The following is a 72,089-nucleotide window of genomic DNA, read 5'->3' on the forward strand; positions in this document are numbered from 1 at the left end:
TTCACCATCGAACAGATCCTTGCGTTTTCTCCATGGGTCATCGTCGCGAAGCCACCTTCGATGTCCCATGAACACGGTTTTCGAAGACCCGGGATCTCTATCTAGCTGGCGATACGTTGTGTCATCCATGCACCTGACGCATCCAGAAAATCCGTGGACCACCTGCCCCGCGAGATATCCGTAACCGAGATAGTCGTGCACCGTCGTGAGCAGTGCGGCTCTCATAGGGAAATATTCTTTCTCTGCGGCGTCCCACGTATTGGCTGGCGTTTTCCACAGCGTGTCTAGCTCCTCTTTCAGCAGCCCCAGATACAGATTGATGTCGTTCCCTGGTTGTTTCGGCCCTTCAATTAGCATACTCATGTGAATGTACTTCCTCTTCATGCACAACCAGGGGGAAGGTTGTACATCCACACAAACACAGGCCAGGTGCTATGTGTGCTTCTCTGGCTGCCAAACGGATTGACTCCATCGGTGCTCGCGCCCAGCACGATGTTCCTTGGATCGTTCCCAAATTCTGGGTGTTCGAAGTTCAACGCTTGCCACTGGCTCCCATCCTTAGGGTGACTCAGCATCTTGTCTTTTTTATTTATCTCCGGATCATTTGCGTCATCTTCTCGCTTCTTCTCCTCCCTATCCGCGTGCCAGCGCAAGAGCTTTGCTACCTTAGGGTCCGCGAAATACCGCTGCAGACGAGGAGTGATCGGAAAGTACCACACCACTTTTCGAGGAGCTTTCTTCCTCTTCTTGTATCGAGTGACGCCGCACACCGGACATATGGTAGACTCCGCGTGCTCGTCCCGATAAATGATGCAATTGTTCATGCACACATGGTATTTCACGTGCGGTAAATCCAGAGGACACACGATTTTCTTCGCCTCCTCGAAACTGGTCGGGCACTTGTTCCCCTTGGGAAGACGTTCGTGCCAGAATGACATGTTCTCGTCGAAGCATGCGTCGGTCATTTTGTGTTTTACCTTCATCTCCAGAGCCATGAGCGTTACTTTCAGGCGGGTATCCTCGGGCCTGCATCCTTCATACAATGGAGTAACCGCGTCTATCTCCAGTTGATCCAGCTTGGCTTTCTCTCGGGCGGCAGCTCTTGCGTTATCCGTCTGCTTGAGAAGCAGCTCTTGAATATGAGGGTCCTGCACCCAGCCCATCGATGGTCCATCGTCGTCTGCTCCGGCATCTTCATCTTCATGATCATGCCCTTCGTCTGCTCCGGCATCTTCCTCATCATCATGTCCGGCATCTTCTACATGATGACTGTGTACTGCATCTACTTCGTGATCATGTCCTGGAGATTCTTCGTCTTCTCGCCCGCCCTCGCCGCGGTTGTCTTGCTGCCCTTCCTCATTTCTTGCCGGCCGGCCCCCATGGACGACTTCATAATCATCTTCATCACCTTGCCACCGATAGCCATCCATGAAACCACGCAAGAGCAGGTGGTCCCGCACCTGTACGGAATCCGGGTCCATAAGGCTCCTCAGCTTGCATCTTCGACACGGACATCTTATCTCCGTCTCGTTATTTTGAAGCATCTCGGCCTTCGCGGAGCTCAAAAACCTATTCACGATGCCTTCGGTCATCGTGCGGACCATGGTCGCCTGCGGGGTAGAGCAAAACGATATTTTAGAACCAAGAAAAATTTGGCATGACTTTGCCTAAAAATAGGACCAAAAAGAATGCATAGTGCCAAAATTCTCGCCGAAACGGAAATGAATCAACATTCCGGCAAAATATTGGCAACTATCGCATTTCAAATACCGGTACCTGCAAACACAAACATATATGCAACACCACAAACATATGCAACACCACAACATACATAGATCTAGCTAGGCCATAAAAAGTGCATGTGCACGTTGTTGGAGGGAGAAAAAAGTAGATCTACAACATAAAGAAAGCTTTCCCCTTACTTACCTATCAAAAAAGGTAATTTAACCACTTAATTTGGATGAATCTATGGTGCAAATGAGGTGAGGAGGAGGAGGCACCCGAGACAAGCTTGGAGGAGGAGGTGGAGAGAATGAAGTGGGGAAAGTGAGTGTGTAGGTGGCTGTCCAAAATATCTAGCTGGTCCCAGGTTACTAATGGCGCACCACCAAAAATGCGCCATTAGTAACCCTGGTTACTAATGGCGCACCAGCTGGCGGTGCGCCATTAGTAGTTTTGCAAAAAAATAAAAATTGATAGTAGTGGCGCACGGGGTGACTGGTGCGCCATTACTAGTTAAAACTAGTAATGGCGCACTGCGCCCCGGTGCGCCATTAGAATTTTTGGAAAAAGAAAAGGAAAAAAATTGTTAGTAGTGGCGCACCATGGTTGTGGTGCGCCATTGGTGTGATAGACACTAATGGCGCACCGGCACACGGTGCGCCATTAGTATTTTTGGAAAAAAGGAAAAAAATTGTTAGTAGTGGCGCACCAGCACACGGTGCGCCACTGCTATATAGTAGTGGCACACCGCATGTCTGGTGCGCCATTAGTGTGCATATTGTCTATAGCCCTTTTCCTAGTAGTGTCGGTCATATCATTGCAGTGCTTAGGCGAAGCCCTGCGCCGGTAGCTTCATCATCACCGTCACCACGCCGTCGTGCTGACGAAACTCTCCCTCAACCTCAGCTCGATCTAGAGTTCCTTGGACATCGCCGAGCTGAACGTGTGCAGATCGCAGAGGTGCCGTACCTTCGGTGCTAGGATCGGTCGGATCGTGAAGACGTACGACACATCAACCGCGTTCTCATAATGCTTCCGCTTTCGGTCTACAAGGGTACATAGAAAACACTCCCCCCTCTCGTTGCTATGCATCACCTAGATGGATCTTGCGTGTGCATAGGAATTTTTTTGAAATTACCACGTTCCCCAACAATATGAAACAAACTAGAATAAGGTAGTTGATGAATCTTAGCACGCTGACAGGCATTACAAACTAACGATGAATTATTTGAACTAGAACATGGAAGTTCATGACTCCGAACAATGGAAGTGACCACATTATTTGTAGGATGACCAACACGTTGATGCCATTGCGACGACGAAACTCGAACACCAGAGGAGGCACGGTGAGACGATGAAGATGACGCATGAGCGAAGGCCGGGACCGGATAGACCCCCCCCCCCCCCGCGTAACTTCTACCGTGAAGGATGACGTGCCTGGTTGCTTTGTCCTTAACAAGGAAAAAACGACGGTGAAATTAAACAAACACGTCATTATCACAAAGAAGATGGTAAACAGAGAGAAGATGTCGGCTGATGTGTGGAACATGAAGGATGTTACGCAGTTTAAGAGATGAACCGGGTAAACGCGAATGACCAATGTGTGAAATAGACAAACCTGCACCATTGGCCACCTGAACCTGATCATTGCCGTCATAGCGCTCGTGAACCTGGAGGCGCTCAAGATCATTAGTCAAGTGATCCATAGCCCCGGTATCCAGCACCCAAGGAAAGTTGACGGTGTTGGTGGAGGCCGAGTTGGCGGAGCGGGAGTTTGATCCTGATCATAGCGCTTGCGGCAGTCATCGGCTTAATGGCCCCAGTACTTGCAAATTTGGCACCGAGGACGCCAGCGATTGCGACACCCACCTCCTCCGCCATTGTTGCCGGTGTTGCCCCCTCCGCCTTGCTGGCCATTGCACGCATAACCAGCGTTGCGGTCATGGCTACCGGTGTTGCCACCATTACCGCCTTGGCGGCTCTGCCTGGGCTGGCCATGTCCATCAGCCGGGCACCCCCCTTGGGAGGGGTAGGGATCGGAGTAGGGTGCGCGTCCGCCCGCGCCGTACGAACCCGAACGGGTCACGGCGTTCGCGGAGGGAGAACACCCCTCCACCGCACTCTGCTGTGCCTACAATGCCTCGAATGATAGAACCAATGAGTAAAAGCTGAAGTAGGGCATGGGTGCGTTACTCCCGCCCAAGGAGGCGGCGATTGAGTTGTAGGCAGAGCCGAGTACGGTGAGGATGTGATCGATAAGCTCATCATCGCGGATCGGGGAGCCGGCGGCGGCCATAGTGTCGGCCAGGGCCTTCATCTTCTGCATGTATTCTGCGGCGGACAGATCGTCCTTCCTCAGCGACTGAAGTTGCCGCCCGATGTGGCGGACATTGGCGCGGCTCTGAGCGCCGAACATGGCGGCAACGGTTGTCCACACTGCATCCGCCGACTCGCAGCGAATGAGTTGGCATGCAATATTTCTACCTCTTGAGCACTACATTGGTTTTCCCTTGAAGAGGAAAGGGTGATGCAGCAAAGTAGCGCAAGTATTTCCCTCAGGTTTTGAGAACGAAGGTATCAATCCAGTAGGAGGCCACGCACGAGTCCCTCGCACCTACACAAACAAATAAATCCTCGCAACCAACGCGATAAGGGGTTGTCAATCCCTACACGGTCACTTACGAGAGTGAGATCTGATAGATATGATAAGATAATATTTTTGGTATTTTTATGACAAAGATGCAAAGTAAATAAAGTAAAATAAAAACGGCGTCAGAAATAGCTTGTTGTCGGGAGATTAATATGATGGAAAATAGACCCGGGGGCCATAGGTTTCACTAGTGGCTTCTCTCATGAGCATAAATATTACGGTGGGTGAACAAATTACTGTTGAGCAATTGATAGAATTGAGCATAGTTATGAGAATATGTAGGTATGATCATGTATATAGGCATCACGTCCGAGACAAGTAGACCGACTCCTGCCTGCATCTACTACTATTACTCCACACAACGACCGCCATCCAGCATGCATCTAGAGTATTAAGTTCATAAGAACATAGTAACGCCTTAAGCAAGATGACACGATGTAGAGGGATAAACTCATGCAATATGATATAAACCCCATCTTGTTATCCTCGATGGCAACAATACAATACGTGCCTTGCTGCCCCTACTGTCACTGGGAAAGGACATCGCAAGATTGAACCCAAAGCTAAGCACTTATCCCATTGCAAGAAAGATCAATCTAGTAGGCCAAACCAAACTGATAATTCGAAGAGACTTGTAAAGATAACCAATCATACATAAAAGAATTCAGAGAAGATTCAAAGATTGTTCATAGATAAACTTGATCATAAACCCACAATTCATCGGTCTCAACAAACACACCGCAAAATAAGATTACATCGAATAGATCTCCACGAGAGAGGGGGAGAACATTGTATTGAGATCCAAAAAGAGAGAAGAAGCCATTTAGCTAATAACTATGGACCCGAAGGTCTGAGGTAAACTACTCACACATCATCGGAGAGGCTATGGTGTTGATGTAGAAGCCCTCCGTGGTCGATGCCCCTTCCGGCGGAGCTCCGGAACAGGCCCCAAGATGGGATCTCACGGGTACAGAAGGTTGCGGCGGTGGAATTAGGTTTTTGGCTCCGTATCTGGTAGTTTGGGGGTATGTAGGTATATATAGGAGGAAGGAGTACGTCGCCAACAGGGGGCCCACGAGGGTGGAGGGCGCGCCCTGGGGGGTAGGCGCGCCCCCCTACCTCGTGCCGTCCTGGTTGATGTCTTGACGTAGGGTCCAACTCCTCTGGATCAAGTTCGTTCCGAAAATCATGTTCCCGAAGGTTTCATTCCGTTTGGACTCCGTTTGATATTCTTTTTCTGTGAAACTCTGAAATAGGCAAAAAAACAGCAATTCTGGGATGGGCCTCCGGTTAATAGGTTAGTCCCAAAAATAATATAAAAGTGTATGATAAAGCCCAATAATGTCCAAAACAGAATATAATATAGCATGGAACAAACAAAAATTATAGATACGTTGGAGACGTATCAAGCATCCCCAAGCTTAATTCCTGCTCGTCCTCGAGTAGGTAAATGATAAAAACAGAATTTTTGATGTGGAATGCTACTTGGCATAATTTCAATGTAATTCTTCTTAATTGTGGTATGAATATTCAGATCCGAAAGATTCAAGATAAAAGTTTAATATTGATATAAAAATAATAATACTTCATGCATACTAACTAAGCAATTATGTCTTCTCAAAATAACATGGCCAAAGAAAGTTCATCCCTACAAAATCATATAGTTTAGTCATGCTCCATTTTCATCACACAAGAATGCTCTCAACATGCACAACCCCGATGACAAGCCAAGCAATTGTTTCATACTTTAGTAATCTCAAACTTTTTCAACCTTCACGCAATACATGAGTGTGAGCCATGGATATAGCACTATGGGTGGAATAGAATATAATGATGGGGGTTATGTGGAGAAGACAAAAAGGGAGAAAGTCTCACATCAACGAGGCTAATCAATGAGCTATGGAGATGCCCATCGATTGATGTTAATGCAAGGAGTAGGGATTGCCATGCAACGGATGCACTAGAGCTATAAATATATGAAAGCTCAACAAAAGAAACTAAGTGGGTGTGCATCCAACTTGCTTGCTCACCAAGACCTAGGGCATTTGAGGAAGCCCATTGTTGGAATATACAATTCAGGTTCTATAATGAAAAATTCCCACTAGTATATGAAAGTGACAAAATAAGAGACTCTCTATCATGAATATTATGCTGCCACTTTGAAGCACAAGTGTGGTAAAAGGATAGTAACATTGTCCCTTCTATCTTTTTCTCTCATTTTTTTTGGGCCTTCCTTTTTTTATGGCCTTTTTTTATTCCTCACTTGGGACAATGCTCTAGAAAATGATGATCATCACACTTCTATTTATTTACAACTCAATGATTACAACTCGATACTAGAACAAAGTATGACTCTATATGAATGCCTCCGGCGGTGTACCGGGATATGCAATAAACCAAGAGTGACATGTATGAAAGAATTATGAATGGTGGCTTTGCCACAAATACTATGTCAACTACATGATCATGCAAAGCAATATGACAATGATGAACGTGTCATGATAAACGGAACGGTGGAAAGTTGCATGGCAATATACCTCGGAATGGCTATGGAAATGCCATAATAGGTAGGTATGGTGGCTGTTTTGAGGAAGATATAAGGAGGTTTATGTGTGAAAGAGCGTATCATATCACGGGGTTTGGATGCACCGGCGAAGTTTGCACCAACTCTCAATGTGAGAAAGGGCAATGCACGGTACCGAAGAGGCTAGCAATGATGGAAAGATGAGAGTGCGTATAATCCATGGAATCAACATTAGTCATAAAGAACTCACATACTTATTGCAAAAATCTACAAGTCATCAAAAACCAAGCACTACGCGCATGCTCCTAGGGGGATAGATTGGTAGGAAAAGACCATCGCTCGTCCCCGACCGCCACTCATAAGGAGGACAATCAAAGAACACCTCATGTTTTAAATTTTTTACATAACGTTTACCATACGTGCATGCTACGGGACTTTAAAACTTCAACACAAGTATTTCTCAAATTCACAACTACTCAACTAGCACAACTTTGATATCACTACCTCCATGTCTCAAAACAATAATCAAGCATCAAACTTCTCTTAGTATTCAGCACACTCATAAGAAAGTTTTACTAGTCTTGAATACCTAGCATATTAGGATTATTTAAGAAAATTACCATGCTGTTTAAGACTCTCAAAATAATCTAAGTGAAGCATGAGAGAATAATAGTTTCTATAAAACAAAACCACCACCGTGCTCTAAAAGATATAAGTGAAGTACTAGAGCAAAAACTATATAACTCAAAAGATATAAGTGAAGCACATAGAGTATTCTAATAATTTCCGAAACATGTGTGTCTCTCTCAAAAGGTGTGTACAGAAAATATGATTGTGGTAAACTAAAAATCAAAGACTCAAATCATACAAGACGCTCCAAGCAAAACACATATCATGTGGTGAATAAAAATATAGCTCCAAGTAAAGTTACCGATGGAAGTAGACGAAAGAGGGGATGCCTTCCGGGGCATCCCCAAGCTTTGGATTTTAGGTGTCCTTAGATTATCTTGGGGTGCCATGGGCATCCCCAATCTTAGGCTCTTGCCACTCCTTGTTCCATAATCCATCAATTCTTTTACCCAAAACTTGAAAACTTCACAGCACAAAACTTAACAGAAAATCTCATGAGCTCCGTTGGCGAAAGAAAACAAAAGACCACTTCAAGGTACTGTAATGAACTCATTCTTTATTTATATTGGTGTTAAACCTACTGTATTCCAACTTCTCTATGGTTTATAAACTATTTTACTAGCCATACATTCATCAAAATAAGCAAACAACACATGAAAAACAGAATCTGTCAAAAACAGAACAGTCTATAGTAATCTGTAACTAACGCAAACTTCTGGAACTCCAAAAATTCAGCAAAAATAGGACGACCTAGACAATTTGTCTATTGATCAGCAGCAATTGGAATCAATATTTTATCACGTTCTGGTGATTTTTAACAATTATTTTCGTGAACAGAAAGTTTCTAGAATTTACAGCAAGATCAAATAACTATCATCCAAGAAGATCCTATAGGTTTAGCTTGGCACAAACACTAATTAAAACATAAAAACACATCTAACCAGATGCTAGATCAAAGATTTATTCCTAAACAGAAGCAAAAAGCAAAAAAAAACTAAAAATAAAATTGGGTTGCCTCCCAACAAGCGCGATCGTTTAACGCCCCTAGCTAGGCATAAAAGCAAGGATAGATCTAGGTATTGCCATCTTTGGTAGGCAACTCTTTAATAAGACATCTATCACCCTTAGGAGTCTCTTTCTTTTTATTAATTATCAAACTCCTAGGCACAAAACCGAAAAATTCATTTGTAACAAATGGTTCCTTAATGGTAGCAAAAAGATTGGGATGAATACTTATAGATTTGAGATCCGCAGTTTCCTTACTAGAGGATTCACCCTTGTTTTTAGGAACATACATAAGCTTGGCAATTTTAGTTGGAGGACTTGGAGTATTCTTTACGAAAGAAAAAGCGGTTCCCAAGTTGGTAATGATACCCTCAAGTTTATCGATTCTAGTGGAATCTTGATTTATTCTTTCATTAACTATGGGTTCCTTCTCCTTAATATTTTTCAAAGTGACTCCTACTTTAGATCCATATTGGGTAATTTGGTTGTGGATCTTTTTATCCAAATTTTCAATTAACTCTACGGTAGCAACTTTATTTTCAATAATTTCAAGTCTTTGCATTACATGCTCCAAAGTTAACATAGTTCCATTAACCAAAAGAGGTGGTGAGCCAAACAAATCTATCATAGCATTATAAGAATCAAAAGTATGGCTACCGAAGAAATTCCCTCCGGTAATGGTATCAAGGATATATCTGTACCAAGGAGTAGCGCCTACATAAAAATTGTGGAGAAGAACGGAAGTAGATTGCTTCCTGGTAGATCTATTTTGAGCATTGCAAATTCTATACCAAGCATATTTTAGATTTTCTCCCTCCCTTTGCTTAAAATTTAGAACTTCATTCTCGGGAGACAACGGAGAAGATAGAGGACTAGCCATAATGACAAGCAAACGGAAAAGATTGGGCGAACAAAACGGCAAGGGTGAAGTGGGGGAGAGGAAAACGAGAGGCAAATGGCAAATAATGTAATGCGGGAGATAAGGGTTTGTGATGGGTACTTGGTATGTTGACTTTTGCGTAGACTCCCCGGCAACGGCGCCAGAAATGGCTCGTGGTTGAGAGTCCAAATCTTGACTTGACCTTGCGTAAGCCTCCCCGGCAACGGCGCCAGAAATCCTTCTTGCTACCTCCTGAGCACTGTGTTGGTTTTTCGTTGAAGAGGAAAGGGTGATGCAGCAAAGTAGCGTAAGTATTTCCCTCAGTTTTTGAGAACCAAGGTATCAATCCAGTAGGAGGCCACGCACGAGTCCCTCGCACCTACACAAACAAATAATTCCTCGCAACCAATGTGATAAGGGGTTGTCAATCCCTACACGGTCACTTACGAGAGTGAGATCTGATAGATATGATAAGATAATATTTTTGGTATTTTTATGATAAAGATGCACAGTAAAGAAAGTAAAATAAAAACGGTGTCAGAAATAGCTTGTTGTCGGGAGATTAATATGATGGAAAATAGACCCGGAGGCCATAGGTTTCACTAGTGGCTTCTCTCATGAGCATAAATATTACGGTGGGTGAACAAATTACTGTTGAGCAATTGATAGAATTGAGCATAGTTACGAGAATATCTAGGTATGGTCATGTATATAGGCATCACGTCCGAGACAAGTAGAGCGACTCCTGCCTGCATCTACTACTATTACTCCACACATCGACCGCTATCCAGCATGCATCTAGAGTATTAAGTTCATAAGAACAGAGTAACGCCTTAAGCAAGATGACATGATGTAGAGGGATAAACTCATGCAATATGATATAAACCCCATCTTGTTATCCTCGATGGCAACAATACAATACGTGCCTTGCTGCCCCTACTGTCACTGGGAAAGGATACCGCAAGATTGAACCCAAAGCTAAGCACTTCTCCCATTGCAAGAAAGATCAATCTAGTAGGCCAACCAAACTGATAATTCGAAGAGACTTGCAAACATAACCAATCATACATAAAAGAATTCAGAGAAGATTCAAATATTGTTCATAGATAAACTTGATCATAAACCCACAATTCATCAGTCTCAACAAACACACCGCAAAATAAGATTACATCAAATAGATCTCCACGAGAGAGGGGGAGGACATTGTATTGAGATCCAAAAAGAGAGAAGAAGCCATCTAGCTAATAACTATGGACCCGAAGGTCTGAGGTAAACTACTCACACATCATCAGAGAGACTATGGCGTTGATGTAGAAGCCCTCCGTGGTCGATGCCCCTTCCGGCGGAGCTCCGGAACTGGCCCCAAGATGGGATCTCACGGGTACAGAAGGTTGCGGCGGTGGAATTAGGTTTTTGGCTCCGTATCTGGTAGTTTGGGGGTACGTAGGTATATATAGGAGGAAGGAATACGTCGGTGGAGCAACAGGGGGCCCACGAGGGTGGAGGGCACACCCTGGGGGGTAGGCGCGCCCCCCTACCTCGTGCCCTACTGGTTGATGTCTTGACGTAGGGTCCAAGTCCTCTGGATCACGTTCGTTCCGAAAATCACGTTCCCGAAGGTTTCATTCCGTTTTGATATTCTTTTTCGGCGAAACTCTGAAATAGGCAAAAAAACAGCAATTCTGGGCTGGCCCTCCGGTTAATAGGTTAGTCCCAAAAATAATATAAAAGTGTATGATAAAGCCTAATAATGTCCGAAACAGAATATAATATAGCATGGAACAATCAAAAATTATAGATACGTTGGAGACGTATCAAATATCCTCATCCATGGAGGTGAGAAGAAGCCCCTTGACGTGCTGATCTTGAACCCACCATTGGTGGTACTCCGGGTTGGCGACGGTGGTAGCAGCGTCGCCGGTGCCGACAACCAGTGTTTTGGCAGGTGCCGCCTTGGTGCCATCGAGGTGTCCGTGGAGGTTGGCACTGGCAAGAACGGTGCTAGTTATGCCCCCCCCCCAAGCATGAAGTTGTGGCGACCGAGGCGGACGGAGATCGTCGGGACGGCGAGCGCGGCGGGGATCGTGGCGACGGGGGAAGAGACGAGGGCGCCGACAGTTTGGGCGACGGACATAGCGGAAGACGACATCGCAGCGGCGACGTGGAGAAGGACGTCGCGCGGCGGCGGCTGAAGGAGATGCGGAGGCGGCACGGATGGAGCAGTGCGCGGCGGCGGCACGGGTGAGAAGCAGCGCGCGGCAGCGGCGATCGGGGGCGCGGCGGCTGCACGGAGAGAAGAAGCGTGCGGCAGCAGCGAGAGGATCGGGCGGCGGCGCGAGGGACTTGCAACGGCTGCCCGACCTGGCTGATACCAAGTTAAACGTAGCGTTTAGGGTTTTGCGTGGGTGGGTGACATCCAGCCTCACGTCTCATCATATAGATGATCACAATTACAATTACATACGTACATGAATACGTGTACAAGTACAATATACTAGACCCTACTTTACAACGCCCACACACACCCACGACAAGATATAAAGGCGCTGAGGGTAGCAACACCATCCCTAGCATTACAAGGGCAGCTGGGGCTACAACGGTGAGCACGTCACCACGAAGAAGTGAACACGCATATGATAAACCGTGAGCTGAGCTTCAAAGCGGAAAGGACCCGCCTTTTGCACCCCTTGACACCACCTCACCTGAGATCTGCCGCTGCCTCAACCGAAGATACGAGGGAAAGGACCCGCCTTTCGCACCCCTAAGCTGCCCCAGTGACGAGACCCAATAGGCCGGCTAAAACTGGGCGCGAGACGAGCATGGTCCTGTTGCTGGGCGCGAGACGAGTATGGTCCTACTGCCGGGCGCAAGACGAGCTCGGTCCTGCTACCGGACGCGAGACTAGACCAATCCTGCCGCCGGGCGCGAGACGAGCTCGGTCCTGCTGCAGGGTGTGAGACGAGTGATGTATTGCAACTGGGAAAGGGCCAACCATGATGAAGATAGTGGCCGGACGTCGAGGGAGGGGGATTAAAGGCCAACACAGGCCGCCCACGGACGGGCCAACGCCGGAACATGCTAGCCTCCGCCGCCGCAGCCAACCTCCCAAGCTGCCATGGAGCCATCCACGGTCGGAGCAGGAGCCACACCAGGCCACTGCCCAACCCGCGTCGCCTGGGGAGCTCCAAGCGTCGGAGCCGCCCGGAACGCACCCTCACTTCCAGCCACGATTGTCGTCAGTGTGACCGCCACCGGACTAGCACGAGCACCACTGTTACCGCACAGCCACCACCTCCACCGACCACTGCAGAGGTAGCCGACCGCGACCCAAGCTGGCCACGCCTCAACGCGTGCCGCTCATTGCCCCCAGAAACATATTCGCCCGGACCAGCCCAGAACACAGCCTGCACGCTGCCTCCCTCCACCATCACCAGCGCCCACCACCGCTCGAGGACGGCGACCACCATTGGCTCTCATTGGGCGCAACCCACGCCGCTCCACCACCCGCATCATGAACATACCCCTAGACCCACATCAGGTCGGACCAAGCGAGAGCGCCGCCCACACGCACTCGCTCGAGACAAAGCCCTCGCAGCAGCCGCACCTTTGAGAAGCAGTGGCACGCCACCGCGCCGCCCTGGGACGCACATGCCGCCGCCCTGCCCGCCTGCCGCCACGCCGAGGAGCCCCGCGGCAGCCCCACACCTTCGTCTGAGAAGAGCCGTCCCGTGCCAGCCCAGCCCCCAAGCAGAGAGGAAAGAGATCCCCGCTGACGCGCACGTCTGCCGGGCTTTGCTCGGCGGAGCCTCGCGGCGGCAGCGGCAGGGTAGGAGGTCCTGGAGGGGAAGGGGACTCCAGCGACGCGCTAGGGTTCGCACCTGTCGTCCGCAGGGTTGACCTGGGGCTCCGAAAAATAAGATCTTTGTTACGAGTGGGGGGCTTTGGCTTTGGCAAGCGATCAGATTGCAAAGAACTTGTGTCGAACATGCTCGTATTATTAGGGAGATTAAGTTAATATCCTTAGGAGGATTTAGAGGAATAGCTCCATCGTTGTGCTCCCTCATGTACCCCCTCGCGTCGCTCCTGCGAGCCACTGAGGGGTGAACCCTAGCCGCCGGACCTAGCACTCCTCCTCCTCCAGCTCCCTCTCTCGCATCCGCCGGTGCGCGCCGCCGATCTGGTTGGCGTAGGCCGTGGCGGGCCGGGGATCTCCCTTAGCCTCGCTCGATGTTGCGCGACGCGGGACGATGGCTTCAGCAATGGCGTCATGCTGATCCAGGGCATGGCAGCACGGCTGGAGCTCGGCTGGGCGTGACGTGCTGATCGGCTGGGCGTGGGTACAGGATAGAGGGGGGGGTTGGCGTGGCCGGTGGCGCAGTTCAGCCTAGATCCGGTCTTGGTGGTGGTGACAACGACGACTGGCCCTGATCCGGCCATGGTGGTGGCGGTGTCCCCTCCACCAGGGATGACAGGCCAGGTGGTAGGTCCTTGTGGCAACAACGGTGGTGGCGGATCTTAGGATCCCTTATCCAGGCTCGTCGCAGGACGCGCATGGCCGCCGAAGCATCCTTCGGCGTCGATGGCACTAGATGTGGGATCGCGGCGGCGGTTGCCGTTCTATGGGCGACGACAGCGGCTGGCGCAAAGGTGGGTACTCCCTGTAGTGCCTGGAATCGGGGTGGTGACCCCTCTTCATCAACGACGACGGATTCCGGGGTCGTGTGGGCGACTCAAAGTCCTGATCTCGAGGTGGTGACGGCCTTTTGAGGTTTGTGGCAGTATGGGATGTCCCTTCCATCAACAGATCGGGTGCGATGTGGCTCGACAGGTGACACATGTGCCTCTTTCGGAGTTGTCGGGCGGTGCCCTGTCGTCTGTAGGTGAAGCCACCGATGGATACGCTAACAGCGGATGCTATGCACGACGTCTTATATGGAGACGTCAAGTCATGTCTGCTTCCGACAGGTGATGTAAGGTGGCTGGCGGAGGTGTCATGTTTAGCCTGTTGTTGTTGGATCCATGGTGGTGCGACAGTGGTGGGAGGCAGGTGGTATGGGACGACTTTGTCTTCCATTGTCTCCTCCAGAGGTATTTCGCTATCGACGCGTCGGTAGACGAATAAGGGGGATGGTACATACGGCTTCAACGACGAGTTGTTGCCCTCGGTGGAAACACAAGATCTCTGATCGGGCTATGCCGTCGCGCGCCTGCGTCGCGTCCTTGTTGAAGGTGGTGCATAAAGCTTGGCTTTGGGGATGAGAATCCGGAGTTCAACCTTGTGGTGGATTTGCCATCATCGGCGCACGTGCGGTGATTCCTTCTTGAAGGCGTAGCCTATGAGTTGTGTATTTATCGTTTATGGTAGGTCTTGTATCGTAGGGTTAGTGACAATCTGGGGGAGTTATTGTCGTGAGGTATAAGGCCTCATGGTATGTTTTCCGCTTTATTTCCGGGTCGATGTTGTTCGCCTTCTGAATTTTACACTATTAATAATATATGGCTGCATGCATCGTTCTGATGTAGAGGCGGGGTTTATCCTCCTTTTCGAAAACAAGTTAATATCCTTTGATTTTCATTCATGTTCCTTCATTTTCGAAGGCAGAAGTATGAACAATGAGGCCCAAAGCCTCACTAGTTACGTGCTAAATCTTCCAGCGGGTCGCCATGTTTGGCTCCTGCAACCACCTCATATCAATTGTATTCCTCAAGTTATTGAACCGACGGGAGAGATGTGTGGCCCGACTTTTGGTGAGTGCCATTTGTTGTGCTTTAGGCCAACGCCTTATAAGTTGAGTGCTTTTATTCAGCCAGAGTCCTTTTTGGCGGCTTCTCAGACTCTCGGCAGCCAGACGTCCATCCTGGCAGGCAGACATTCCGTCGCTGCCGTGAGGAGCAGCATTCACAGCAACAATGTAGTTGGCCGTCAGAAGACTGTAAATAACTGAGGTGACGTGGAAGCACACATGTCTAGAGAAATCTAGTAGTGGGAGCTATTGCATGCATGCGTTGGAAAAAAATACATGCATGACTAATGAGGTGGCATGATTCATAGATGATACCCCACACGTTGGTGCGAAAAGGAATGCGAATAACCTTTATAGAATTATAGGTTGAAGAAGATTAGTAACATGAAAAGAATATGAAAAAAAAATTGCTAATTGACTGGCGGATTGCCACTGACGCAAAATGATTCTCATTTGCGCTAGTCTCTAATACAAAGGAAATAACTTTGAAGCATCCATATAAAAAGTGGTTCGAATACTTGTAAAATTTGGCCCAATGTTACAATTTGTCTTGATCCCCAACACTCCGTATGAAAAGTCATCCTCATCAATGTGAAAAAAAATCATTACATACATATCACAGACGTGCGACGTTGTAGCATCAGATGGTGCAGACTACGGTGTGAGTAGGGGGGTAAGCATGTAACTGCAAATTTAGAAGCAGGCCACACATAAGCATGTCAAGAGTGATATTCATCATCTCACAGTTGAATGTAAGAGTGCTCCTGCGGCTCACCTGATAAGCTGATGTGACCATCCCAAAGGTGGACATGACTCTATATCACCTTTGCTGACTTAGTCAGCCTCTCGCTGCCCCTGACGGCTTCGGAGAGGAGGCAACGACCCGCACAGGTTGACTTGGCTATGTCTTCCTCGAAGATCTGGCTGCTCGGCAACTAAACCGCGGCCCGACCTGCAACCCGAGAACCATGGTGGCGATGGAGGCGAGGCAGACCGACGGTCTTGCGGGAGGATGGTAGCACTGAAACGCAAAGGCAGTGTCCGCTCAGTTATATCTAGCAATTCTTCATCGGTTTCAGGGTAACGGAGGGATAGTAATGTGGGCGATCAATGCTGCAGTTTCGAAGCTATAATTTGTGGCATATGAGAGGTACGGTTGTGGGGAAGATGACCGTACGTGGGAATCTAGCACGCATGGGCTACAACCTACAGCCCACATAATATATGCTGGCTTCGGGAGCCAGCCCAGCAGCGACATGTGCAAGTCTAGCCCATTTACGAAAAGTTGAGTGGGGCAGTGCAATCAATCAATAGAGGGCGCTGGGGAGAAACAACAAATCGCCACTTAGCGGTGGCAAGTCTTGGTAAATTCCATCAAAACATGATCAGACGGTTGCAGATTCACGAACTGTACTGCATCAATGGCTATAGTAATTTGGATGACGCGACTTTATGTGGACTCAGGAAAATCAATTAGTGGGGTGCCCCTCTTTAGATATATAGAAGATGCGAAAGAGTAACTTATGAGCACATGCATAACTTCTTGATGCCACACGATTTTGATCACAAGGCTGTAAATAATTGAAGTGATGTGGAAGCACACATGTGTAGATAAATCTTGTAGTGGGGGCTAGGTATTTAGATATAGAAGATTGCACAAAAGGAAAATATATTGAGAAATATGAAGAGCAACAAATTACAAAAGCCATGTTTATATTTTGAACTTGTTACGCCCATTGATCGAGTTTAGAAAAAAACAAGGTGATGGTGGCCGGATTACACAAGCTAGTATGCATTGCATGGAAACCTTAATTATTTCTTTTATTCACTCAAGAAAAATAAACAGATGTGACTATTTCTTCTTCTTTGAAACCGTTTTTGAAGCCCTTGTTGTTGAAGCCCTCTTTGAAGCCCTGAGCAGCATCCTCTCAAGCCTGACATCGATATTCATTTCAGACCATCTTATTTTCTCAAGACGATTCTCCAACAAGCGAAGTGGAGCATCGGCAAGCGAAGGGAAGAGCCTTTTGACCGCAGGCTGCAGGTGGGCGAGATCATTCACCTTCTGCGCTACGAGCGGAAACATCTTGCACATCTTGGCCCGGCGATCACCACCACCATTATTACCGACGTGGGCACTACCATCGTCGCCGAGCGGCAAATCGCCCCAGATCTCAGCCGAGAGCTGGTTGAGCCGCTTGTCGTGGCTCGAGCTGGAGGCACGGCGGTGGCCGGTGGGAGAGAAGTAGCGGCGCTCGAGACTCTTGACCTTGTCTTTGATCTGCAGAGGCTGCCGGCTGGTGTCCTCGAGACGCTCGGCCAGTGCTTGGAAGAAGTCGTTGTTGGACCTCTCCGGCAGCTCCCTGTGCTGGCGGCGGTGCGCGATGAGCGCCTCCAGGATGGTGACCTCGTCGCTGGCCGCCCACTCGCGACGCACTCGCGCCCTTTTCTTGGCTGGCTCGTCGTCAGCATCATCGACGTCATCGTCTGGCCGCGGCTGCTCCACCTCCGGGTCGGTGTCCTGGTGCTGGCTCTGAGTGAGAAGATAGAGGTGGCTGGAGGTCTGGGGAGAGGACGGCGGCGGAGGGGCAGCGGGCTTGGCCATGGTTGTGCGAGATGGAGGCATGGAGCGCGAGCGTGCGGGGTATATAAAGTCGACCCGGCCCCTGTAATTCAGGGCTAGTTTCCTTTCATCACCGTGGCCGAGAGACCAATTTGATTGACTCGAGGGTATCAAGCGGACAGGTTATTTGTTTCCTCTCCTGCTGATCTCCTTCCCTCTTTCACTAGCCCGCACAAATCAACTTCACAATCCCATATTTCCCTCTCCCCAAAATATAAGACCCAAACGATAAGAGCGCGCAGGATCAATTAATTTATTGTACGTGCTGCCTTTCCCTTTTTGTCCTTATTATCGCCAATCAATTTATTTATCCTGATGATTCGTTTTTTTCTTCTTAACCAAATATATAGAAGTGGACTTCACAAAAACAATATGCACTGCAAGATTGTTTTTTTTTTTGCTGGTGGGAAAAACGTGTATTACTCAATCAAAATGTCCTTACAATCATCACATTCACTTCCACCGGACCAGCCCCAAGTCAGGTCATGGTCCTACCTCAAGTTCTAGCAAAATACCCTAAACTATCACTAGCTTTATTTGGAGATCTAGAAGCATGAGTAATACAAGTTTGTCTTAGAGACAGCAAGTGCTTAATCTCCTTCACAATGGATGCAACTGAGTGATCGACGTCCGCACATGAAATCATGGTTATTGCTAGGGAAAGCCCTTCCATATATGCATGGACAAAGCTCCGCCTCCAAAGCATCTCTACAGGAGAACAATGCTCTACAAGCTGAAAAGTTGATGTTCCCTTGGTGGTTTCGCATAATCATCCCAGCACCAGCTGCCTCCGTGGAAACAAATGAGCCATCCGTATTCAGTTTGTTCCATCCCAACATCGGTGGACACCATCTTTGCATAACTGTCAAAGGAGTGCATCTCCCAGCTGGAGCCGGCGTTTCATAAACTATGCATGATTTACCTTTGGCCGGATCCTGGTGGGGATTCAGTTTGATGCCAATTAGGGAGTCGACGTAGCTCCGAAGAAATCTGATAGAGGCCTCCATAGGTGGTGCAGGTTTACAGTGAACCAATTCATTCCGGACAAACCAACTCCTCCAAAATATCATCAGTACCAACATCCGACCCACATCATTCAAAGGATCAAGGACATTAAGAAGCCATTCCTTGCCATTATTCGCCACAGATTCTAAGTATGGAATCATCCACACCTTGGCCATGGCTAGATATAAATTGCGTCCAAACTGGCACCGAACGAAAGGGTGGTAGTTATCTTCTTCCTCAACCCCACACACCGGACACCTGCTAGTGACTTTGAGTCCAATTCTATGTTTCCTCTGATAGGTAGGGAGTGAGTTAGTAGCCAGTCGCCAAGCAAAGTTATGTACCATAGGCGGTGCCCAACTCCTCCAAATAAAGTTCCAGCATGTTCTTCGCCCTAACGGTGCTGAGCTCGAAGAAACATCAGTACCGCTCGAAGAAGCATCAGTACCGCTCAAAGCCTCTTCAAAAGCCAAAGTATACGCTGATTTAACAGTAAAAACACCATATTTGCCTGGTCCCCAAGCAATCACATCATCCTCCATCCTAGGGGAAGCTCTGATCTTCACTATTTCTTGCACGTCCGCTTTAACGAAATATTCAGTGAGTAGCCCAAAGTTCCACAAACCATTCTCATTTAGGAATTCAGAGACAAAGCAGATACACTAGTAGAAAAAGGGCCTATTGTCCCGGTTGGTAAGGGCCTTTTGTCCCGGTTTTTGAACCGGGACTAAAGGGTCGTTACTAATGCCCTAACCCTTTAGTCCCGGTTCATACACGAGCCGGGACAGATGGGTCTCCACGTGGCCGGTGCGGCGAGCCCAGGCAGGAGGGCCTTGGGTCCCGGTTGGTGGCACTAACCGGGACCAATAGGCATCCACGCGTCAGCATTTTAGGGGTTGGGGGTTTTTGTTTTTTTTGAAGGGGGGGGGGGGTTGGGGGTTTTGGGGAGTTAATTTAGGTGTTTCATATATTGTGTTAGCTAGCTAATTAATAGAGAGAAGTGTCTTCTCTTATCTCCGTGCTTGGTCGACGCTACGTACTATTTACGTATGGAGAGGACTAGACACGCTAGCTAGTAATCAAATGAAGGAAACAGAAGATCGTCATGAACATATGCATACAGAGAGAAGTGATATCGACCACCTCTCCTTCTCCGAGAGATTGGTCGAACAACAAGTTCTCGTATATCTATCCGACACTACCGGCTACATATATACAATAATTATCTCTTACAATATAATCTCCTAATTAAATTGTAAGAACACAGGGTCCACATAGTATTCTCCGTTTTCAGCGATCACGTGGTCAAGGAAGAATGCCGCCAATTCCTCTTGAATTGCTCGCATACGATCTGGTGCTAGGAGTTCATCCCGCTTCCGAAACATCTAATTTGAAGAAGGGGGTCAATACATATATATATGAATAAATGAAACTCAACACAAATGATGGTAATAAAATAAAATTGTGAATATTATTGCTTACGCACTTCATATTGTTCGTCAGAGTAGCCCCGCTCACAGGTCGTGTAGCGGATGGACTCGCAAACGTAGTATCCACAGTAATTATTCCCGGGTTCCTGCCACAACCACTTTACAAGAAATAGAGGTCAATCAAACTGATAAGCAAGCATGCTAAATGGTATTGATGAAACTAGCGCTTGAATCACTAGGAGATGCGCGGAACATGCTACTATAGTACTTACTTTCGGGTGTTTAAATTGCAGCTTCTTCGGCAGTCCCGGAGCTTTTTTGGTGAATTTTCTCCAAACCCTGCCAGACAAAGAAAACAATTACTTGATATCAGGAAATGAACAAAGTTGCTGATATGGTGGATAATGATCGATTTAACTTACTTCTCGAGCATTTGAGTCATGTCCGCATAGTCCTGGGGATCTTTTCGTCTCGAGTCTAAGACGGTTACTACTCCCTGCTCAAGCTTAATCTCTAGGAGAATATAGTGGAAGCTGCGCACGCATGCATAAGTCATCAATTACATTACTATAACCTGGACTAATAAGGGAAACCGAATATGCACAAGACAGTAACACTCACTTGAAGTTGTAAGGAAAGAGTATTATATCTTTGTTTTCATTTATTACCAACGATCGTAGCAAGTTGGCCTCGGTATTTTCGGCATGATATTTAACCTCAGTTGCATCTATGAGATTTGTGTTAATGAACCCAATATCACCGATTTGTCTTTTCTTCAATTCGGCGATCTTCAATCTGCATAATATAGTGAGGATAATTATAAATACATGCAATGAAAGAGCTGACCTATATAGAGAGACTTAATGACAGAAGTAGTACTACTTACAGACAGTAGCAAGTGACCGTTGATTTATCGAGGGCCTTTTGATTGAAAAACTGGAAGAACTCCTCAAATGGAACATTCAACAGTTCAATTCCAACGAGGTCATGCTTCGGTTTAACTCTCAGCGTCAAAGTATCCCTCCCCCCAGACTCTCTGCAGGTTTTCATGTACCAATCATGTAATCTTCGCATCATCGTTGTTAGAGATCTTTCATCTTTGACGAGAGGCTTCCCGTAATGGTATTTGTGTTCGTCCACCTCCAAGATATCATAATGTACATCGCCGCGCAGGTAATATCCAAGATTGCTATAACCGGGCACCATCCTCGGATCATTAGCGACGATGTCGCTAGACACCTTGAGCGGGGGGGACGATTGGTTCGCTTGTTCGCCGAGCTGGGCAAAAAATTTCCCAGCTCGTCGTTCTTTTAACCTTTGATCACTGACAGTACTTCCCGACCGCTCCGCTTCGGCAAATGTCTTTGCAATAATGCGCTCACAGTTGCCTTTCGGCGGAGACTTTGGTGGTTTTGTCAGGGCAGCCAGAGTGCGCTTCGCTTTCACCGGATCTACCTTCTCCTCCGGAGGTGGATGTTTATATGCTTTCACCCCTTCAAAGAAGTTCGTCACTTCGGCTCGCACGATCTTCCTGGTTTCCTCCTTGGTCCTCTCGTATGGTAACTTCTCTGGAGTCTTCAGAGAAGGACCGAATCTGTATTGCGTCCCGCCTCTGGCTGTACTGCTAGACGCCGGCAGAGCAGACAGAGCGGCTGCGGCTGTCTTCTTTCCTTGCTTACGAGACGGAGGAGAAGGACTACGACGCGCCGGAGCAGCCGGAGCAGCGGCGGGTCTCTTCCGCCCTTGCTGACGAGGCGGAGAAGGAGGAGGCTGGCTGCTCTGGCGCGCCGGCGCAGGCGGAGAAGGAGGCGGAGTGCCGCCAAGCGCCGGAGAAGGAGGCTGAGTGCCCTGATCACTTGTCGGAGGAGGAGGTGGAGTGCCGCCACGCGCCGGAGAAGGAGGCTGAGTGCCCTGATCACTCGGCGGAGGAGGAGGCGGAGTGCCCTTACTCGCCGGAGGCGTCCAGTTCGGAAGGTTGATGAGCTCCTTCCGCCATAGGCATGGAGTCTTCAGAGTAGAACCCAGCCGAGTCTCCCCTTCACCGGTAGGGTGGTCAAGCCGGAGGTCCTCAAATCCCTCCGTTATTTCATCCACCATCACCCTAGCATATCCTTCTGGAATCGGCCGGCAGTGGTAGGTTGCGCCGGGTTCAGGAGGTAAAACAGAGCCAGCAGCCGCCTTGACTTTGAAGTTCTGCCATTGCGTCATAAGGTGGCAATGTTGAGACTCCGTGGTAGCATCCACGGGGTAGCTAGCAGGAGCCGTCAAGACATGCTCCGGCTGAAGCAGTTCGGTGGAAGCCACGCTGCTTCTCCGCTGAGATGGCGGGGTAGCTTCGGGGGTAGTTTCGGCATGTCGATTGGCGTCTTGTTCCTCTAGCGCTTGAACCCTTTCGTGCAGCTTCTGAATTTGGGTCTGCTCCACTTTTTTCCTCCTCTCCTCACTTTTGTAACCGCCTGCGTCCGGAAAACCAGCCTTCCACGGAACGGAGCCTGGCGTGCCTCGTGTCCGTCCAGGGTGCTCAGGATTCCCGAGGGCCATTATGAGCTCGTCGTTCTCTCTGTCTGGAACGAACGTCCCTTGCTGCGCTGCATCGATATAGTGTTGAAGCCTGTTGACTGGTATTCTCAAAAGCTCGTCCGTCCAAACGCACATCCCTGATACAGGGTCCAATTTTCCGCGAGCCTCGAAGAACCAAGTCCGGCAACGGTCTGGCCAGTTCATTGTCTCTGGTTCGATCCCTTTATCAAGCAGATCATTCTAAGCCTTGGCCCACTTAGGCCGGGCTTTGAGGTAGCCACCTGACCCCGTGCGATGGTGAAGCTTCTTCTTCGCAGCATTCTTCTTGTTTGTGGCTGACATCTTCTTACTCTTTTCCGATGTCTTGTGGGCCACAAATGCGGGCCAGTGATCTCTGATCTTCTCATACCGGCCGATGAATTCTGGTGTCTCTTCTTTGTCGACAAATGTTTTCAGCTCATTCTTCCACCTCCTGAATAGGTCTGCCATCTTCTTAAGAGCATGAGACTTGATTAATTGCTCTTTAACTGGCTTCTCCGGATCCTCCTCTGGCGGTAGGGTGAAATTTGCCTTCAGCTCAGTCCAAAGATCATCTTTCTGCATATCATTGACATAAGACACCTCAGGGTCTTCCTTCTTAGGCTTATACCATTGGTGGATGCTGATCGGGATCTTGTCCCTAACAAGAACCCCGCACTGAGCAGCAAATGCTTCCTTTGTCCGGATGGGTTCAATCGGTTGGCCGTCGCGCGCGATTGCTGTGATCTCAAACCTTTCATCCGAGCGCAACTTTCTCTTCGGGCCTCGTCTCTTTACCAAAGTTGTGCTCGATCCGAAGGGCTAGAAAAAAGAAAAAAGACGAGAGTTAATTAATATGTGTACATACCAAAACAATGAATACATCAATTAGCTAGTCAGGACAGGCTTAACTAATACATTTACCTGGCCGGACTCTGTTCGGTCACCGGAGCCGTCACCACGGGCTCCTTCTTGCACCAGCATTGGGTCACCGGAGCCATCATAATCATGTCTTTCCTCCTCCACTCTTCGATCATCGTAGCTTGCTTCTTCACCCTGTTCTTCCAGACCATCATTGTCGTTAAGATACGACAAGATATCACCTCCGGCTAAGATTATCTCCCCCAACACCTCTTCTGCTTCCTCGTCTCGTCCGTGCTCCATTGTTTCTGCAAATATTACAACATGGCAATTATTACACAAACATGACAGCAGGTGGATATATTAGTGCAAACGTAGACCTAGCTTATTCCGGGTTTGGGGTGGCCTCGGCAACGCTTCAAGGGTAGGGGCGCGGCGGGAGGGGTAGGAGACCGACATCGTTTTTTTCTATGGTTTGAGTGTCCTCGAGAGTTTTGGTCGAGCGAGAGGGCCGGGGGGTGCTCCCGTGGTATAAGTTATCACGGTCGAAGTTATCCGGGAGGGGGTTATATCGACAACGACGACATACATACATGGGAAAATAATGTTATCGGGGAGGGGGTAGGTCGAACCCCCCCCCCCCTCGTATTGAAGTTATCGAGACATGGGGTAATATCGACAACGACATATCCGATAAAAAATAACAAGACGAAGAAGAAATAAAAAGAGGAGAAGAAGATATTAATAGAGGAGAAGATTGAAGAAAAAAAGAAGAAATAAAAAGAGGAGAAGAAGAAAAGAATAGAGGAGAAGATCGAAGAAAAAAAGAAGAAAAAAAGAGGAGAAGAAGAAAGGAATAGAGGAGAAGAAGAAAAACTAGAATATTCTTCTTTTTTCCTCTTCTTTTTTATTTCTCCTCTTCTTCCTCTCCTCTTCTTCTCCTTTCTTCCTCTTCTTATTTTCGTTTTTCCTCTCCTTCTTTTTCTTCTTCTTCCTTTCCTAGCTAGATATATAAATTTTTTCTATAAATGTAACTTTTGCATATATAAAACTTTTCCATGGATCATCATTTCTCATATATATCCATCTATAGCCACATACATATATAAATGGAAAAAAATGCTATGAACAAAAATACATATATACTTGGTAAATATTCTATGAACATCGTTTCTCATATATATCAATGCATACATCCATGGATCATCATTGCTCATATATCCATAGTCATATATAAAAACTTTCTGTATATGAACAAAAAACTTTCTATGAACAAAAAACTTTCTATGAACAAAAAAATATTGTTGACATATTTAGCACATTCTAAATTTTCCTAACTCTTTTACAATCACAAAAATTAACATCATTAACTCTTTTTCAACCACAAAAATCTAACCATCATTTTTTGACATTTTTGACACATTTAGCACATTCTAAATTTTACTAACTTTGATGTATTTTTTACGAACTTTTCTAAAAATCTAACTTTTGCATATATGTATTTTTAAAACATCATTACAATTGAAAAAATACATACATACATACAAAAAACATGTAAAAAATACATACATGCATATATGAATACATAAAAAAATACATATATCTAAAAAATACATCGGGGCAGGAGCGGCGCGCGCCGACGACGTCGGCCGAGGGCGCGGCGACGGCGAAGGCGCGGGGCAGGGGCGACGGCGACGGGCGAGGGCGCGGCGACGGCGAGGGCGCGGAGCAGGGGCGGCGCACGTCGGGGCAGGGACGGCGCGCGGCGACGACGTCGGGCGAGCTCGCGGCGACAGAGAGGGCGCGGGCGACGGCGACGACAGGCGCGGCCGACGGCAACGACGGCGGCGGCGGGCGGCGTCGATGTCGTCGAGGGGTCGTCAGGGGCAACTGCGAGATGAAGATGAAAATTTTCACAAGTGTTGGTTATATACGAAGCGGCGGCCTTTGGTCCCGGTTGGTGGCACCAACCGGGACTAAAGGGATTGGTTCCGGTTGGTGCCACGAACCGGGACCAAAGGTGTGCATTGGTCCCGGTTCGTGGCACCAACCGGGACCAATGTCCTACGCCTGCCAAAGCCGCGGTGCGGTGGGATGTTTAGTCCAACCTCGCTAGCCGAGGAGTGGCAGGACCTGTTTATAAGCCCTGCCCCGCCATCTCCATTGAACTCCTCTGAACTGCAGGCCTCTGGGCCTAATCTTGCACTGCTATGCCTGTGGGCCTGCTGGGCCTTCTGAGGGCCTGAATCCTGGCCCATGGATGGGTTTCTAGTCGTATTCAGGCCGTGGTGGCCCAGTAGGTGGCATTTTTTTTATTTTTTCCCAGTTTTTTTGTTTTCTTTTTTGCTTTATTTATTTTATTTTATTTCTACTTACAACAAAATACTTATTTATTTTATTTTGTTTCTAATTACTTATTATTTTACTTTATGATAATTATTTTTGCTATTAAAGTTTCTATCAAAAAAGTTCTTTATGAAAATTATTTTTGCTTTTAATGATTTTGAACAGAAAATACTTCGATAATTTTAGTTGCATCAATTTTATATGATTTTAGTTTCAATAATGTTTCTTATAATGTGTTGAACAGAAAATACTTTGTTAATTTTAGTTTCATAAATTTTATTAAAGTTTATTTTATTTTGTTTCTACTTATATATTTTAATAAAGTTTATATTATTTTATTTCTAATTACTTATTTATTTTATTTGTTATTTTTCATGCACCATTTTTCATGCATTTACTAATTATTTTGAGCTATAAGACCCTAAAATTGAAAAGCATTTCAAATGAACTCTGAAAAGGTTGAAAGTTGGCATGGTATCATCATTTCATCCACATAGCATGTGCAAGAAAGTTGAGAAGGTTACGGCAAAAACTAGATGCACTTCGTGTACAAAACGGACAATGGTATCATACTCGTCTGTTACAAAGTTGGCATGGTATCATCATAATAGTTGCGGGAGAAAGTCTTTACTTTTTCTTCGCTTGTGTCATTTGCTTATTGCGCCGTAACCATGGATAATCTTCATCATTTATCAGGATGCTTGGGTCAGCCTTGACTTTGAAGGGAGGAATTTCATGAAACTTTTCATAATCTTCAGACATGTCTGTCTTGCCCTCCACTCCCACAATGTCCCTTTTTCCTGAAAGAACTATGTGGCACTTTGGCTCATTGTATGATGTATTCGCTTCCTTATCTTTTCTTTTTCTCGGTCTGGTAGACATGTCCTTCACATAGATAACCTGTGCCACATCATTGGCTAGGACGAACGGTTCGCCAGTGTACCCAAGATTGTTTAGATCCACTGTTGTCATTCCGGACTGTGGATCTACCTGTACCCCGCCTCCTGACAGATTGACCCATCTGCACTTAAACAAAGGGACCTTAAAATCATGTCCGTAGTCAAGTTCCCATATGTCCATTATGTAACCATAATATGTGTCCTTTCCCCTCTCGGTTGCTGCATCAAAGCGTATACCGCTGTTTTGGTTGGTGCTCTTTTGATCTTGGGCGATCGTGTAAAATGTATTCCCATTTATCTTGTATCCTTTGTAAGTCAATACAGTCGAAGATGGTCCCCCGGACAACGAGTACAACTCATCACAAACAGTGGTGTCACCTCTAAGACGTGTTTCCAACCAAGTGCTGAAAGTCCTGATGTGTTCACATGTAATCCAGTCGTCACACTGCTCCGGGTGTTTGGAGCGCAGACTGCTCTTGTGTTCATCGACATACGGGGTCACCAAGGTAGAGTTCTGTAGAACTGTGTAGTGTGCTTGAGACCAAGAATGCCCGTCCCTGCATATTATTGAGTCTGCTCCTAGTGTGCCTTTTCCAGTCAGTCTCCCCTCATACCGCGATTTAGGGAGACCTATCTTCTTAAGGCCAGGAATGAAGTCAACACAAAACCCAATGACCTGTTTGATGGCCCATGGAGATGCTTCCTTCTGGCCTAGCGCGGTTACAGACATATTTCTTTAGGACTCCCATGAACCTCTCAAAGGGGAACATATTGTGTAGAAATACAGACCCCAGAATGACAATCTCGTCGACTAGATGAACTAGGACGTGCGTCATGATATTGAAGAAGGATGGTGGAAACACCAGCTCGAAACTGACAAGACATTGCGCCACATCACTCCTTAGCCTTGGTATGATTTCTGGATCGATCACCTTCTGAGAGATTGCATTGAGGAATGCACATAGCTTCACAATGGCTAATCGGACGTTTTCCGGTAGAAGCCCCCTCAATGCAACCGGAAGCAGTTGCGTCATAATCACGTGGTAGTCATGAGACTTTAGGTTCTGGAACTTTCTCTCTGCCATATTTATTATTCCCTTTATATTCGACGAGAAGCCAGTCGGGACCTTCATACTGAGCAGGCTCTACTCCCCGAAAGGATTAATGCCATCCGCGCTTAAATCAAACCATACGTTCCTTGGGTCAGCTGCAAACTCAGCCCAGTACTTTCTCTTGATTTTTCTCCACTGTGACCCGTCAGCGGGTGCTCTCAACTTCCCGTCTTTCCTACGGTCCTCACTATTCCATCGCATAAACTTGGCATGCTCTTCGTTTCTTAACAGACGTTTCAACCGTGGTATTATAGGAGCATACCACATCACCTTCACAGGAACCCTCTTCCTGGGGGGCTCGCCGTCAACATCACCAGGGTCATCTCGTCTGATCTTATACCGCAATGCACCGCATACCGGCATGCGTTCAGATCCTTTTACGCACCGCGGTAGAGGATGCAGTCATTAGGGCATGCATGTATCTTCTGCACCTCCAATCCTAGAGGGCATACGACCTTCTTTGATGCGTATGTACTGTCGGGCAATTCGTTATCCTTTGGAAGCTTCTTCTTCGATATTTTCAATAGCTTCTCAAATCCTTTGTCAGGCACAGCATTCTCTGCCTTCCACTGCAGCAATTCCAGTACGGTACCGAGCTTTGTGTTGCCATCTTCGCAATTGGGGTACAACCCTTTTTTGTGATCCTCTAACATGCGATCGAACTTCAGCTTCTCCTTTTGACTTTCGCATTGCGTCCTTGCATCGACAATGACCCGGCGGAGATCATCATCATCGGGCACTGGTTCCTCTTGATCTTCAGCAGCTTCCCCCGTTGCAGCATCATTGGGCACATCGTCTGGTTCCTCTTGATCTTCAGCAGCTTCCCCCGTTGCAGCATCACCGTATTTAGGGGGCACATAGTTGTCATCGTCCTCTTCTTCTTCGCCGTCTTCCATCATAACCCCTATTTCTCCGTGCCTCGTCCAAACATTATAGTGTGGCATGAAACCCTTGTAAAGCAGGTGGGTGTGAAGGATTTTCCGGTCAGAGTAAGACTTCGTATTCCCACATGTAGGGCATGGACAACACATAAAACCATTCTGCTTGTTTGCCTCAGCCACTTCAAGAAAATCATGCACGCCCTTAATGTACTCGGAGGTGTTTCTGTCACCATACATCCATTGCCGGTTCATCTGCGTGCATTATATATGATTAAGTGTGTCAAAAACCATTACAGAACATCATGAATAGATAATTAAGTGACCAAATTAATAGAAGTTCATCATCACATTAAAACCAAAGTACATACATAGTTCTCATCTAACAACATATAGCTCTCCAGAGCATCTAATTAATTAAACCATACATCGAAACTATGTAAAACATTTCAATGCGAAAATAAATGCGATCATAATCGCAACCAAGGTAACAATTGATCCAACGGCATAATGATACCAAGCCTCGGTATGAATGGCATATTTTCTAATCTTTCTAATCTTCAAGCGCATTGCATCCATCTTGATCTTGTGATCATCGACGACATCCGCAACATGCAACTCCAATATCATCTTCTCATCCTCAATTTTTTTTATTTTTTCCTTCAAGAAATTGTTTTCTTCTTCAACTAAATTTAACCTCTCGATAATAGGGTCGGTTGGAATTTCCGGTTCACATACCTCCTAGATAAATAAAATCTATGTCACGTTGGTCGGCATAATTTTCATAAACAATAAATGAACCAATAGTTATAAAGATAATATATACCACATCAGAATCATAGACAGGATGAGGGCCGACGGGGGCGGATACCAAAACCATCGCACTATATAATAAGAAGGAATAATAAAAGTAACAAAATTAGACAAGTATCTATCTAAAGTAAGAATTTTTTTCTTTCAGAAAGAAGATAAGAACAAGAGGCTCACCACGGTGGTGCTGGCGACGAGATCGGCGCGGGCGATCGACGGCGGTGAAGACGGGGACGGGACGTGACGGACCGCTAAACCTAGACAAATCTCGGGGAAAATGGAGCTCGAAGGTCGAGTTTCGAGAGGAGAAAGATTAACTAGTGTGGCTCAGACATTTCATCGAACACCTCATGTGCATAGGAGGTGAGCTAGAGAACCCAAATGCCCTCCCCTCGACGGCCAGAAAAAATAGAGCACTGTGGAGTGCTCTGCTGCGGCGATGGGGTATATATAGGCAGCTCATTTGTCCCGGTTTGTGGCTAGAACCGGTACTAAATCCGGGCCTTCTGTCCCGGTTCATGCCAAGAACCGAGACCAATGGTTGTGGGCCAGGAGCGAGGCCCATTAGTCCCGGTTCGTGTCTCGAACCGGGACAAATGGTTCCATACGAACAGGGACCAATGCCCACGAGGCCCCGGCCGGCCCCCTGGGCTCACGAACCGGGACGAATGCCCCCATGGGTCCCGGTTCGTGACTGAACCGGGACTAATGGGCTTGCCATGCCCGAACGAAAGCCCTGTTTTCTACTAGTGATACGACACATTCCCTGGGAAGGATATTGGCTTATATGAAAAAAGGTCTAGGAATCCAGTTATCACGCCAAACTCGAATGCTTCTCCTGTTTCCAACTCTCCACACCAATCCCTTCTTCAATAGCTCCAAACCATAACTGATATCTTGCCATGACGAAGATGCATTCCCAGAAGAACTCTATCCCCCAACTTACCCGCTGGATAATACCTCGCCTTTAATACTTGAGCACACAAACTGTCAGGCTTACTTAATAATCTCCATGCTTGACGTGCCAATAATGCTTGATTAAACATTCGGAAATCACTGAAACCCACTCCCACTAGTAGAAAACAGGGCATTGGTTCGGCCCTCGTAATACCATTAATCCCGGTTCGCTCACGAACCGGGGCCAAAGGAGGCAACTGTCCTGGTTCGTGAGCCCAGGGGGCCGGCCGGGCCACGTGGGCCATTGGTCCCGGTTCGTCTGGACCTTTTGGTCCCGGTTCCACGCACGAACCGAGACCAATGCGCCTCGCCCCTGGCCCATGACCATTAGTCCCGGTTTGTGCCACAAACCGTGACTAAAGGGTTGGTCCTCGTTGCGGTCAGAGTTTAGTCCCACCTCGCCAACCGAAGGGCGCTCACACCAGTTTATAAGCCCGTCCCTCTCTGCCTTGTGGAGCTCCTCTCAAAGTGAAAATAGCTGCCCTTATAAAGGGAATTTGACCTAAATTCAGAGTAAATTTCTTTGAAATTCATAGAAATTTATTATGAATTTATGTTGAATTCTCTCTATAGGCGCATCTATGCTCATTTTTTTATGTTGGGGTTGGCGATCTTTACAGACTTTTTGTGTGTTGAATATGCACCATTCAAAATCAGTCTCTGCTTTGAATGGTTCATTTTGAACACACAAAAAGTCTGGAGTTCAAATAAGTTCAAGAAAATGAAATCCCTTTGTAACAAATGAGTTTTCCTCTGAAACCCTGATAGTTCGAAAGAGATTGTCCATTTTGTTCACGAAGTGCATCCAGCTTTTGCCGTAACCCTCTCAAATTTTTAGCACATGCTATGTGGGTGAAATGATGATACCATGCAAAATTTCAACCTTTTCAGAGCTCATTTGTAGGGCTTTTCAATTTCAGGGTCATTTAGCTCAAAGCAATCCGTCACTGCATGAAAAATAACAAATGAAGTCAGAAAGGGTTGAAAATTGATGATGTGGCTTTGAATGGTGCATTTTGAACACACAAAAAGTCTGGAGTTCAAATAAGTTCAAGAAAATGAAATCCCTTTGTAACAGATGAGTTTTCCTCCGAAACCCTGATACTTCGAAAGAGATTGTCCATTTTGTTCACGAAGTGCATCCAACTTTTGCCGGGATCCTCTCAACTTTTTAGCACATGCTATGTGGGTGAAATGATGATACCATGCCAACTTTCAACCTTTTCAGAGTTCATTTGTAGGGTTTTTCAATTTCAGGTTCATTTGAAATGCTTTTCAATTTTAGGGTCTTATAGCTGAAAATAATTAGTAAATGCATGAAAAATAACAAATGAAGTCAGAAAGGATTGAAAAATGATGATGTGGCTTTGAATGGTGCATTTTGAACACACAAAAAGTCAGGAGTTCAAATAAGTTTTAAAAAATGAAATCCCTTTGTAACAGACGAGTTTCCGTATGAAATCCTGATACTTTGAAAGAGATTGTCTGTTTTGTACACGAAGTGCATCCAGTTTTTGCCGTAACCCTCTCAACTTTCTTGCACATGCTATGTGGATGAAATGATGATACCATGCCAACTTTCAACCTTTTCAGAGTTCATTTGAAATGCTTTTCAATTTTAGGGTCTTATAGCTCAAAATAATCAGTAAATGCATGAAAAATGGTGCATGAAAAATAACAAATAAAATGAATAAGTAATTAGAAACAAAATAATATAAACTTTATTAAAATATATAAGTAGAAACAAAATAAAATAAACTTTAATAAAATTTGTGAAACTAAAATTAACAAAGTATTTTCTGTTCAAAACATTATAAGAAACCTCTAGTATTATTGAAACTAAAATTATATGCAACTAAAATTATCGAAGTATTTTCTATTCAAAATCATTAAAAGCAAAAATAATTTCCATAAAGAACTTTTTTTGTTAGAAACTTTAATAGCAAAAGGAATTATCATAAAGTAAAATAAATAAGTAATTAGAAACAAAATAAAATAAAATAAATAAGTTTTTTGTTGTAAGTAGAAACAAAACAAAATAAATAAAGCAAAAAAGAAAACAAAAACAGGCAAAAAATAAAAAATATGCCACCTACTGGGCCACCACGGCCTGAATACGACTAGAAACCCATCCATGGGCCAGAATTCAGGCCCGCAGAAGGCCCAGTAGGCCCATCAGGCATAGCAGTAACAATTAGGCCCGTAAGCCTGCAATGGAGAGGAGCTCGAGAGGGGTGCGGCAGTGGGGCTTATAAACCACTACGCGGCCCTCTCAACTAGCGAGGTGGGACTAAACACCCACCATCACCCCGCTGTGCAAGGCCTTTGGTCCCGGTTGGTGGCACCAACCGGGACTAAAGGGGTGCTTTGGTACCGGTCCGTGGCACCAACCGGAACCAATGCCCCCCCTTTAGTCCCGGTTGGTGCCACCAACCGGGACCAAAGGCCGCGGCCTTTGGTCCCGGTTGGTGGCACCAACCGGGACTAAAGGTCGCATTCGTTCCGGTTGCTGTCACGAACCGGGACCAATGCTTCGTCTATATAACTAGCACTTATGAAATTTTTCATTCAGTTCGTCTTCCCCGCCCCGACGATGCCGCCAGGCTGCCCCTCTGCGCCTCGCCGTCGCCGTCGTCGCCCCTGCCTCCGACGCCGTCCCGCGCCGCCCAGACGCCGTCGCCGCCCCGCGCCCCCTGCCTCCTCGTTGCCCATTGCCGCGCCCCTCACCTCCGCCCCCTGCCTCCTCGTCGCCCATCGCCGCGCCCCTCACCGTCGCCGTCGCCGCCCCCTGCCTCCTCGTCGCCCATGGCCGCGCCCCTCACCGTCGCCCCCGTGCCATGCCTCCTCGTGGATCGCCGCCCCCTTAGTGAGCTCATATGAATTTTCCTGATTTTGATGTGTAGTTAATTTAGATGTGTAGTTAATTGAGTTGTTGTAATTTGTTCATAAATGAATATGCAAAAGTTAGAATTTTTTTCTGTTCATAGATTTTTTTGTGATATTATTGTTGAATATGCAAATGTTTGTGTGTTCATATATGCAAACGTCGACGATGCCAATCCCGCATCCTCGTCGTCGACTCGGCGGAGGAGGCCGGCTTGATCAGAGGGGCCATGTCCGGGACTGGCCTCCGCCGGGCTGGTTTTGGGAGGTGCTAACTTCCGGGGGGCGTAGGTTGGTGAGGAGCCAGCCCGTCATTGACCCGATCCTTGTTTGGTGGCGGTCGCGTGGGCCAGTGATGGTGCCGAGGCTTCCGGACACCGCGGAGGTGGTACGTCACCGTGTTAGCGAGGAGGACGAGCACGTCTGTCGCTACATGGTTGCTTTGGAGTGCAGGTTCGACAATACCTGGCAGGTTCTTCAGGGATCTCACTGGAGCTATGATCCTGTGATGGTTCCTTCTCTTTGGGTATCCACCGCCCATGCCGATACCCGTCGAGCGCTACGGTTCTAACTGTACTAGCGATGTTATATGTATGATAGTATTCGAGGTGTATTAGTGATAATATTCGACGATGTACGGACGCATGGAGATGATGTAGTTTTGCTTATAATTGAATGCATCCTAATTTGAATACTACTTTATTTTGTGATTTGATTTTGCTTATTGAATGCTCAAATTGGAAAACTACTCCTACTTTGAATGCTAAAATTGGAGAGCACTATGCAAGGCGTATGCATATGATTAGTTGATAGCTTATAGGGTTTTTGTTTTCGCAGAAATCTAGGAGCCCCCCTCCATCATCCCCGCCGTCGTCCCCGTCACCGACCCCCTCCGGCCTCGAGGTGAGACCAGCCACGAACCGGTTTTAGAAAGATAATTAAACGATATTTCGGGTTGACTTTAAGTCTATTGAGTCTCCACCATATATGAGAGGACGAAGAATCCCGACTGTTGTCATGGGGGTAGCTTCTCCTTCGTTCCCGTGTGCTAGACAATTTGGTGTAATGCACTCGGGAACGAAAGAAAGGAGCTACCATCACCGACGGTCGCAAATGTCTGAGAGGAATCAGTGAGGGAGAGTTCCACCATATATATAAGAGAGGACGAAGAATCCTGACTGTTGTCGTGGGGGTCGCTTCTCCTTCGTTCCCGTGTGCTAGACATTTTGGTGTAATGCACTCGGGGACAAATGGAGGAGCGACCATCACCAACGGTCGAATGTATACACCACGTGAGCTGAGAGTTTTCAAGAAAAGACTCGACAAACCGATAGTCAACCCGTGATGAATAATAATGGTCTAACTTAGGTTTTTTAGTACATATATTTAATTGTAGACATTTAATATTTGAATTATGAACATAGGAAATGTCGTACTCGGACGACGAAAGTCTCCCGTGGGAGTGCGACTGGTGCCACGATGACCGAGGTCTGTGCGACAGGCCTCACCTGGACGAAGATCGGCGCTTCAGTATTAAGCTGGAGGAGACCTTCGATGTTGAAACGGTACGCAACGACGACAAGTGTTATTTTTTGGTAATTAAGCACGACTTCAACTATTTCAACGTGTACTTTTCATCTTTTACAATTCGACTAGCTTATCCCATGCCATGCAAGACGCTACGTCTTGGAGAGGATGGGTTTTGAAAACCATGAAAGTATGGAAACAAAGAAAATTCACCTAAGGACCCATCATGATATAGATTTTGAAGTAAATCTGTATAATTCTGAGAGCGTAACCCATTTTGGTTGCAAAAATTGGGAAGCATTTTGCAAGATGTATGGTTTTGATGAGGGTATGCTTGTCACCATGGATCTTGGTGATCCTGACATCGAGCAAGACAATATGGACATTTGGGTCCTTGTTGATACGCCTCCAATTCTACCGCTATGTGAGTTTCTCAAACATAGTTATTAGCTAATTTATATTGTTCATTTCAAAATAGTTGACGGCTTATTTTCATTGACAGCTTATTTTGATTGTTCAAACAATGTGCGGAACATGGTAGACATAACCTACTACACCGATGGCTCTGAGTTAACTTATAAGGAGAAACTCATCTGGTCGGATTTTGTACTGATCTTGAGAATTACAATATCTATTGTAAAACTCCTCCACATTATGGTCAATACGTGCCACTAGTGCACGTGTTGAACTACGGTAACTACTATGGAGATACCCTGGTAAGATTTCTTACTATTACGACATTCGTGCATCTTTTGCATACTTCTAAAACTAGTACATCATTGCTAACTATGAAGTTATTACTATGTTTTTCAACAGATAATCCCAGAGGATTGTGTGCCTCATTTGATGTATCAGAATGGTAGCCTTGATGTTTTGAACATACAACCAGGTCATCCTGCGAATCTCAACTGTCCATACCGGATTTCTAAAAGAAGTGGAGACATGAAAATCAAAGAATGAAAAAAATGTATGGACAGTCGCAAGGAGGTTCTTGGAAGCAAAAGGAAGCAAAGAGCAAAAATTGGAGACAGGATGATCTCCATTCTCCATAATGGAGAGTCGGGGTCTATATTGTTTTATGCTATTTTACCTTAAAGAGGGTATTTAGGTCCTACCTAATACTGATGATCATGTGCTAAGAACAATTAAGTAGGGTTGGTTCGATGACTATGAGGATGATGATCGTATGACTTGTTATTAATAACGAGTAGAAGTTGTGTGATGATGATTAGTAGGACTTGTTATTATGATGATGCATCATGCGGGCATGAAGAGTTATTATATATCAGTGGGTGAAATGAACATGGATTGGAATGAAGTGAAGGCAACAAGCATGTGGTACATGTCGAAAGTAGTACTAATCCAAACTTGATCAAGTTAGGATTAATATTACTTTCGACATGCACCACATGTTGCCTTCACTTTAATCTAAGCCATGTTTAGGCATAGCAGTAGCGTTGGTAAATCGAGCACGGAAATACGAGAGGACAGTTCTCTCTGTTAGCTAACTTACACACCCTAAATTACCGCCCAAACCCTCCCCCCTTTCAAAAAAACAAAACCCCAGCCACTGAAATGCTGACGCGTGGATGCCTTTTGGTCCCGGTTGATGTCACCAACCGGGACCAAAGGCCCTCCTGCCTGGGCTGGCCGCAGCGGCCACGTGGAGGCCCATCTGTCCCGATTCGTGTAAGAACCGGGACTAAAGGGCTAGGGCATTAGCAACGACCCTTTAGTCCCGGTTCAACAACCGGGACAAAAGGCCCTTACCAACTGGGACAGATGACCCTTTTTCTACTAGTGTCCTCCCTTATCCTTGGGCTGAAGCAAATGATCCCAGCCTCGCCAATGAACTTTCCTTTTGCCTTCCGCGGAACCCCAATAAAAATAAACACCACAAAGGATTAAATAAGATTTTTTTTAACCAAATAAACAATGAACACCCTCAGGTGCATTTTCAGTGTGCGGCGTGTCGCCACGTCTTTGCCCAGATAGTGTATACTAGCCACAGAAAACCTGAATTCATGAAGGGCGTTGTCCTTGTGTTGATTTGAACCTAACTCAGAAACGTTTGTTGAGTAAAGGTCACGATAGAATCTCGTTTTACAGCAATTCCTTGGTCCATTCATATTTATTAGGCGCCAGTTTTTTTAGCTGAAATGCCAAAGAATCGAAAGTAGAATGAGTTTTTGTAAGCGGAAAGGTGTGATGGAACCCGGGTGCCCCGACACCCGGTTATCCGGTTCGTCGACCGAGGTCAAGATTGGTGCTAGCTACTTTTCTGGTGGAGACGTTTTCCAGTATAAGGTAATTAGCAGGCTTTAATTAGGGGACAAACTGCGACGGGAGGAGAGCCAGGTCTGGCAGGAATAGGCCTGGCAAGAGTTATTGCGATCCACAAGCCTATTTGACTCTTCAAACAGGGTAGCACTAGGCACCTATTTTCCAGCGTGGTTCATAGATGTAACTGGTCGCTGCAGCGTTGAATGGCCCAGTGAAGAACAGCGGCACAGCTACAAAATATACAATACTACTTTTTTTATCTTCTCTCTCTTATATCACGTCTCTTCCTCTGCTTCCTTTTTCTCTCACAGAGAGCACCTCTCTCTCTCTCTTCTGTTTCACGGTCACGGCACCTCGCTCCGAGAAGAAAAAAGCGCCCTCTCTATCATCCACTCTCACAACGTCTTCCTCTTTCTTTTCCCTTTCTTCCCCTCTTTTTAAGACTCTGCTTGTCACGTGAGAATAAAACTACCCATATCCAGACAAGTCAAAAAAAGGTGCGCAATCATGGGATGGATCCATGTGCATGCAGTACAGTGTAAGGCCCATGTGCTTCAGTTGGCGCACTCACATTACTACGCGATCACAAAACAGGGATCAGATTACGAGGCTGGAGAAGCAGGGGGTGTCCCGACACCTGGGAATTGAAAATCCGGTATCCTTTTTTAAGAGAGGTGATGGTGGCTAGCTTGTATAGATCAATCTCTCTCACGAGTAGCAGTACTGAATAGTGATTACAGAGGAATTACATAATGGAGGAGAAGAATAGAGGAAGCTTGCAACAGGGGAAAGAAGAAGGTAGGGGAAAGGAGCCGCCGCCAGTTCATCCATGATCTACTGGATACCCCCTCCTTCTATGTGCCTGGCTTATGTAGCTGCAGCGACGGGTCTCCGACGACCAAGTCCATGGGCTGCCCCAAGGAGCAGCCCATGTAAGTGTACAAGTTAGGAGGGCTCCTGGCATCCCTCCTTTCTTGAAATCCGGCTTGATCCCTGTTAGAATAAATCTGATGCGCTCGGTTAACCTACCGAGGACCAAGCAATCACACAAGTACGACACCGAGATTTATTAATGAGGTTCATCGATATGGCTACATCCCGGAGCATGACTACGGACGCTCCTCCTCATGACATCGTCATAATACCGCACCCCGGCCGCCCGGGCGCCGGCACACGCGCCGGCTTCCCCTGCGTGCCCGTGCTATTATGCTGGCATAGGTTACATCGGTGTCTACCCCGATATATATGAGAGGCCTAGGATACAGGTGTCCTATTAGGACACAACTCCTACCCTGTCTACACACAGTCTAAAACCAAGTCCAACTGTAACCTAATATTCGACACCGTTCTAACAAACTCGACGTTGGCGAATATTCTTCACCACCTTGAATTCATCCATGCGTCGAACCTCTATGTACATTGGACTTGAGATACGCCATGAGCACCGCTGCTACTCCCAGACTTCATGTGACTCCACCTGCAACTGTAGTCCCTTCTCGTCTTCTTCACAGTCAACACTGGAGCAAAATTAAGTTTCTCATTACTCTACCTTGTGCTTCCAATTTCCGGAGAATCCATTCAATGTCATCACACACCGACCACTTTCTGCGTGAAAAATGAACAACTCACATATTGGAGGTCACATATAAGAGTTACTTGAACTCAACGTCACCGCTCTTTCTTGACCGTCTGTTTGAAACTTGAAGGAATTTCACCGTCGCCTTGTGTCACCCTGTGTCAAATTCGCAGTTGTCTCACCCTTCTTCCAGATAGTCTCTGACATGTCCCACAGCTATAGCACTCCGCCTCCTTCTGTACCCGTCATCCACACTTTGCCATGTGCACTGAACACCATAGAATATACGACCATGTACTCTCTCAGCTTTTCACAATTTCAGACTCTCCGCCACATGCTCAGATTTCCCATGGTCAACTCTTGTCCCTCAACCGGCACCGATAGACCCAGTCACCAACTTGAATCTAGTACTCGTCAACACTACTTCAGTACCCCTACACACTTTGTCTGACAACATATCTGACCCCTAGTGCCTTGGGCCTGTCGCTGTGTCCCGTGCTTGCCGCACGCCTCGCCGCTATCACCGCGTCGAGCCTCTGCTGTCCTGGTCGAGTCTCCCGGGTAGCTAGCCCACACTGCCTCAACCCCCACTGCAGAGAACCACCGATCATCACCGACCGATGCCGAGTATCACGTCTCCATCAGACCACTGGTACCCAGTCCGATCCACATGTCTCTCGCTATCCCACTAAAATAGGCTTCGACTCTCCGAATTCTTACGCCGTAGCCCCTCCATCAGCACAGAGTGAAGTCGTCCATCAGACTCCAACTCCACCTTCAACATGACTCCATGGTGATTGTACGTGCCACCCTCCCGCGCCCTGTTGACTTCAACCTCTCCTGTGCGCACCATCTTGAATCAACCTCGCGCCATAGTCTGTCGAAGCCGCATAAGCCCTCAGGCATGTACCACGTGTTTCCACGCCCCAGAAGTCGGCCACCATCAGCATCACGCTCCTGTGTCGTCGTCGCTGAAATCACCGCCGTCTTCTGCTTTGACCGACATCCCTGTCGATCCATCAGACTATCCAGTTCGGCCCAACCGAAATTATCCGACTACAACCATGCTTCACCCTGCGTCGTGTCCGCCCGCACATCTTTATGCCTTGCTTAACGCCCTGTGTATGCATGATCCCTACCACGACACGCCCCATACTCCTCCGAGCCTTATACGCATGTTGCCATCCTCGGTTTCCATTTGACTGCCCGCTGAACGACATCGCTGCCACACCACCATCTTTGACCAGTTTACCAAGCAAAGAATCCAAAAGAAGTCCCTGTAGTCTTGTGTACGTAGCAAAGTATTCCAATTAACTCAACTCCACGACCTAACACCTGTGACTCTCTTTTCTTGTTCTTTCTTTAATGCAGATCAACCTAGTAGTATAGCCAGCAACTTTCATGTCCAATACGCTGTGCAAATCCTCGAAATCGACCCCTTTCTTTTCCAACAAATCACGTGTCTACTTGCTTTTGCAGCTCTTGGCTGAACCTCCGTATGCATGCATATCGCTGCTCCATCCTCTTCGTACGCCCGCGCGCCCACCAGCCGGCCTTCGTAAATCCCAGCTGGACCACGAGCTGTCCCGAGCTAGGCCTCCGCTTCGAAAAGCCTGCCGCATGTGGGCCGCCCAGCTCTTGGGCCGCTAGCAGGTGCACCGCCTCACGCCCTCTTGACTGGTACGACCCCAGCGCCCGGGAAGCCGCCTTGTTCGCGCCGCTGCGGAGGACACCTGAACACGCCGCCACACAGATCAGATCTGACACCTGCGCGTCCATCGATTCGGCCTCGAAGAAGTTCGCCAAAAAACACGTCACATGTATCAGCTGCCTCACGATCGATAATCTAACTCCAAGTCGCTCCAGCTGCTGGCCATCGAACCGAGCTTCGAACTTGACAACAACTGCGACTTATTTGTAATCGATCCGTGAATCCCCTTCATCTCTACATTGCTTTATACACGACGATCTCCGACCACTGCCGCACGTACGCCGTGCCCCACAGCCGCCGGTCTTCATCGTTTTCCTCTAAATCAATTTCCGCGGCCTCTTCGAAACCTTGTTCATGATACCACTTATTAGAATAAATCCGAGGCGCTCCGTCAATCTACCGAGGACCAAGCAATCACACAAGCACGACACCGAGATTTGTTAACGAGGTTCACCGATATGGCTACATCCCCGGGGCATGACTACGGGCGCTCCTCCTCATGACACCGTCACAATACCGCACCCCGGCCGTCTGGGCGCCGGCACACGCGCCGGCTTCCCCTGCGTGCCCGTGCTATTATGTTGGCATAGGTTACATCGTCTGTCTACCCCCGATATATATGAGAGGCCTAGGATACATGTGTCCTATTAGGACACAACTCTTACCCTGTCTACACATAGTCTAAAACCAAGTCCAACTGTAACCTACCTTGTACAATAATATTCGACACAATTCTAACAACCCCAAGCCGGCACCGTCGAGAACCGCCTGGGTCCCATTGCACTCGATGGTCCTTGGCTACCTCGGAGTCGCAGTGGCAACCGAAGGTGGGAATGACTTGAACGGCATGGGATTAGTAGTCGTGGACGATAGACCAGATAGGAATGCAAGAATACTCTGTAAATTGTTTATTAATTGGTCTTCTTTTTTTCTTAAAACAAAAGAAGAAAGAGAGTGGGATGGGATGAAAGTAAACGCAAAGAGCTGATTCAATCAAAGAACCTCGCAGCTTTAGTGCAACAAGCCGATCAAAAGCACTCATCTTTATCGACGAAATGCTTTTTTGTCTCTTCCCTCATGATTACACCATGTCCCTGAGATTTGATAAAAAAAAAGGTGCATTAGCGGTTAATACGTTGTAATTAGATAAGTTACGACCCAGCCGAAGGAACTGTCGAGAAAGTAGTCATTGTTGAAGCCGATGTAATACTTGTGGTCGACAAAGCCTTGGGCGAAGCGAGTAGCGACAGCGGTGACACCCCTCCCGCCTTGAGAATGTTCTTGATCGAAGTCGATAGAGGGCACAATACCACACCTGCCATGTTCTCTCTTGCTTATCACCTCTGCCATCATAATTGTCGACTGCCTGTTGAAAGAGATGCCGAGGTAGTAGTTGCTGTATGTAGGGTCTTGGTCGGCTTCAACGAGGTAGTGCTCGTGGTCGACGAAACCACTCATGGTATGCGCTTCATTGACAAAATACCCAACCCAACTATTCGCAGATGAATTGAGAAGAGCCCCTGAGCAAGGATGGTGTAAGGAGTTCCATCCATGATGCTTATCAATCACAGCTTGTTTGTGTTCCTGCATACATGACCTCATCGGGTTCAGAGAGTGACAACTGGTGATCAACTGACCGGCAAATGTTTTTGCCCATATGAGAAACTTGCTCTGCCATGTATGCCAGACCGTCCAGGCCATAAACTTGATGTCAGTGTTATCGCAATATGCTGAACTGAACAGCCAGTTGGACTGCTCCGTTGTCATTCCTATTGTTTGCACCTTGCTCACTCCCGTTGAGTACATTTTTCCAATACTTGTAGACATGGCCCCAGCAATAAACTCTTTACCTGGAGATAATGGACACTCAAATAGTAGCGCCGTCAACACCCTGATATTGCTCGCGCATAGAGGATACAACCCAGGTTTTATCCCATAAGAACTCTTATCAGGGCACTGCTCCCACTCAATTAGGCTCTGCGACAAAGTCACTACCAGATAGATGCTCCAACTTACACAAGTGTTTCTCTTGAATTCTTTCCTCTACTGCCTTAGTGTGCGCTCGCCTCTTGTGAACACTGCCAAGAGGGTCTTCAATAGAATGTGCCAAAATCTGAATCACCGGCACATACTTGTTGCAAAAAAAAGCGCATAAACTGTCGCTTGTTGATGATCCCACCAAGACAAGTACATGGATAACACAGGATGCAGCTTCCTCTTGTAACTGTTCCATAGGATGGTACTTCCCGGTCAGTATAAGGGTACTTCCAACAGAACAAGCTTTTCTGCTATGTACGAGAGAAGTATTGGAACCACTGCTATCCAGCTTCCTGAGGAATGCAAACCTCGTCCAATAAAATTCAGAAGAAACACTGTCATGGATAAGATATTCAGTACATTCCTGTGGCCGTGTAGGTAATGTTCCAAGACTCAAAGTTTCCGCCACCACTGTTTGGCAGCAACATGCTTGATTTAAGTATTCAGAACTGCATTCCACAGCACCGTCATGGTATAGCATGTGGTGCTCACACAAGTTCCACTGCTCCTGGCATTGATAAGGAAGATCACTAGCACGCCATAATTTCTCAAGGCAAAAACATCTAGCCCACTCCCTGACTTGCTTATCAAAAACTAGAAACTGAGGCTCAATAAAATCCAATGAATCAAGGTCATCATCCAAGATGGTCGCAGGTGTACCAAAATTAGCAACACAAGAATAGTAGTCATCAGGGGGCTCACCATTTGGCAGCTTTGGCCACCATTTCAGCCGGACATCCATTGATCGCCTGATCACAGAGATAGTTCTTGCCACCATATGGATCCAGTACACGACCTTCTTGGAGGAACTTGGTTTCTGGTACACACCTAGTAGATACCTCCAGGATGCTCTCAGACTTGAACTGCTAAAAAACTTCCAATGCACTGTGATGCTAGCTGGAGCACAAGATGTTAAGGACTCCAATAGCCTTAAGTGCAGACCAAGATTGCTGGATAGTTCTTTGCTCATGACACCCATTTTCTTCACATGCCCGAACAATTTCACACGGAAATCTCAATCTCCAGTGTCCTCTTCACGAGAGCCAGAAAACGACGGCCATGGAGTGGGTCGAACCTCATTCCCCTCTCCTACTGTACGGATCCTGCAAACAACCTTCAGAACAATACTGGGTTTCACCTGCCGTACCGTTGGCAAATCCCCTGAGAATGTTAAGAAAGAATTCAGGACAACTGATAAATAATTCTGCAGCCAAGAAGGTTCCAGCTTCTTTTCCAATTGGCAATACATTGCCTGAGGTATTTGTGGACTTCTGCTGATGAAGTAATCAAACCAATAGGGTACTTCAGTGTTGTTGCTCAAAGGTTTTAGGCAGCCACTATGCTTCACTATCACACGTGGTGGGCGCACCAAAAGATCACCAACTTGCTTAGAACTACACGCGGAATTATCCACGTGAAATCTGGGTAAAGCAGTCTTTCTGAGTGTGAAATTAATGCATCCTCTAGCAAGTAATTTCTTCATCACACAAGTAACGTGAGAGCAAGAAAACCATGGCCACGGAGTGGGTCGCATCTCACTCCCCTCTGCACTACGATGCACCAGAAATGATGGCCATGGCGTCGGCCGTATCGGCAGCCCTTCGTGCCTTGTGGGCGGCGAGACCTCCAGGTCATGGTTCCGAAACAGCTGCATGGAATCGACAATGTCCGTACCCGAGTGAAGGAGGTCGGTGACGAGCATCGGTGCGGCTGCTGGGAGCAGCGACACATGCCGAACAGTAGAGGCCTCGTGGGTCTTGTTCACGGGGATGTTGAGGCCGTCGAACATGTCGTGGTAACCACAGGTGGCTAGACCGATGGCCCTCGTGGTGTTGCAGAGGTCGATCGCGAGCTCGGGACCAAGTGCGGTGGTGGAGTTGCGAACCCCCGCTGCAACGGTGGCGGCGTCATGGACATCATTGACGCTATCGATGGCGTCGACCTAGGTCAAGCAATCTGTCAAACGGGTGATGGGAACCATCGGGATGGAGACCGGGGTTGCATCACGGGCGACCGTGTGGATCCCCTCGGCCTTGATGGTGGAGTAGAAGACGTCAGGGACGGGCGCCGACGCCTCAGTAGTGGTCTTGAGCGCAGGGGTCGGCGCTGGTGGACCGTGGACGATGGTAGTGTGGGAGGACCTCTTCTCCAGGTCTGGCCGCCAGGCAACGACCAGAGCGTCCACTTTCTCGATGAGGGACCTCGTGGTGTCGGAGTAGGCGTCGAGCATGGCGTCGATCCGCCCGAGATACTCCTGCATCCATGGATCCATGGCTGATTCCCTCGGATGGTGGTGGTGAAAAAAATTGGGGAAGGGTGGTGCCTGGTTCTAATACCAGATGTAAAAGAGGTGATGGTGGCTAGCTTGTATAGATCAATCTCTCTCACGAGTAGCAGTACTGAATTGTGTTACATAGGAATTACACAATGGAGGAGAAGAATATATAGAGGAAGCTTGCAACAGGGGGAAAGAAGAAGGTAGGAGAAAGGAGCCGCCACCGGTTCATCCGTGATCCACTGGATACCCTCTCCTTCTGTGTGCCTGGCTTATGTAGCTGCAGCGATGGGTCTCCGACGGCCAAGTCCATTGGCTGGCCCGAGGAGCAGCCTATGTAAGTGTACAAGTTAGGAGGGCTCCTAAGAGCGATGCACTATTAGTTGTATAAATCTTCTCTGCACTTGAAACAAGTCATGCGGCAAAGCTCAATTCGGGTCCCTCCTCCCCTCCCGCGACGCTCCTGTGAGCGCCGGGGAGGAAACCCTAGCCGCCGGTCCCCTCGTCCCCACCTCTCCCCCTCCTCCCCCGCCGCCGCCGGCTGGTGCTGACGGGCAAAGCCCGGGTGGCGCGGCGGCGGCGGGGCCCCTTCTTCTCCTCTGCTCGGAGTGGCCGGCGCAGGACGGCGGCTCCTGGTGGCAGCGCGGGGCTGCTACGGGGCCCTGCGGCACGGCGGCGGGCGTGTGGTGCGGCGGTCGAAGGCGGCGCGTTGGCGACGCGTCCTGGTGAAGCGCAGCGGCTGCGGTGCTCTGGCTCGGGAGGCGGCGCGCGGGCGAGGCTCTGCCCAGATCCGCTCGATCTGGCGCAGGGGCTTGGTCGGCGGCGCCGGCGGTGGCTTGCCCGTCCTTGCGCTGGCGGCGGCGGATGCCACATCTGGCGGGCGGCGCGGGCTGGGTCTCTGTGGGCAGCTTGGGCCGCGGTCGGCCATCTCTGCGGTGATAGGTGGAGTGGCGGCGTGGTGGTGGAGGTGGTGGTTCGTGCTGGTGGTGGCGCTGGCGGCGGTGTGGGCTTCGGCCGACCTTGCGTGCGGCGGCTGTTGGCGGCGAGGGTGGTGGCGATGGTTCGGGGCTGCCCGTCGGGGTCCCGACGTGGATGTGGGCTGCCACGGCGTGGTGGTGGCCCATGGCGGTGGTCTGGGTCGTTTCACGGCGGTGGCTAGACGTCTTCGGCGTCTGCTTGTCGGTGAGCGGTCTTGGCGACCTTCGATTCCTCTCCCTGTCGTTCGGGCGCTACCTTCATCGGAGGGTTGGCCCTCTCCCAGCGGCGCCCATCGCCCGTCTCGCGCCTGGCGGCAAGACCGAGCTCGTCTCGCGCCCGGCAGCAGGACTGGACTCGTTTCGCGCCCGGCAGCAGGATCGGACTCGTCTCGCGCCCGGCAGCAGGACCTGACTCGTCTCGTGCCTGGCAGCAGGACAGAGCTCGTCTCGCGCCCGGCAGCAGGACGGGTCGATGGTGGCCAGTTTTGGGCGGTCTATCGGGTCTCGACGCTGGGGACTGCTCAGGAGTGAGAAAGGCGATTCTTTTTCCATTCGTCTCTTTGGTTGGGGTAGCGGTGGGTGGCGGGTGAGGTGGCGTAAGGTCCTGGTTGCTGGGGCGGCGGCCCTGGTGGTGGTGTCGCGGTGCTCCTAGGCAAAGCCCGTGACTTTGTACTGCCTGGTGGCCATGGCTGTGTGGGCGGCGTGGTAGCCAGGGTATCGCGTTCGGTGGCGGTGAATATTGGTCGGGGTGAAAACCTGTTCTATCTTCGGATTGACCGGCGACGGCGAAGCTCGTTCCCTTTTTAAGGCGTCGCCGCGACTCTCGCTGCCCGTCGTGTTGCTCCGGGGGAAACTCTGATCCTTGGGTCGGGCGGTGGCGGCACTTCGGTGTCGTAACCTTCCTGTAGGCACCGCCTTGGAGCCCACGATGCGTCGTATGTAGCTTCTTCTCTTCGCGGTGGCGTGTTCACGGTTGAGGCCCCCGGTGGCTCTTGTAGTGCTAGGGGTGGTGTTGATGCGCTCAGCGCCTATGTATCCTGCCTTGGGTGTGTGCGTGTGTTTTGGTGGCGTGTGTTGTACTGGGTTGTTGGTGATCTTTGCTTTATATATAAAGCGGGGCGAAAGCCTTTTTCGATAATAAGTCATGCATCTACTCAAGTCATGTATGTATTTTCCAAAAATTCGCAGGAGCACGCACCTATGCATCCGTCTAGAGCCGTTGATCCGCGTCTTAGCTGAAAAGTTGTTTCAGCAGAAATTGCCTGAAAATGGATGCATATTCGGAACCCTCTCAATACGAGACAATATACATATGTCTATCTTGTACATATACTTCGTCCAACCGTTCCTCTACGTCTTTTTCCTGTATGTATGGTGCATCTTCCCATCCTGTTCAGTTCCTTCTTTATTCTTATCAACCAGTTATTTTTTTTCAATCATGTTCATCTAGCCATGTTACTATTCACCATCTTCTTCCTCGGTGCACTGGTTCTACCCTGACCTTTCAATACTCTTCTCTTTCGTGTAATTAGTGTACTTCCTTTTCAATCCTTTGATCGTATTGTTTCTCTATTCGTTTTCATTTATGGATTTTTTTTCCTTTTCTGAGGTCAATTGATAAGTCCGTCCTGTTTTATCGCTCCGCAAGTTCATGGCATCCTTCTTCCCATCACAAACTAATGCACTCTTTGTGCTACCTTATTATTTTTCTACCACACATTATGCCATCTTCAAGATTTTCATACTTCAGTTCATTTTTTACTTTACAGATACCATTGCGATTTCATTCTTATAACCGCAATGATTCTTCTACTTTTCTGATTTTGTTGTTACTGCTAAGATTGTAGATCTTGTTCTCTCAAGTTATCTTCTACGAAACATTCTTCTTGTTTCCTTCCAAACTTAGTCCATCTTGTAAGTTTTATGCATTGAAACTTGCATCGGTTTCGTTCTGTGAAACTTCCCACCACACATCGTCTCCGTCAGCTTCGTTGTACATTTTTTATGCGCGCAACCCGCAAGTCGTTGTATCGAATTACCAAACATTTTTTTTGCAATGTGTAGTCCACTGACGAGTCAACTTTTTTGTCCCTGCTTTGTTCCCCGTGTCTTCTTCCTTTCCAATGTCACCCTCTAGATCTACTCTGTTATGAGTCCTGCAGGACGTTGTTTCCGCCGATAGATGGAAGTCGACAGCCGCAAGTGTTGACACCCACTACATGTACCCCCAGTGTTCGTCTGATATTGCCTTCCCAACTCGCCCTAGGCGAGAAAAGCTCAATGTACCTCAATGTAGTACATGAAATGGAGGTAAATTACCATGTATCCCCTTAACCTCATTCAAATCGTGGTTGAATGCTTATTTTGTACTAAATGGATTGTTGGAAATTTTCTAGTGTGCTATTCGTTATGACCTTAGAGGCTTGTGTGATGATGAGTTCGTTGTGAAGAACAAATGTTTCTCCCCTCTTCTTTCCAGAATATTGCAGAGAAAGAATGCTAAGTTTCAAATAATTATTGAAATCTTGATCATCATATGTCTAATTTGCTTCTTGGTTTTTTTATAGATTATTTGTAATTCTCTGGTCCCTTTTTCACTAAACAAGAATTGCATCCAACTTATGTGCAAATCAATTCATATGTAACATTCGGTCAAGTGATTTCCACAATTTACTCATGACTGCAAAATTATTCTCATCAGTCCAACATACATTTCTTTTGTAAAGTATTCATTAATCGATATATTAAATGTTCTATTTTCTCACATTGAATTTTTTATTGTATACTCATTTCATACAGATTTCAAGCTACACTACATAGCCCATGTTTACCTACTGTTGCATCCGTACCTAACGATATAAAAAAAGATAGGTTTTTTATGACAATTACGTAATCATATCTACCAATCTCTAATTTTGAAATTTTGTAATATCATAGTTCTTGCATTTCAAAATTAAGTCTAGATATGCTTATCTCAAACATATGTTCTTGTCTTGTACATCAAATCATTCGGAGTGTTTTTGTATAATTTGGCATGGGTCGCCCAATGTTGCTTAGGACAGAACCGACATAGGGGTCCACAACCCGGCCCATCAGGCCGGGACACCGTCACTATTCTCAGTCTTGTCGTTTTATAGAGGGTGATAAACATTTCATAAATTATCAGTTGTCATTTCTTTATTATTCACTCTCTATTTCTTCAGTATGCACTTTTATCTTTGTTTTTTCTGTTTTCATTCGTTATTTCTTTAACTTCAGTCCCTCAATCGAAGTAAGAGATTGTTATATATAAGTCGAGCCCTTTTACGGTGATTGGGGCGGTACTGGGAGTACTTTCAAGTACTTACCCCTTCGATTTTTATTAGCCGTCCGATCTGGTGGGGGATTAAAAATGAATTAACTTAATTAGTTTAATCAGAGAAGGGCATAATGGTCCAGGGTAAAAAAAAATTCAACCGATCACGTCCACGACCAGAACCACGTCTAGATCTAGTAGCTCGGTCAAGTCCTCCTTCTCGACCAGAACCACGTCTAGATCTAGTAGCTCGGTCAAGTCCTCCTTCTCGTCCTCTTCCTTCTGTCCGACGAGCCCGGCGAGAGGAACCAATTCACCGTCGTCGGCGTCGTTCTCGTCCTCCTCCTGGTCCCCTTCACTATAAAAGACGTGGTCGGCGGCAGGAAGAAGAATAAGGCGTGACATCTGCGGCGGCAGTGTCGGTGGCGACGGCGGCGGCGGTATAGGAGAAAGCCCCCCACTGATCCCATCGCTTCCGGACTTGCATCTTAAGGTATGAATCGCCTGAATCTCAACTTACTTTGATTCGTAGCCTGCACTTCCTACTTAGATTTGTTTAGTCATCATCGATTTAGGTTTCCCTAGTGCATGCAATTCAATTTAGCAGTACTTACATCTCTGATCACGTCTGATTTTTATTAGCCGTCCGATCTTGTGGGGAATTAAACTTGGGCGTTGATGATTGGTTTCCCTCACATGTCAAACGAGCAAAGTCTTTTCCATGCACTTGTCTTTGCCTATGAGCTATTTTACACCTGCAACATTGATAAACATAAAGATGTTGATGATTGGTTTCCCTCACATGTCATATGCAGGAAGACATGGCGTATGCAAGTGATGAGAGTATGTTCGAGTATCTAAATGTTGTCAGCAAGATGTTTGATAGTGAGGCTGAAGGCTATGAATTCTACAACAAATATGCTCTTGAAAAAGGTTTTAGTGTGAGGAAAAGCTACGTTGAGTGGGATGGATCCAACAAATACATAATTTTAAGGAAAATTGTGTGTAGTCGTGAAGGGTTTCGCGAAGAGAAGCACATGAAAAGAAAGATGGAAGATAGAAAGAGGAGGCCACGAAGTTTAACTCGTGTTGGGTGTAATGCTAAATTGGTCATTACGAGACAGGAGGAAACCGGTCGGTGGTTTGTCAAGGATTTCATCGATGAGCACAACCATCCTCTAGCCCCACGGGATCTTTCTTGTCTGATGCGTTCGCACAGACGAATTAGCGATGAGCAGAAAGCGGACATTGCGGACATGGAAAAATGTGGGATCCGCAAATACCGTATTATGGATATTTTGTGCTTTCAATACGGTGGATTTGATAAGGTTGGATGCATAAAGAGGGACATTTATAATTTCTGCCATGCTAATAAGCAGGAGACAATCAGTGCCGGTGATGCTAATACGGTGATCATGCACATGATGGCGAGGCGAGAGCGAGATGTGGATTTTTTCTTCAAGTACTTGGTAGACGAGCATGGCCATCTGAAGGGACTGTTCTGGGCTGATAGTCAATCGCGACTTGACTACGAGGCTTTCGGAGACGTCATTGTTTTTGATAGCACATACAGAACCAACAAATACAATCTGCCATTCGTGCCGTATGTCGGGTTGAATCACCACCGCAGCACTGTTATTTTTGGCTGTGGTATAATTTCTCATGAAACAAGCCAGGCATACGAGTGGATGTTGCGGACCTTTTCTGATTGCATGGCACAGAAGCATCCGATACCTGTGATCACAGATGGGGACCTTGCAATGCAGAGAGCAATCAGGGTGGTCTGGCCAGACTCAAACCATAGACTATGTATATGGCACATTCAGCAGAACATTGTACGCCATCAGCATGATGACGATGTAAAGGAGGAATTCAGATCTTTCATTTATGATACTTCTTTCATTGAAGAGCATGAGATAAAATGGATACAATTCTTACAACGGAATAAAGTAACCAGTGAGGAGTCTTGGCTGCATCAGATGTATCAGATGAGAAAGTTGTGGTGTGCTCCATATCTTGAGGGGCGTTGTTTCCTAGGATTGAGCAGCAATCAGAGGAGTGAGAGCTTGAACTCTGTGCTACATACGCATCTTGAGGGTAAGATGTCGTTGTTTGAAATGCTAGAGCACTATGAGCGTTGCCTTGCGTCGCGGCGGATTAACGAAGCTCTCCAAGACGTCGAAGCCTTGCAGTCCGTTCCATTTACAGAGGAAAATGCTTTGCCGCTTGAGAAACACACCGCAACAGTTTTCACACCTAGTGTCTTTAAGATGGTCTTATGGAGAATAGATGCTGTCAGCAAATGTCAGATGAGAGAGATACTAGATGGATCAGAAGATTCCACTTATGTTGTGTCCAAGCAGGAAAGAATGGATAAAAAGTTTGGAGTGCGCATTGAAGAGCAAGGAGGTCTTTTGCACAGGGTGAGTTGTTCTTGCCGTAAGCTGGAATGCGCAGGCACACCATGTTCCCACATTTTTTACATATTGGGGATTTTAAAACAAACAATTCTGCCCAGTTGTTGCGTTCCCACTAGGTGGACTATGAATGCAAAATGTGCATACGCACCTACCAAAAAAACCAGATGTATGACTATTCGGTAAGCCTGCAGAGGTACCGTGAGTTGCGGAATTGTAGTCACGCCGCAAGTTTCAAGGCATGCCACTCTGATGAGGACTATCACCGTCTAAAGATGCTTTTGGAAGCACAACATCATGGCAAGCAATCAAGTTTTGAACAAGCTGACAGCAAGGAGTCAACTAATGCTCAGCATAACAGCATTAGGTTTGGCCCGTTAATGCCGCACTCGGAGAAAGTTGATAAGGTTCTGGATCCCGTGCATGTGCCAGGCCGAGGTGCACCGAAGAAAAGGCTGCAGGCAAAGACAAAGAAGTCAAGATCACAGAATATGTGTGGCTATTGCAAGAATCCTGGTCACAATCGACGTAAATGCGCCAAATTGCTAGAGGTACGAAATATGTTCATATTTATTTTTTGCATGTGTTTTACTCATAATTGATGTCCATGTGATTTATTCTATTCTTCTGTGTAGGATCTCGAGGCTGAACTGTGATGTCTACATACAGCATGAACTGACGATGAGCCAGAGAAAGTCGTGTGCCATTCAGCTTTGTGTGACGTGGTCTTTACATTCTATTTCATCGTGACAGTAATTTAGTGAAGTGCGGTTGTACTGCCATGTTACTGTATTAGTTCGACATCTTTCGTTTTCATTTTCTGTGTGTATCATTTGATGTCCAACTTTAAGAATGATGATGTATTTCGAACAGGAATAAGGGCTAGCATGGAGCACTTGTTATTTTCGAGTAGAATAATTTTTGTGATGTATTTCTGCACGCACGCACGGCCGCCAGACGGATCTCCCGCGCGATCCCACGGTCTGCATGGCTCATGCATGGCAGGCCATTTTCCTACGTCGACCCAAACACCGGCCCATCCGAGGTTGCAGCTCCGGACGGCCCACGTCACGTACGATCTCGCGCGTTGTTCTCGTGTAACTAAAAATAGTCCCACCTCGCCCCTCGACCAGCTCCTTTACTTGCTTAAATACCTTCATCGAGGTGATTTTAGCAAGCGTTGGTCCTCATTGTAGGATGAATATGATTCTTCACCCTTACTATGGTTGTCACGCATATTCATAATCATCATGCATATTCTTCATTTAGAGATCATTAATGACTGACGTATTTTTTAAATAAGCGGGGCCCAGTAGGGTGTGCTTGGAAATATTTGAGAAACCTCCATGCACGTTCATCTTCGCTGCATGGAAATCGGGCGGCAGCCGCTGTGCCAACAGCTGTCAAGGCCTTGATGAATCACTATTCACATGTAGGTCCCCGACTCTTGCATGCAGGTGCCTAGTTTTTGCATGAAGGTCCCTGGGTTGCATCATTGGTTGAGGAAGTATCTCTAGAGTTTTCGAACTGACATTGCCCACCACCTCCTCCAAATCACCCAAATCACCTCCTCCAAATCACCCAAATTTTCTTGTACATGGTGACACACATGTGCCAAACATGTCTATGAACGAAATTTTTGAAAAACATTATTTTACAATGCCCCTTGAGGCATAGACCGATGTTTTCAGCAGTCAGTCTAGAGGGCATTATAAATTCAAAAAAATTCAAACAAATACAAAACCTTGGAAACCTAGCATTGTTTGTGCAAGAGATCATGTGTGCCAAAATTCAGGTGATTTGGAGGTGGTCGAAAAAATGCCCGCATTCCGGAGGGACCATTTGGTCTAACTTAAGCCAGTTTTTGAAAAAAGGTGAATTTTTCCACCACCTCCAAATCACCCCAATTTTCCTGTACATGGTGACACACATGTGCCAAACATGTCTATGAAAGAAAGTTTTGAAAAAAATTATTTTACAATGCCCCCTTGAGGCATAGACCGATGTTTTCAGTAGTCAGTCTAGAGGGCATTATAAATCCAGAAAAATACAAAACCTTGGAAACCTAGCATTGTTTGTGCAAGAGATCATGTGTGCCAAAATTGAGGTGATTTGGAGGTGGTCGAAAAAATGCCCGCATTCCGGAGGGACCATTTGGTCTTAAATTATTTTACAATGCTAGGTTATTTTTGAAAGAAATATTCAATCATGCTAACTTAAGAAAATTGACAAAAAATGATTTTCAACATTTTCTAAATTTAATAATATATTTGTAATGGAAGATTCGATCATGCTAACTTATGAAAACCTCAAGTCAATGTTTTTTACTATCTATCCTATGTAGATAAGGCTTGTTATTTGCACACACCATTACCAAGCACATGCCCACTATATGCAGCATGTTTCATCAGTCAAGCAACATTGAAGCACCTACTGTGATCATTGCAGCATCAGAATATAAACACTGCAACAAAGCATAGCTGACCTGCATCTAGACAGTTGATATACTTCAAAGACATACTAGATTAATTAAGTCTCTGCCATACTTAAGAGTCTGCCATACTACTTAAGAGTCTGCCATACTACTTAACAGTTCACAAACACTTCCACCTTCCAGATTCACAGTTCACAACCATACTAGCGCAAAAGTTAAACATCATCAACTATATTGATGATGAGTAGCACTACCAGCTTCACAGAGGGTAACTAGATGGGACCCATAGCCTTTAGGAGGGCTGCATGCTCTGCCCTGATCTTCACGTCATTCCCACTCGTCGCTACAGCGCGTGCATGCGACATAAGGTGCTCATACAGCCCATCCTTGGGAATTGGCTTAGTGGTGCAGTATGGGCACCTGAACTTGCCCCACTTGTAGTACGCCGCCTTCCCCTTCTCCCTGATCTTGTTGGCTTCATGCTCAACGAAGGACTTGTGGTTGCACTCTTCCACCTCATCTCTAGAGTTGTACTGCACATACAAATGATTTGCATAAATACATACTTCCCATTTAGAGTAATGTAATTAACAAACATCAAATAATTGCCATTTACTTGCCCGTTAATGAACAAACAAACATAATAGCCCATTTACAGCTAATTAATGCACAAACAACAGAATAGTTCCATTTAGAAGATTTTAATGGACAAACAACAGAATAGTTCCATTTATATGCATTCATATATGGTTTCATGAAAAAACATCACACATATCCCATTTACAGCTAATTAATGCACAAACAACACAACTTTCAGAGGAATTAATTGAAAGTACAACAAAACTTTCCATTTTAGAATAATTCAATGGACAAACAACACAATATTTCCATTTATGTGCATTCAGATAAGGTTTCATGATCAAAGACCACAAATATGCCATTTAGAGCTAATTAATGACCAAACAACACAACTTTATGATATCAATGAATAAACTATATAACATTCCAATTTAGAGGCATTTATATAGGGCATCATCAACAAACAACATCTCACACAGATTAATAAACAGACCAAAAACAACTTGGGGTTACCTCCTCGTCATCGTCAGACTCAGACAGGTCGTCGAACCCAGCGATGTCCAGCTTCCTCTTGTTGCCAGCAGCTTCCTCATTCTGCAATACAAGTAATTAATTCAATTATACTACTAACTACATATAACATAGTATACAAAGGTCAAGCAATCTGCAATGTGCTTCTAATAACCTAAAATGTTACTTTGACCTAAAATTATCCAAAGGTCAAGCATTCTACAATGATAGCTTGGTCAAACTAAAATTTTAGATCATGCTGACTGTGGTCCTTCAAACTGTAATGCCAGACTGGGCACCAACAATAATTTTGTGAGTGCTCAGGTCTGCCAATTAATGGAGGTAGTACATTGGTTGACAACAAGTAATTGCATTTACTTCATCTGGCTCATGTAATGTACATAGTGGTACATCAAATGAACAAAGTAGGATTTTAACCTCATTTGTACAATATCAACTTTAATAGATACACTGGGTGGCGGCTCAGCCCCTGTCGTGGCCCACTGAGGGAATATGCAAAACAAATCTAACAACATATACAGCATATAACAAAATCTGAGCACATGAGGCAATCCAGATACTAATATAAAAAACCTAACTCTCATTATGATCTCTCTAGCATTCAACCACGAATCAACTACAAAAAATCCTAACTCTCAAATGGGGTTCCCCATTCAATCAAAAAACCCTAACAAGCAGAAGGGGGTGCCGCATTCAATCACAAATCTACAATAAAAATCCCTATCTACTAAATCTTCTGCTTAACAACTACAACTAAGAGAGGAGGGGAACGAGAAGGATTACCACATCCACCACCTGCTTGTCGCTCGCCTCCGCACCTGCATCCAGTGCGCCGCCAGACGCCGTCACCACCAGGTCCGGCACGACGGAGTCCGAGCCCATCACCCCCTGCTCCACCAGATCCGCCGCCGCAGCGACCGATCCAGCGACTGCGGGTGCAGCATCTCCCGCACCGCCGACGGCGGCCACTTCTTGGACGGCATCTACCGCGGTGTTCGAGGCCTCGACCGCAACTCCGTGCGCAGTGGCGGCAGCGCCACCACCTTGCGCCATCGAAGCCTAAGAGAACCCACCGGAGAGAGGGAGGCGGTGGAGTTGAGCGAGTAGGTGCAGTGGCGGGGCGATGGAGACGAGGGGGAGACGATGCGGCAAGGAGAGAGGGGGTGAGCCGATTTGGGGGAAAAGGTGGGGGAGATGCGGCCGGTGGTGGTTCCCCTCCCTCTTTATAGGATGTGACGTTTTTGGAAGTTTTCGTGCACCGCGTGGCCGCGTGGCTAGCCCTCGACCGCCGCCGCCCACGCCCACGACCGCCGCACGTGACAAGGGAAAACGAATCGCCCACGTACAATACATGTATACCCCCAGTGTACAAAAGTAATCGGGCCGGTGCAAAAAAAGCCCGCCTACTTGCCCGCTTTCACAATTCAACGGCCTGCATACGACTAGTAACCCAATCATTTATTGGGCCAGGATGCAGAGGCCCGCCAGATTGTGAAAACAGGTAGCAAGTAGGCCCCACAGGGCAGGGACGGAGACGGTTAGGCAATGTGCTGCCCGCTTTAGAAAGGAACTTGAGAGGGAAAGCTCAGCGCGCTATATAAACCGGTGCTAGCTCCCCTCGCTCAGCGAGGTGGGACTAAACTCCCTGCACCCCTGGGATGTGCCCGGCGCGAAGCTCGCTTGGGCCTAATTCGGGTGGGCCGTCCCACGCCAGCCTCACCCGCTGGGTCGCTGGATGGACCGTTGGGCCATCTCGTTGTCTGCGCCTGAGGCCTGCATGCATGGGAAGGGCGGCGACGTGGGTTAGCATGCGCGGGTGGCGGACGTGCATGCATGCGAGCGCGGGTGGCCGACGTTGGTTATCTGTGTTTTGCTTGTTATTTCTATCTTGTTCCCTTGATATTTCTATCTTCTTCCCTTGATATTTCTATCTTAATTGACGTCAAAACCAGCAAGTTTTGGGGTTAGCTCAGATTTCACGCGGCCCACGGGGGTGTGCTTGCGCGCTTGATGGAAAAAATTGGTGTTCCGTCCGGGAAGACGGATTTTTTCGGCATGCTTGAAATGGACCCAAATTTTTTTTAAACCCTTGTACCAACATGACAAGCATCCATGCAAACTGGAAATTGTTTTGCGACGTTGTATGGTTTTGTAGGCTATAATGATTACACGTGTAGATGAAAGGCATGAAAAAACAGTTTCAACAAAGACAACATAAATGATTTTTTACAAGTTTTATAGATGGAAACTTCTTTAGATGCAATGCCATCTCACAAACAACTCAGAAACAACTGTATGATTGATCATAAAACACATGCATTGTTGTTCAAAGAACCATCTCATGAATAAATTGTACCATAATTGCGAACATAGTGTGAAATAGAAAAAAAATGTTTGTTTGCAACAAATAATCCTGGTTTGAAGCTTAAACTGGTTGAAAAACAATTGAGCCTACTCCATATGGTCTTCTGCACTGCCAAAATCCAGTGACCTCTTGCGTTGCGACGTTGGAGATTGCGTCGGGCTTGGCGACGACCCATGTGCTTCAATCTTTTTCTCTTTAACATCAATGTAACCATACAACTGAAGTTGTTCTTGATCTTTCTCCGCCAACTCTCTAGCAAGACCCTCCATTTCTTGGATTCTCACTTCCTGTAGAAAACCATAGGAATTGTATTAGGAAGAACTTAAAAATGACGTAGCCATAAACTAGATGCATGTAACATGTAAAATTTGAACCTCTGGATCAAAGTCATGCTCGGGATGAGGACCCGTAGTTCTATTGTACACAATGTACAGGTGACATTTCTTGCTGCCATTCAGATCAGAAAGCATTTTTTCTACATCATCTGGTCCTGCAATCAAGAACATTCCTTCTGGCAGCTTCCACGCAGACCCGGGTAAGAAGTAGTACAGTTCTGCTCCCAGTTTGCAACCAAAAGTATCTCTCATTTCACTCATAATGAGATCGTAGGTCACTTTGAGGGGTTCAAAAATTCTGACTTCTGCCGGGTGTTCATCAAAGTATGCTCCCGGGACATGTGACATCTCATCATCCCTACTAACAATAAATTCCATGACCAGCACCTAGTATCTCACATCAGAGTTAATACATTAAATGAGTAAAGGGGCAAACATAATTTTTTATGTGCATAGCAAAATTGCGGCGTTGTTACCTGCTTTTGTGGAATGTATCCTTCATGTCGAGTGACTGGGGATTGTGCCATCTCAAACCTTCTCACCTTGTTATGTGGAATGTATCCTTCATGTGGTGTGACTGGGGACTCTGCCATCCCACGTTTCTTATCCTGCGTATGAAACGTCGACAGTGGGTTTACACACAAATTTTAAAAGGTCATACCATATCTTGGGTATGGCATCGTTGGGAGGTACTTACAAGGGGAGAATTGAAGATATGTTGTTGGGGTGGAGTGATGTGGCATTGAACGGGTGACTCTATCGCACTTTCTCGAGTGGATGGTGTTGAGGATATAGACCTTAGAGTCACCCGCCAGGAGGGGCCGGGTTACTCGTACGGTCGTTGCCAGAAGCCCGGAGCCAAGCTTGAAGATGATGGGCCAGAGATGGGCTAAGACCCGGATATGGCTTAAAGCCCGTAGTTACAATCAGTATTATGGTAGAACTTGTAGTGTAAGGCAAGTATAGTTGAAGAGCCCGAGCCGGACACTCTTATGAGCCGGCCGGGACTCTAAGGGCTGCTAGGCGTCGGCCTCCCTATATAAAGGGACGACCCGGCAGCGGTTTGAGGGCGACAACAATCTCATCGAGAGCCGGGCATAGCTGTTTAGCTCCCTGGTGATCGTAACCCTAATCAATACCACCTCAAACTGGACGTAGGCTTTTACCTTCACCGTAAGGGGCCGAACCAGTATAAATCTTCGTGTTCCTTGTCCCGCATAACCCCTTCAAGCTTCCTAGCTGCGATGGCTCCACGACTAAGTCCTAGCTCGAGGACATCTGCCGTGACAATTCCACGACAGTTGGCGCCCACCGTGGGGCCAGCGCACGGTGGATTTGAGTTCTTGAAGGGCAGCTTCGAAGGGCTCAAGGGATACGCTGTGGGCCGGATGACCAAGAGTCGTCGCGGCAAGCTCTACATCGACGATGCAGGTTGGGCCCTGACGCCGGCTCAATTGAGTACGGGTACCGGGTCCCCTTCGGCGGAATTCATGTCTTCATTGGCAAGATTGGTGAGCCGGGCCCTGAGCCGGATCTCTGCGCCGATCTCATCGAAACGGCTCAGCGCGCACGACCCGCCCGGGCCCGGCCTGCCTTAAGGCGCGCTTTTGTGGGATGCATCCATGGAGGGCCCTCTGATCCGTCTGGGTCCGGTGATGAGGCGGCCGTCGGCTCTGACGGCGAGTCGGCCACCGACGAGTCAAACTCGTTGTACCAACTTCAAGATGGCAGGCTCATGGGTTGTTCCGATGGCGACAGTATTCCGGACCTTTTTGAGCCGCCAAGTTAGGTTGGAGTTTTTATGGCTGGTGCACAGCCTGTTCAGAACCCCGCTGCTGGATCGGGAAACCCGGTGCCTTCTCCGGCTCAGGTGCTGATGGATCTCACGGACAAGATGACGGCCCTGTTAACCGCCACGGTTGACCCGGCGGATCAAGCCCAGCATGATGCGGAGGTGGCACAGTTGAAATTGGATCTGATAAAAGCTAAAGAGGATCTTGCAGCGGAAGGAATCAGGCTGGCTGCGGAGCGGGCGGCTCTTGATACCCAGACTCAGCTGATTCAGGCGCAGTCCTTCCAACTCACGATGGATCAGAACGCGGCCAATGAGGTCATGAGAAGGAGGCATCAAAAGGCCCAGTCCCGACTCCCACCGGTTTACGATCCACGCAACCTCTTCAACACGCCAGGTGCAGGGTCTAGTAACCCGCCAGGGGTCATAGTGCCCGGGTCTGGACCCCTTATTCAGCCACGAGTGATGGGGCCTCCCCAGGTGCCCCCTGCCCCGCCTCAGTATGTGCCAATATCCCCGGGGCATTATGATAACCCGCTGGAGAACATGGTCGCTGCGGCAGCACGGCTGGCGGCCCTACCAGTTGACGGCGACTCTCCGACGGCTATCGAGACCCGCCGGGTCAGGGAACTCCTTCAAACAGCACTGGCGCAGCAAGAGGCATACTCCTACAGCCGGGACAGGATCCACTCGACTCCTCGTCCAGGCCAGAGCCCGAGTTACAGCCGGCACATGGTCTCAGCAACTGGCTCAAGTAACGTCCGACGCCATGACCCGCCCCCTGGCCATGGCCCGGCTCATAATGGAGCCTTTTACGCAGCGGACCAAGCGCGGCAAGAGGCGGAGCAAGTGCCTCAATTGACGGCTTACCAGACCCCCCCGGCTTATCCAACGACTTCCGTTGATGTGGGTATCCCTACCAGGACCGGGGGTGTCCCTTGCTTGGTGCCAGCTATCCGTAATGAACGTCTACCTAAGGACTTCAAGGGCCCTAGGAAGGTGCCTAACTATACAGCTGACTTACAACCTGCCGCCTGGATTGAGAGTTATGAGATGGCTATGGAATTGCTGGAGGTCAGTGAGGCGGCCATGGCCAAGTATTTCACCATGATGTTAGATGGAACTGCCCGCACGTGGTTGAAAGGGCTACCACCGAATTCCATTGGGTCTTGGGCTGAGCTGAAAGCCCGGTTCATCCAAAACTTCAAAGATACCTGTAGGCAGTCTATGTCAATTGTGGATCTGACTAACTGTAAGCAGCAGGAGGGTGAATCCACGACCCACTGGCTTCGCCGGGTCAAGGAGATCATACATTCATCAGATAAGATGGATGCCGGCTCTGCAGTCTTAATGTTGGAACAGAACTGTCGCTTTGTGCCCCTAAAGATGAAACTCGGGCGGCTTAAACGCGACTGCACCGATATGGGTACACTAATGGCGGCTCTTGTCAAGTTCGCCGATTCCGATGGTACCAAGGATCCCCCTTTAGATGATGAAAGGACAGGGAAGGGAAAGAAGAACGGTAATGGCAAGGGTCCTCAGTTTAACCCGGGGAACCAAGGAGGAGGCAAGCGCAAGGCCGATGGCAGCCTAGAGTTCGTAGCCAATGCCAACTCCCAAGGTAATAACCAGCGACGCAAGGGGAGGCCCCCTCCCCGAGGCGGCGGGTCAGGACCTTCTCTGGAGCAGCTGTTGAATGAGCCTTGTCCGAGGCACGGCTCTAGAGAGAAGCCAGCGACTCATCTGTTGAAGGATTGTGCAATCATGAAGGCCTTTAAAAACTACAATGGCCCGGGCGGCGGCTCAGGCGCCTGCGGCTTTCATGGCCCGGGGGGCGGCTCAAATTCTGGCCCTCAGGGCGGTCAAGGGGGCTTTAATCAACAGTCTGGCCAGGGTCATCAACAGCAGCAGGGGGGTTATCAGACCAATCCAAAGCAGCTTAGCGGTGGACAGTATCATGTGTTTACCACTAGTTTGTGCAAACGAGATCAGAAGCTTCACAAGAGGGCTGTGAATGCTGTTGAGCCGACAGTTCCACGCTACTTGCGGTGGTCTGAGCAGCCTATAGTGTGGAGTAGGGAGGATCACCCTCCCCGGGTGGATAACCCGGGCCACTTGGCCTTAGTGGTGGCTCCTCAGGTGGGAGGTTATAAGTTCACAAAGGTACTCATGGATGGAGGCAGCAGCATCAACATCCTCTATTATGAGACTTTTCGCCGTATGGGGTTGGTTGATAAGAACCTCAGCCAGTCAAACACTATCTTCCATGGTGTGGTACCTGGTAAGTCGGCTTATCCAGTCGGCAAGATCGAATTGGAAGTGGCTTTTGGTGATGAGAACAACTACAGGGTGGGGAAGTTGACCTTTGAGGTGGTCAAGATAAGAAGTCCATACCATGCTATATTTGGACGGCCGGCTTACGCCAAGTTCATGGAACGGCCGTGTTATGTGTACTTACAGCTCAAAATGCCGGGTCACAACGGGACTATTACGGTTCACGGCAGCCGGAAAGTGGCTCTAGAGTGCGAGGAAGGCGACGCGGCTTATGCAGAGTCTGTTTGTGCTACGGAGGAGTTGAAGTTTTACAAAGACAATGTTGACCCAACAGATATGACCTCTCTGAAAAAGCCAACCACGGAGAATGAACCGGCAATGAAATTTAAATCAGCTGACGAAACTAAACTTATTGATTTTGTTCCAGGTGACTCGTCTCAGCAGTTTAGCATCAGTGCAAATCTGGATCCGAAATAGGAAAGCACGCTCATCGAGTTCATCCGTGAGAATAGGGACATCTTCGCGTGGAAACCTTCTGACATGCCAGGTGTACCTAGAGAACTCGCTGAGCACACTCTCAATGTTGATCCGAAATTTAAGCCGGTCAGACAGTTCCTTCGGCGGTTTAATGAAGAGAGGCGGAAAGCTATTGGTGAAGAAGTAGCCCGGCTCTTGGCGGCCGGGTTTATCGTTGAAGTCTTTCACCCAGAGTGGTTGGCTAACCCGGTGCTCGTGCTCAAGAAGAACGGCACCTGGCGGATGTGTGTGGACTACACGGACTTGAACAAGGCGTGTCCGGCTGATCCTTTTGCCCTCCCCCGTATTGATCAAATCATTGATGCTACGGCAGGTTGTGCACGCTTAAGTTTCTTGGATGCTTATTCCGGATATCATCAGATTAAGATGGCAGTTAAGGACCAGGAGAAGACGGCGTTCATCACTCCCTTTGGAGCCTTCTGCTATGTGTCTATGCCCTTCGGACTCAAGTGTGCACAGGCGACTTACCAGCGTTGTGTACAGAACTATCTTCACAAACAGATCGGGCGTAATGTTCACGCTTACGTGGATGATATTGTGGTTAAATCCATCAAAGAGGAAACCCTGATAGATGATTTAAGGGAAACCTTTGATAATCTCCGGGTCTATAAGATGATGCTTAACCCCTTCAAGTGTGTTTTTGGTGTTCCTGCAGGCAAATTATTGGGCTTCTTGGTTTCTGACAGAGGCATTGAGGCTAACCCAGAGAAGATCAAGGCCATCACCTCCCTAGCTAAGTCGGCGTGTATAAATGACGTTCAGCGCTTGGCGGGTCGCATCGCTGCTTTAAGCCGGTTTATAAGCCGTTTGGGTGAGAAGGCCATGCCCTTATATCAGTTGATGAAGAAGACTGATAACTTTGTCTGGAATGATGCAGCTAATACCGCTTTTGAGGATTTGAAGAAGCAGCTGGCAGAGCCCCCAGTCCTTGCTGCTCCGGTTGATAAGGAGCCGTTGCTGTTATATGTGGCGGCAAATGCACGAGCCGTCAGCGTGGCTATTGTGGTGGAGTGCAAGGAGGCGGGTAAGGAGCATCCGGTTCAGCGGCCGGTTTATTATGTCAGCGAAGTGCTCATTGAGTCCAAGCAGCGGTACCCGCATTGGAAGAAGCTTGTGTATGGTGTGTTCATGGCGAGCCGGAAACTTAAGCATTATTTTCAGGGTCATCCCATCACTGTGGTCAGCTCTGCCCCTCTTGGTGATATCATTCAGAACAGAGAGGCCACAGGGAGAATTGCTAAGTGGGCTATAGAACTTGGACCTCATGGCCTCAAATATGTGCCACGCACTGCTGTTAAATCTCAGGCCTTGGTGGATTTCATCAATGATTGGACAGAGTCACAAGTGCCTGAGCAAAAGCCGGATAACACTTATTGGACTATTCACTTTGATGGGTCCAGGCAGTTGGAGGGCTCGGGGGCTGGCGTTGTATTGGCTTCCCCTAAGGGTGACAAGTTCCATTATGTGCTACAGTTGATGTTTCCTTGCACTAACAATGCGGCTGAATACGAGGCTTTACTCCACGGTCTTCGGATGGCTAAGGAGATGAGCTTAAGCCGGGTAAGGTGTTTTGGTGACTCAGACTTGGTGGCTCAACAAGTATCAGGCACATGGGATTCTAAGGATCCTCTCATGGCGGCTTATCGCCGCGAGGTTGATGCCATTGCTGGGCACTTTCAGGGCTACCAAGTGGAGCACATTGATCGCAGGAAGAACGAGGCGGCTGATGCTCTAAGCCGGCTAGGCTCTCAGCGAAAGCCGGTGCCGCCTAACACTTTCCTGGATGTCCTGTATAACCCTTCGGTTAAATTGCCTACAGAGGAAGACTTGGCTATACCTGATCCGGAAGCACGATTAGTGGCGGCTCTTCATGTCATACCCGACTGGACAATACCATATCTGGCTTATATAACCCGGGGAGAGTTGCCTGAGGATGAAACTTTGGCCAGGCAAATAACCCAGCGGGCTAAGTCAATGATCGTTATCGATGGCGAGTTGCATCATCGCAGTGTTTCAGGGGCATTTCAACGTTGTATCTCCCCTGAGGAAGGTCAAGAGATCTTGCGTGAGATCCATGAAGGAGATTGTGGCCATCATGCCGGCCCAAAATCCCTTGTGGCCAAGGCTTTCCGTCATAGTTTTTATTGGCTGACGGCTCATGCTGATGCAGAGGACTTGGTCAGTAAATGTGATGGTTGCCAAAGGTTCTCACGACGGGTTCATGTGCCGGCTCAGGAGTTGCGGATGATCCCAATCACTTGGCCCTTTGCGGTCTGGGGGCTTGATATGGTTGGGCCTTTTAAACGGTCCAAGGATAAGAAGACCCACCTCCTGGTGGCAGTTGACAAATTCACAAAGTGGGTGGAAGCTGAGCCAGTCAGCAAGTGCGATGCAGCCACGGCGGTTCAATTTATGAAAAAGGTGATTTTCCGTTTTGGCTTTCCGCACAGCATTATAACTGACAATGGCACCAATCTTTCCAAAGGCGCCATGGAAGAGTTTTGTCAACGAGAGCATATCCGACTTGATGTTTCTTCAGTGGCTCATCCTCAATCCAATGGTCAAGCTGAGAGAGCTAATCAGGAGATTCTGAAGGGCATCAAGCCCCGGCTTTTGGTCCCTTTGCAACGGACGCCGGGTTGTTGGGTGGAGGAGTTGCCCTCCGTCTTATGGAGCATCAATACTACTCCTAACAGATCTACAGGCTTCACGCCTTTCTTCATGGTTTATGGAGCGGAAGCAGTCCTCCCCAGTGACATCCGTCACGACTCACCTCGCGTGGCGGCTTATGTTGAGACGGATAATGAACAGGTGCGCCATGATGCTCTTGACTTGTTGGATGAACAGAGTGATGTGGCAGCAGCCCGGTCAGCGATTTACCAACAAGACTTGCGCCGTTATCATAGCCGCCGGGTCAAATCCCGGGTCTTCCAGGAAGGCGACCTTGTGCTCCGGCTCATCCAGGATCAAACAGATGCACACAAGTTATCCCCACCTTGGGAAGGGCCCTTTGTGGTCAGCAGGAACTTGCACAACGGGTCATATTACCTCATTGACATTCGGGAGCACAAAGATTAACGTAAGTCTGAGGAAGAGACCCGTCGGCCGTGGAACATAGCTCAGCTTCGGCCTTACTACACTTGAGCTACCGGCTCTCGTGGTGTACATATTTGTCTCGGCCATGTATATATTATGATAAGCAATAAAGCAGGACCTCTGTCCTTTTTTCTCCTCCAAATATGCACGTGTTGTTTTTATTACAAGATTACATGATGACTTAAAGGAGGATCCGGCTTATGATCGTATTCGAATCTAGCCGTAAGCAGTAAAGTCACTTGGGGGCTTCCTGTTCAAACATGGGTCGTATTCGAACCAAAGAGAGCATAGCTGTCGATACCCATTTGTTGGGCAAAGTGCCGAGCTCATTGGGAGGTTACCTTTGGTCATATTTGAATCATGGTTTAACCCCTCTGAGAACCAACGTGGGTCGTATTCGAATCCGCGTCGTTAAACAATTTTAAGAATCACTTGGGGGCTTCCTGTTCAAACATGGGTCGTATTCGAACCAAAGAGAACATAGCTGTCGGTACCCTCTTGATTGGCATCGCCACACCCACTGGGGGCTATATGATCGTATCCGAATCTTGGCGTAACCCCTTTGGGCCGGGTCTCTGGTCGTATTCGAACCGGAAGCCCCTAAGTTCTTCTGCTTTATCGCAAGTTTATTCTGATTCTGACAAGGTGTGCATGGCCGGGTCTCACTTGCTGGCTTAATTTCGGTTTACAGTGTTGGTTGAACATCATGGGTGTCACCAAGGCAAGTAAATTGGAGTTAAGGTACCAACCGTGCTACCCGGGTTATTTAAACCGGAAATATGCTTACAGGCCGTTAAGTGTGTTATTACGGCTATGTTCAGAGTATAATTAAGGATCAGTCTTTTTTGATTCATATTCCGGGTTATCTACCTCAAACACCTGATTCTCAGGGCGGTAAGCCGCCTCGAGACTTGTGATTTGCCTTTCTATGCAGGATACTTAAAGGTACCTCTTTGAGGTTGATAACAAGAAAGGGATGATTATGACCCGGAGAAACATCAAAGAGACAATTTCAAAGGACTTTCGCATTCAAAACGTGCACGATGGCACGTCAGAGATGAATTGTTGCACCTACTCTATTACAAGAACTCTTCGAGTCTAAAAGGAGGAACATTGTTTGATAAACCGCCAGCCAAATTATGATGCTCGCTGAGTTGAAGTCCCCGGCTCATCCCTATCTTCTCCTCCGGCTGATCCAAAGACCTCGAAGGTTGACGACTTCGAGTTGATGCCGCTGAGAGCTTCGAATTGGGCTTCTTCGTCAATTAACCCGGCCGGGTCAATCTCCGGGGCGAAGGTGTGCTGACGAGCCGGCGGGATCAGGTTGAGGGCTTCATAGCGAGGGGTTGGAATCCTCTGATTCTCCGCGTCATAACCCGGCTGGTACTTGGTCAGATCGGTGTCGTTCCCGATGAGGGTGGCCACCGGGCGTACAGCCTTCACACACGCCGCGAAGTCCTTCTGATCGAAGGCTGAGCCGTCTTCCTTCAGGCTTGGGTAACCCAGGGCGATGTCTGCCGGGTCTAGTTCCGGCAGGAATGCCTTGGCCTGGCTCAGCGCGGCGATTGCTCCGGCTCTCGCAGAGGCCCGTCGCAGCTCTTGGATCCGCTGCGGCAGAACGGCGAGCCGGCGCAGGACTTCGGCCAGATGAGTTGGCACCTCGTTGGATAGGGCCACCACAGCTAAGGCACACTGTGACCCGGTGTAGAGCTGTTCCACCAGGGTGTACACGGCCTTTAACTTGGTGACCACGCTCTGGTTGAGGTTGGCACTCCTGGGACCTGTTTAACAGAATTAGATAAGCCGGTGACAAGGATGAATCATGACATACACAAACTTGATGAAAGCCGGGACGGCGACTTACCGAAGATAGTGGCCACCATTTGGGAAACCTGGCGCTTTAGGCCGGAGAGCTCGGCGGTCTTCTCAGCAAGAGCCTTCTCCGCTTGTTCCGCCCGGGTCACCAGTGCGGCCTTTTCTTCGACCAAGGCTTTTCTCTCAGCATCAAACTCGGTCTTCAATTTTTCTTGAGTGGCGATGCTGGATACAAACTTGGCGTTTGCCTTCCGGGTCTCCATCTCCTGCATCTTCAGCCGGCTCTTGAGATCCGCAAGGTCCGCCTCTAGTTTCTTGCCAACAGCCTGCATATATTTCCGGGTCATTAACAGTCATTATATAAGTCCCAAGCGTTTTCCAAGCAAAGACACTTGGCACTTGGGGGCTAATGCATATTGAACGTATCTATCTACATACTGCCGGCTCAGATTGAATAAGCCGGACCCTAAGTCTACAACATATTCAAGCATAAGTCGTCGACTTGGGGGCTAGCATGGCAAAGGTAACTATGCAGTAAGTAAGAAGACAGCAGAAGGATACCTCAGATTTTTGTTGGATCTGGTTGACCATGGCGACCTCCGCGTCCCGGCTCTTGTGCACCTGGCTGATGTAGCCAGAGACGATCTCTCCAATGCTCAAGTTGGTATAGTCGGAGAGGTCCAAGTTCACCCGGTGGGGCTGCAGCAACTCCCCCTTCGCGGAGCATTTGGCCAACACTGTCGGTCTCCCCGGCTCAACGAACTCCGTCCGGGTGATTACCACGTCCGGATCGTCTGCTGGCGGAGCTGAGCCGGAGACCTCCGGGTTAACCGAAGCTTCGGTCGTTGCCTTGGTGGTTGGGGCAGTGGTTTCAGGCGCCGTGTCCATTAGAGTGGTGACTTCGGGGGCGGAGGCAGCTGGCGGTTCTTGGGCTGTCACCGCCGGCTCAGGCAAATCCGGCACTCCGGCCGACTTGGTTTTCTTCGCTCTTTTGGTGAGCTTTGCCTGGGCGCTGAAAGGACAGAAACATTCAGCACAAAAAGAGTAAGTACAGGCAAGTATAATGAGAGATGGTTGTCATTACCTGGGTGCGGTCTTGAAAGTCGGAAGACTCGACTGCATAGAGTCGCCCGAAGAAGGGGAGGTCTCCTGATAGTTGGAGTCAGAAGAATTAAGTGGCTGACGGATAACACCCGCCAACGGATGAAAAGGGTACAAGTGAGAAAAAACCTCAGTTCGACGCTTCCTTGTTGCGTCGGGTAACCCGGCGGAGAGATCGGTGTCCTTGTTGGTCCGGGTGTGACGCCGGCTTTCATGAACCTGTCGCTTCAAAATAAATTGAGGGTCTTGGTAAGCTAAAGGATGTGAAAAGCTTACTTTCCGGGTTACCTTTCGGACTTTCAGCTGTGGCAAGGGCTCCGAGTTGGAGGAAAGTGACATTACCTCTTCAACCACCGGGTTACTGGAGCCGGTGTCATCCTGTCAATAAGCAAGTGTTGATAAGGCGGACAGCAACAAACAACAAATACAGCAAGAATTTAAAGGTTTAAGGGTTACCTCTGACTCGGAGCTGTCGCTTAATTGCATCAGCTCCGAAGCAGTAGGTCTGCTTCCCTTTTTGCGAGGGGCGGCTTTCTTCGCCTTCCTGGCTTTCTTGGCCGCCTCATGGTCATATTTGACCCGCCAGAACTTATCATCAGCCTGAAAGATACAATGATGGATTCTTAAAACAGTTCAGATAAAGGTTATATACAGATGAAGATAAAAGTTAAAGCCAGCGGCTTACCGCTGGGGCTGGATTGGTCTTGCAGAAGGGGGCTAACCCGGTCCTTCCGCAATCTGCCAGGCTCTTGTTTAGAAGAGCCTTGGTCTCTTCCTCTGCAACGTCTTCTGGAAGATCATTGCGACTATGCCTCTGCGGGTCATCCTTTCGCCCGGTGTACTCACACATTAAGCCGGGGCGGCGGCTCAATGGGATCACCCGCCATGAGATCCAGACCCGGACCAAGTCGATTCCGTTCAGACCGTTGCCCAGCAGGGCCTTGATTTTGTTGATAGTAGGAAGCAGAGGCTGGCGCTCTGCTGAAGTTAGTTTGTCCGACAGTAGGTGAGTCGGATCTAGACGTGTTGGGCGAAAGCCGGGCAGCGGGTTTTCGTTAGTCGGGGACGTGTCTTGGAAGTAGAACCAAGTCATGTTCTAGTCCTTGGGGTGGCTCGGCGGCTCTGCATAAGGGAACAAACAATCCCTGCGCCGCTGGATGGAGATGCCACCTAATTCCAGACTTGGCCCATTGGCACACTCGTTCTGGCGGTTTAAGTAAAACAGCTCTCTCAAGAGCAGCAGACTTGGCTCTTCTCCAAGGTAAACCTCGCAGAAGACTTGAAAATTGCAGATGTTGGATACGGAGTTGGGTCCTATGTCTTGAGGCCGCAAGTCGAAGAAGTTGAGCACATCTCTAAAAAACTTTGAGCCGGGCGGTGCGAAGCCCCGGCTCATATGATCTGCGAAGATCACTACCTCCCCGTCCCTTGGCTGTGGTCTCTCTTCCGACGGTCAGGGGCACGGTAGGACATGATTTCCTTTTTGGGCAGATATCCGGACTTAACAAAATTGGCTAGGGTCTCGTTGGTGACGTTGGACCTCATCCAGTTACAAGTGATGGGGGCCTTAGGAGGCATGGTGACAGTTGACAGTCTACGACAAAAGGGAAAAATGTCCGGGTTAATTATAAGCCGGAGATCTATAGTTCAAACTAAGATGGCGGTTTATGAAGGGGACTAATGATATATACTCAGATACAGTGGGTTATTTAAGCCGCAGGGGCATTCAGAATAAGTTGGTCATCTACGGCTTTGCCACAGTTAAGCCGGAGGATTCTACAGAGCATGGTTCTCTTTAAACCGGAAAGTTCTATGGCGCATGTTTTCTTTAAGCCGGAAATGTAAGCCGCCAAGATTCAATGGTTGCAGTTTTTACTAAGTGTGGTAAAACAGATTTCACATATTGCAGTAACTTTTTTGGATCAAAATGGTCGGGTGAAATGAAAATTTTCTAGACCTAGAAACAGACGAGCGGATGTTCTTGAGCTCGAACGAAGCATCTATACAGTGGAAAGAGATCTACTGGCACTTGAAATGAGGCTTAAACAACTACCGCACTAGTTCTATACAAGGCTAAAGATCAAACAAGTGCAGTGACTACGAGAACTACGGAGGCTTGTGCCAATGGCGATGAACGCGAAAAACACAGATGAACCCTACGGTAGATCTATCTGACAAGGCAAGCAAGACTTACCGGAGTTGGAGAGCTGCGGAGGTTGTTGCGTTTCTCTGGTCCGTTTAGGGTGATGCAGCGGCCTGAGCTTGGTGACGACGAGAAGACCCGCGGCGGCGACGGCGGAGGAGCTCGGGCAGAAGAGCGTTGGCGCGAGGAGGAAGAAGAGAGCGTGAGAAGAGCCCGTCGGGCCGGCCTATTTATAAGGCGAGGTCATAAGTGGGCGCGAGATTCAAGGAGACCACGGCGTGGTTATCTCCCCCCCATGACGCCTCGATTTTTGGAATGGCAGTAAAAGCAAAGATCCGTTGCGGATCTGGCGGAGTAAAAAATGGACTTAATGGAGGATGACGTCACGGTGGATTATCCGGAGTCCAGAGGATGACGTTACTCCGGGTTATGGCCTTCACATGAATGGTAAGCCGGAGATTTTTTCTGTCGGAAGAGTTGAAGATTGACATGAGCCGGCTCAAATCAATCTGGGGCCTAATGTTGAGGATATAGACCTTAGAGTCACCCGCCAGGAGGGGCCGGGTTACTCGTATGGTCGTTGCCAGAAGCCCGGAGCCAAGCTTGAAGATGATGGGCCAGAGATGGGCTAAGACCCGGATATGGCTTAAAGCCCGTAGTTACAATCAGTATTATGGTAGAACTTGTAGTGTAAGGCAAGTATAGTTGAAGAGCCCGAGCCGGACACTCTTATGAGCCGGCCGGGACTCTAAGGGCTGCTAGGCGTCGGCCTCCCTATATAAAGGGACGACCCGGCAGCGGTTTGAGGGCGACAACAATCTCATCGAGAGCCAGGCATAGCTGTTTAGCTCCCTGGTGATCGTAACCCTAATCAATACCACCTCAAACTGGACGTAGGCTTCTACCTTCACCGTAAGGGGCCGAACCAGTATAAATCTTCGTGTTCCTTCTCCCGCATAACCCCTTCAAGCTTCCTAGCTGCGATGGCTCCACGACTAAGTCCTAGCTCGAGGACATCTGCCGTGACAATTCCACGACAGATGGCGACTGTGCCGTCTCATGATGCTTAGCCTACATACAATCGCCGACATAAGGTTGCCACAAATTGAAGATGTTTGTATCATAGAATACTAAGGTCCTTAATATATACAATCGGTGCGAAATACTTACAGGGGGAGAAAATTTGAAGACATGTTGTCGGGGTGGCCGTGAGATCGCACGGGCTTCTAACATATGTCCTTCCAAACTGACCTTCTCCAGCATGGCCTTATAATCCATGTCCGACCGCTCCTGTAGCAGCTTGCTGTCCATATCCGAACGTGCCTGCAACACATAGGCATCCATCCTGACTCGCTCTGTCTGTATAATACTGTCCACAAGCTTCCGGTCCTTCTGCAACGTTTGATGCATTTCCTTGTAGCCAAGGAAAAACTTTTTTTCCATGTCCTCACAGTCCCGCTTATACTTTTCTTCAATCTCAAGACGCATCTTC

Source organism: Triticum aestivum, chromosome 5D (assembly GCF_018294505.1).
Source record: "Triticum aestivum cultivar Chinese Spring chromosome 5D, IWGSC CS RefSeq v2.1, whole genome shotgun sequence".
NCBI lineage: Eukaryota > Viridiplantae > Streptophyta > Magnoliopsida > Poales > Poaceae > Triticum > Triticum aestivum.